General features: G+C 37.7%; 5 protein-coding genes across 5 annotated transcripts; 2 read left to right on the top strand and 3 right to left on the bottom strand.

Annotated features, from left to right (window-relative positions):
- Positions 1-12,345: 12,345 nt before the first annotated feature.
- Positions 12,346-13,616, top strand: LOC107805132 (uncharacterized). The gene is made up of 2 exons (XM_016629123.2): positions 12,346-12,516; positions 12,745-13,616. The coding sequence occupies exons 1-2, from the start codon at positions 12,460-12,462 to the stop codon at positions 13,339-13,341; spliced, it is 654 nt and encodes a 217-aa protein (XP_016484609.1). The 5' UTR covers positions 12,346-12,459; the 3' UTR covers positions 13,342-13,616.
- A 19,228-nt stretch (positions 13,617-32,844) lies between these two features.
- Positions 32,845-34,012, bottom strand: LOC107805131 (uncharacterized). The gene is made up of 4 exons (XM_075239235.1): positions 33,953-34,012; positions 33,719-33,848; positions 33,082-33,339; positions 32,845-33,032 (listed from the first exon to the last, which is right to left on the bottom strand). The coding sequence occupies exons 1-4, from the start codon at positions 34,010-34,012 to the stop codon at positions 32,845-32,847; spliced, it is 636 nt and encodes a 211-aa protein (XP_075095336.1).
- Positions 34,013-51,505: 17,493 nt separating this feature from the next.
- LOC142173612 (uncharacterized) lies at positions 51,506-52,933 on the bottom strand. The gene is made up of 3 exons (XM_075239234.1): positions 52,295-52,933; positions 51,700-52,245; positions 51,506-51,595 (listed from the first exon to the last, which is right to left on the bottom strand). Exons 1-3 carry the CDS (start codon positions 52,931-52,933, stop codon positions 51,506-51,508), a joined length of 1,275 nt encoding a protein of 424 aa, XP_075095335.1.
- A 6,018-nt stretch (positions 52,934-58,951) lies between these two features.
- On the top strand, positions 58,952-61,114 carry LOC107774565 (pentatricopeptide repeat-containing protein At2g45350, chloroplastic-like). The gene has a single exon (XM_016594124.2). The coding sequence runs from the start codon at positions 59,026-59,028 to the stop codon at positions 60,904-60,906; it is 1,881 nt and encodes a 626-aa protein (XP_016449610.2). The 5' UTR covers positions 58,952-59,025; the 3' UTR covers positions 60,907-61,114.
- A 1,722-nt stretch (positions 61,115-62,836) lies between these two features.
- LOC107774566 (G-type lectin S-receptor-like serine/threonine-protein kinase B120) lies at positions 62,837-66,594 on the bottom strand. Its single transcript, XM_016594125.2, has 4 exons — positions 66,011-66,594; positions 65,142-65,402; positions 64,104-64,958; positions 62,837-63,589 (listed from the first exon to the last, which is right to left on the bottom strand). The coding sequence occupies exons 1-4, from the start codon at positions 66,462-66,464 to the stop codon at positions 63,105-63,107; spliced, it is 2,055 nt and encodes a 684-aa protein (XP_016449611.2). The 5' UTR covers positions 66,465-66,594; the 3' UTR covers positions 62,837-63,104.
- Between the last annotated feature and the right edge of the window lie 5,495 nt (positions 66,595-72,089).

Below are 72,089 nucleotides of genomic sequence, written 5' to 3'. Positions count from 1 at the left end.
TGGATGTGCACTAGTTCTACCATAATGCCAAATTGGTTGTCAGAATCTGAATATACGGATTGAAGTTTAAATGAAGATTATATCAGTATAGTCAGTTTGGTACATCTCGTTTATTTCATCGAATATCTGCATCACTTAAACGGTTAAACCACAGTCTTAGACGAACACAGCTACGAACTTATCGACTCATTAACTATTAAATCACCTGACTACAATATGCGTAACGCAAAGCGCTTGAAATGTGAATATTAAAAAACAACTTTTAAAAATGGTCGGTTGGCTAAATATCCCACTCTCGCATGAAATGTGAGTGTTGTATAGCTATCAAGACTTATGGCCGACGTAATTTAATTTGTGGAATTCACTAAGGGTGGCTATAGGGGCGGAGTCACAAACCTGTGTACGAGTTCGGTAGAATCCAATAGTTTTAATTTAGACTTCGTGTTTTTGTTAAATAAATTATTTAATTTATACTGAACCCAGTAAATTGTCTTTTCCGAAATTCAAAACCCATAAACTCGAAATTTTAGCTCCACTTCTAATTGGCTCGCTGGCCGGCCTTTATTTGAACATTAAAAAAAATAATAACAATTATAAAAACAATAACAACAATTATTAGCATTAGTATTATATCTTAATTTCAAATAAGTTGAAATCGGCAAAATAAGTCCTCATTCTTTCGTTTAAAATCATTTTATCGTCAAACCTAATAAATTATAATTTTAAGGAAAAAGTTAAGGTATACGTACAAGAGAAAAGTTCTTATGTGGCATTTTAGGAGAAGACGAGGGAAGAAGTAATTGTGGGATTCAGAGCATTTAGTGCTTCATTACCTACCTGCTGAAAGTTCAGCCGAACCTAATTCTATTAAAAAAATTATCTACACAAGTATTTAACAAGGCGTTATCTATTCCACATATCTTATTAGTTTATTGCCATTCCATAGAAAATCAATGAGAAGAAAGAGACTTTTTCCATTTCCAAAGAAGCAAACTGATTTTGCAGAAGAAAAAAGACCCCAAATTCTAGTGAAAGTAAGCATGTGAAAAGAGAGCAAATTAGACTACAAACTGCTAGCTGAAAAGTGAGGGCGTATATGGACCGGGTTGGTTCGATTTTTATTAAAACCAAACCAAATCAACTATATCGGTTTGGATTGGTTCGGTTTTGTCGGGTTTTTCGGATTTTTTATTACTTAAATATTATTTTAATCTTACTTTGTTAAATTTTTGATAGGTAAATATATGTTTAGTAAAAATATAAATAATTGACAAACATATTGTCTATTAAAAGATTCTTATGGGAGAATTTTCTTAGTAACACATAATAGTTATTTTTTTAGTCGTCTGACAATAATGTTTTGTTGATGTGCACTTTCAAGGTTAACCAAATTTAGTAATTCAAAATAAAAATCAATATGATACCTAAATAATAATAATCACTTCACATTCGAAAAAGATATTAGAATTTAATAGATCTTAACATATGATATGAATATGGAAGAACAAAGAGATTGACGCATTTTGGTAACACTTGATGAGAAAGTGATCATACAACCCATTATTTAAGGTTAATAAATATGGAGCACTTCATATACTATTAAACATTATATCCCGCAAGAGAATCCCCAATATTTCTAGACATTTTTTAAGAAAAATTCTATATAAAATCTTAAAAGTATATATAAAAATTATATATTTATATGTCGGTTTGGTTCGAATTTTTTTACTCAATACCAAACCAAATCAAACCAAACCTAGTCGAGTTTTTTAATCGGTTTGGTTTGACTTTTCGATTTGGTGAGGTTTTCCGATTCGGTTTGTACACTCCTACTGGATAGGAGTTCTGATATTTTTTTTGTCACGACCCCAAATCCACTAGTCGTAATGGCACCTAACCCAACCCGCTAGGTAAGCTAACTAGTAACTATCCAATTCCAATGATATTAACAAGACAAATAAACGAACGTAATTTACTGAATCTTATACATTTCCCAAGGACTAGTACTACAAATCACGAGCTTCTAAGAATAGAATTCACAAATTAATCCAGCTCTCATCGATCACAGCAACATCAACAGCCAACATCTGCACGCAAGGTGCAGAAGTATAGTATGAGTACAACCGACCCCATGTACTTAGTAAGTAACAAACCTAACCTTAGGTTGAAAGTAGTGACGAGCTAACACAAGGTCGGGTACAATATCAATATTCCACAATAGTTCATAACAACATAATACAGGTAATAAAAATGGTATCTTAGTGAAAAACTTAAATCTTTTACCGAATATGCCAAAATACGAGTAAGTTTGACAACTGTGATTTTTTCCAAAATTTCTTTCAACAATAAGTAAGATGTTTCATTTTCAGATAGCATGAGAAAGTACGTCTCTATGCCTACATGTCAAGATACAGGTAAAATCATAAATGTCCCAAAACTGGGTAGCAGAAGGAAATGCATCTCTATGCATGTATCTCAAGTACGCATGACAAATGCAATGCATTTCGATGATGAGCTCATGTACTCACACTTCCAGAGTACTCAATTTCACTGTCTCGCATTCTCTCTCACTATACTCAATGCTCAGCACACTCAATCACTCAGCGTTGTACAATACATGTTGCGGCGTGCGGCCCGATTCACCTATATATAGTCGACTGCGCTCACTGGGGGGGTATGCAGACTCCGGAGGGGCTCTTACAGCCCACGCTCAATAGGTACCTGCATTCACTAGGGGTGTTCAGACTCATGAGAGGCTCCCACAACCCAAGCGCTATAATCTGCACGGACAACTCATGTGCTGCACGGACAACTCACGTGCCATAGTATAAATATCTGGATCCGCACGGACAACTCACGTATTGCACGGACAACTCACGTGCTATAGTATCAATATCCTCACAAACAGGTCTACGGCCTCACTCAGTCATCAATCTCTCCAGTCTCACTCACGGGCTCACAATGTCATGAAACTAGAACAACAACAATGATATGATGTATCAATAAATAACGACTGAGACTGAGATATGATATGAATACATGAATATGACTGAGTACGAAATATCAATGAAATCAGTGAAAAGACAGCAAGAAATGACCACTATGGATCCTAGCAGTATCGTCATAAAGCCTAAATATGATGTCTAGCATGATTGACACCTTAACTACTTTATCACATGGTAGAAACACGGATATCAACAAAGTAGGACCATTATACAGTGTCATAGAAGCAACAGAGTCCCAATTGACATGGTGCACGCCCACACACCCTTCACCTAGCATGTACGTGGCCTCAATACCAATCACATAACACGTATTACGGGGTTTCATACCCTCAGCACTAAGTTTTGAAGAGTTACTTACCTTGAACAAGCCAATACCAATATCGAGCAAGCCAAGCGATGCTCCAAAAATGCCATCACACGCGTAGCGATCTCCGAACGGCTCAAAACTAGCCAAAAGTAACTCAAATACATTAAATAAAGCCCAAGGAAACAATTCCAAAACCCAACAAAACCCAAAATCGGCCAAAACTCACACCCGGGCACGCGCCTCGAAACCCGATAAAACTCACAAAAATCTGACAACCCATTCAGTTACAAGTCCAACCATACTAGTTTCACTCAAATCCGACTTCGAATCGATATTAAAAATTCAAAAATTCACAATATAAAATTTTAGGCCAAAACCCCCAAATTTCCTCTTTAAAATTCACAATCCAATTGCCAGAAACGAAGATAGATTCATGAAATATAACCAAAATCGGATAGAGAATACTTACCCCAATTCATATGGTAAAAATTTCTTCAAGAATCACCTCAATCCGAGCTCCATAGCTCCCAAAATTAAGAAAGAACCAAAACCCTTGATAATATAGCTTCTGCCTAGCGATTCCGCATTTGCGGACAATTCGTCGCATCTGCGACCACCGCTTTTGCGGTAAAACTTCGCTTCTGTGAAAACAACTAACCCAGTAATCCCTCGCACCTGCGGTCTTTAAGTCGCTTCTGCGATTGCGCTTCTGTGCACTTGAACTGCATCTGTGGTTGCGCAGGTGCGTCCAAGCACCCGCACCTGCAATCCTCACGCCCAGCTCCCCTTCACCCTCCTGTGACTCCTCTGTCGCTTCTGTGACCATCGCACATGCACAAACTAGCCGCAGGTGCGATCACACCAGAACCAACAGCTTAGCAAAAATCCAAAAATGTAATGAAATGATCTGAACCTCGTCAGAAACTCACCCGAGCCCCTCGGGACCCCGTCCGAACATGCCAACAAGTTCCATAACACAATATGAACCTACTCGAGGCCTCAAAACACACATAACAACATTAAAATGACGAATCACACCTCAACTCGAAATCAATGAACTTTGAAACTTCAAACTTCCACAATCAATGCCGAAACCTATCAAATCACGTCCGATTGACCTCAAATTTTGCACACAAGTCACATTCGACATTACAGACCTGCTCCAACTTCCGGAATCGGAATCCGACCATGATATCAAAAAGTCCACTCCCGGTCAAACTTTCCAAAATTTTAACTTTCGCCATTTCGAGCCAAATTCAACCACAGACCTCCAAATCATAATCCGGACGCGCTCTTAAGTCCAAAATTACCCAACAGAGCTAACGGAACCATCAAAATTCCCATACGAGATCAAATGCTAAAAAGTCAAATTTGGTCAACTCTTTCAAATTTAAAGCTCCCTAGTTGAGAATAATTCTTCCAAATCAGTCCCGAATAACCTGAAAACCAAAACCGACGATTCACACAAGTCAAAATACATCATACGGAGCTACTCACACCCGTAAACTACCGAGCGAAGTGCAAATTCTCAAAACGACCGGTCGGGTCGTTACATCCTCCCCCACTTAAACATACGTTCGTCCTTGAACATGCCAAAAGTTGTTCCCAAAACCATCAAACCGCCATATAACCTTACCATGCACATACCGGCAGTGATCCCACATTACCCTATCCCATGTAGGTCCGATAACACAACATAACTGAAATTTTTCAATTCAATCTAGCCCACAAGCCTTAGAATCCAATTTCCAACATCCGAAATTTCTTATAAGATCTGAATCTCGCAACCTACACATCGTATAAGTCTGAACAAGTTGTACCATACCGCACCTATAATCCAAGTTACAATCAGAGGATATACCACATAACTCAAATACCCATAGCAAAATTTTCGATCATAGTAGTGCTTAAAACAACCCAATTCCGATAATAAACCTCATATCTAACAAAACCTCATTCTAAAACCTTCGTACACCGCCGATAATGAAAGAACACGCAAAAATTCATAATCATTCATCAAATCAACAAGTTGTGGAGCTCCCTCTCCTTCAACAAGAACTATAGCCAATTCCTAAGCCGACTTTCGATATTAACCTTCCAAACATGCTATAATCAAATCCGATAGTATCCATCCTAGGTCCAATGACCTCATCTCATCCAACACGACCACTCTAGTGACATGACACACCCATACAATCTAAAGCCATAGCCCGTGCAATCTGTGAACCAATAAGCAACATTCCAAATGTACTCAATCATAAAAATAAATGACTAAGACGAGAGAACTGTCCCGCAAGCTCAACAAGTACCACCACAATGCAATGCTAAGAACCTATCATACCTAGTTAAACCAAGACATATGAATCTAACACAAAGGATCATATCTTAACATAACTTCGCTGCAATGCGTGACCCTATCCAAATACTGGTCCATATGAAACACCTCAGCCACCATGCTCAAACTCAATAACCATGCGAAATTCGACATCAAGTATCCAAAGTGCATTACCGTAACCACGGAGAGCAAATAACATATTACCATAATCCGGAAAGAACATAGCCAACGCGCAATCACTCACGCAATACCCAAATACTCATCTCGCTCAAATTCCGCTATAAAGCCCAAATAGAACTGCACCATGTGTGCCTAAAACCAACGAATCACAACTCCTCGTAGCATAGAAGAGTAACTCACAGAAAATTCCAGAACACGAATAATCTCAACAACAACCGGATGACACATCCCTCAATAATAGCATTATGGAGCCAACCAATCCAACTCGGTGTAGAATACACATCCTAATTGGGACTACCAATGGACCCCCAAATCAACTCTTGGCACCCACAAATAGATAAATAAACCTCTGAAAGCCTACAATTGACTGAATCATAACACATACTATCATCTGGCTAGCTTCGTCCATGACTTCATAATCCACACCCATGAAACAATCCGCTCTTGAGAACTCTGAGTCTCCAAATCCATAGAACACATGAATCACCATATTTGATCCCAACTCCACCGTCAGAATGTCTAACACATCTCTCATACATGATCATCTCATGAGGAATACTTCCAAAATTCTTCCGTGCCACATAGCAAAATTTGAATATCAGCAGTCGATCAACCAGAAGAGTGTCGCAGTACCAATGAAGTATCCATACATCAAAACACATTGCCCCTTCTGAAATGTATACTCTCATCAAGCCATACCAAATAGTAATATCATTTACCTAGTCATCTGAAACCATCCAAGCTGCCTACGAATTTTATGACCTTTCCTTCGAAAACAGAACTATGATCTCGCTCACGTAAATCTCAATCCCACGCAACACCGCATATACCATGCCATCATATGAAAAATACGAGAACTTCATAGTCCACTCCGAGTCAAAAGCAACTACATACTCAATTAGCCAAGGACCTTCCATTTGATTTCATCTAGGAGAAATTCACTATACACCACATTCTCCTCACGCCAGTAGGAAATATACTCCTCGAACCGTGGTAAAAACCATTGAGAACTCTTCGAAGCCCATTTGCACATAACCAAGCTATCAGAACCGAATCTCTCTAACCCAACCCAGCCACGCAGGTCGCCAAAACCCAAGAGCATTTCCACGAAACACCTGTAGAGACTAGCCACATCATAGGTACCCAAAGAACCGATTATATCCATTACTGTACTGATCCAACCTACTACCAAGCTGTCCTATTTCTCTAAGTCCTTTCCAAATTGCCTTCAAATTGATACTTCTCCTTGTTAGAAAACCATGATCATTAACCACAATTCACCATACAAGAGACCCTAGTATAAAACCACAATGCCCTAAGGCCCATAAGCCGTTAACTTCCCTCTTAAGCACCCCAAAGTACCACAACCGAGACACCCACTTTAAAGAGACCTTATGTTAACCTAAAACTGTTTCCTACACCTTCATGATACTGAAATGCATAATCCATAATAATATAAAAATACCATAAGTCTCGACACCATCCAATGCAAATATCGGATCCTAGTCATATACCAATCCGAAATTCTCAGTTGCTACATATAATTCTTGAATCCATTAGAACCATTCTTAAGAGTCATCCACTCTACTCAAATCTAAATTAAACCGACCAAACTGACCGAACGACTTGTGCCCCATTAGCACACCAACACCCAAGAGAGTAACCCACACTCCTAAGCAACCGAGCAAATTCCTACTCCATGTACACTACATCCTCCGCGAATAACCACTCAATTATTTTATGATTCTCATATACCCATAGAGTGTAATATAACCTGTATCCAGAAATTCCTTTACTCGAGTCATTCTCGAACTCAACCTCTGCAAGTCGTAACTGATTCACCACTATACCTCAAACTGAAACCAATACAACATATAGCCGTGCAATCAACCCGTGGATAGCAGACTCCCCCACTTGGCTCAAAGCCAAGGAATAAAGCATCTGATAACTTACAATACCCATACTTTGTTGCTGCCAAAATCCTGCACTGAAATTCAACTAAATCCTTCATAAGCTTGAGTAACACAAACCATATCATACCTCAAATCGCACAAATATAACCCACTGGTAGAGAAGAAAGCCTCCACACAACATCATAAAATCACACATCCGTAGATTACCTCGCAGGTTATAACCCACCTGCTTCGCCTCAAACTGACATATCTCTATACCCTTCCACAGTTACAACTACTACGCAATCACTTAGTCTTCCTGATTCTGAACCCATCAACAAGACATGAGAATTTACTTCACTCCACAACTAAACAACATGAGAGATCCCTCAACACACCCATAACTCGAGACCATACGTCAAATCAAGACAGAAATCAGACACCCCAGAGTCCTTGCTACATCTCAAGTAAACTCTTCTCATCATATTCGAACAATCTGACACATCTCGCAGTCTCATCATACTCACTATATAGTTATCCAATCACAAATTCCACTAATAGGGACACCAACGGACCTATAAGTCCCAAAAGCACATGATCACATAATCGAAATCTTTGTGCTAAAGCTACCGTCAAAACCTGGCCTCAAGTCCTCCAGACTGGCCCATCATCAGCACACCAAAATCACATCTCGCACCTCAACCATATAATCATAAGCCACCGGCGCACAGCCGATACCGAGCGCTCACATGCGCATACGAATGCGTGGAATAAATTCAAAGGGTTACGCTTCAAGCTGAATCAATATCGCACGATAAAGAAAGAAAGATAGGAAGTATATCCTAAATGTCTTGTAGCCTCTTGAAGATAGGTATGGACGTCATCATACCGATCCGCAAGACTCTACTAGACACTTGCTCATAACTTGTAGAACCTATGAACCTAGAGCTCTGATACCAACTCGTCACGACCCCAAATCCACTAGTCGTGATGGCACCTAACCTAACCCACTAGGTAAGCCAACTAGTAATTATCCAATTCTAATGATATTAACAAGACAAATAAACGAAACTAATTTACTGAATCTTATACATTTCCCAAGGACTGGTAGTACAAATCATGGGCTTCTAAGAATAGAATTCACAAAGCTGAAATGAAATAAATATATTGTCTGTTTGAAAAGTACATAAATAGATTTTTATAGATCTAAGTCTACCACGAACAAGAGGCAGCTACAATCGGAACGCAGGTATATCTTCAATCCAGCTCACATCGATCATAGTAACATCAAGAGCCAACATCTGCACGCAAGGTGCAGAAGTGTAGTATGAGTATAACCGACCCCATGTACTCAGTAAGTAACAAACCTAACCTTAGGTTGAAAGTAGTGACGAGCTAACACAAGATCGGGTACAATACCAACATTTTACAACAGTTCATAACAGAATAATACAGGTAATAAAAGAGGTATCTCAGTGAAAAATCAAATCTTTTACCGAATATGCCAAAATACGAGTAAGTTTGACAACTGTGATTTTTCCCAAAAATCCTTTCAACAATAAGTAAGATGTTTTATTTTCAGATAGCATGAGGAAAGTACGTCTCTATGCCTACATGTCAAGATACAGGTAAAATCATAAATGCCCCAAAACTGGGTAGCAGAAGGAAATGCATCTCTATGCATGTATCTCAAGTACGCATGACAAATGCAATGCATCTCGATGATGAGCTCATGTACTCACACTCCCAGAGTACTCAATCTCACTGTCTCGCATTCTCTCTCACTATGCTCAGTGCTCAGCACACTCAATCACTCAGCGATGTACAATATCTATTGCGGTGTGCGGCCCGATTCACCTATATATAGTCAAATACGCTCACTGGGGGTGTGCTGACTCCGGAGGGGCTCCTACAGCCCAAGCGCTATAATCCGTACGGACAACTCACGTGCTATAGTATCAACATCTGGATCCACACGGACAACTCACGTGCTATAGTATCAACATCTGGATCCGCACGGACAACTCACGTGCTGCACGGACAACTCACGTGCTGCACGGACAACTCACGTGCTATAGTATCAATATCCTCACAAACAGGCCCCCGGCCTCACTCAGTCATCAATATCTCCAGTCTCACTCGCGGGCTTACAATGTCATGAAACTAGCCCGACAACAATGATATGATGTATCAATAAATAACAACTGAGACTGAGATATGATATGAATGCATGAATATGACTGAGTACGAAATACCAATGAAATTAGTGAAATGACAGCAAGAAATGACCACTTTGGATCCTAGCAGTATTGTCATAAAGCCTAAACATGATGTTTAGCATGATTGACAGCTTAACTACTTTATCACATGGTGAAAACACGGATATCAACAAAGTAGGACCGCTATACAGTGTCATAGAAGCAACAGAGTCCCAATTCATATGGTACACGCCCACACGCCCGTCACCTAGCATGTGCGTCACCTCAATACCGATCACATAACACGTATTATGGGGTTTCATACCCTCAACCCTAAGTTTATCAGAGTTACTTACCTAGAACAAGCCAATACCAATGCCGAGAAAGCCAAGCGATGCTCCAAAGATTCCATCACATGCGTAACGAGCTCCGAACGGCTCAAAACTAGTCAAAAGCAGCTCGAATACATTAAATAAAGCCAAAGGAAATAATTCCAAATGATAAAGATCGAATCTTTAATCAAAACCCAAAATCAGCCAAAAATCACACCAGGGCCCGCGCCACGGAACCTGACAAAACTCATAAAATCCGATAACTCATTCAATTACGAGTCCAACCATACTAGTTTCACTCAAATCCGACTTCGAATCGATATTCAAAACTCAAAAATTTACATTATGAAACTTTAGGCCAAAACCCCCAATTTCCTCTTTAAAATTCACAATCCAATTACCAAAAATGAAGATAGATTCATGAAATATAACCAAAACCGAGTAGAGAACACTTACCCCAATTCATATGGTGAAAATTTCTTCAAGAATCGCCTCAATCCGAGCTCCATAGCTCCCAAAATAAAGAAAGAACCAAAACCCTCGATAATATAGCTTCTGCCCAGCGATTCCGCATTTGCGGACAATTCGTCGCATCTGCGACCATAGCTTTTGCGGTAAAACTTCGCTTCTATGAAAACAACTAACCTAGCCATCCCTTGCACCTGCGGTCTTTAAGTCGATTCTGCAATCGCGCTTCTGCGCACTTGAACCGCATCTGCGGTTGGGCAGGTGCGTCCAAGCACCCGCACCTGCGATCCTCACGCCCAGCTCCCCTTCACACTTCTGCGACTCCTCTGTCACTTCTGCGACCATCGCACCTACGAAACCAGTCGCAGGTGCGATCACACCAGAACCAGTAGCTTAGCAAAAACTCAAAAATGCAATGAAATGATCCGAACGTCGTTCGAAACTCACCCGAGTCCCTCGGGACCCCGTCCGAACATGCCAACAAGTTCCATAACACAATACGGACCTACTCGAGACCTCAAAACACACTAAACAACATCAAAACGATGAATTACACCTCAACTCGAAATCAATGAACTTTGAAACTTCAAACTTCCACAACCGATGCTGAAACCTATCAAATCACATCCGATTGACCTCAAATTTTGCACACACATCACATTCGACATTACAGACCTGCTCCAACTTCCGAAATCGGAATTCAACCCCGATATCAAAAAGTCCACTCCCGGTCAAACTTTCCAAAATTTTAACTTTCGCCATTTCAAGCCAAATTCAACCACGGACCTCCAAATCACAATCCGGACGCGCTCCTAAGTCCAAAACTACCCAACGGAGCTAATGAAACCATTAAAATTTCAATCCGAGGTCAAATGCTAAAAAAGCAAACTTGGTCAATTCTTTCAAATTTAAAGCTCCCTAATTGAGAATCATTCTTCCAAATCAGTCCCGAATAATCTGAAAACCAAAATCGATGATTCACACAAATCAAAATACATCATACGGAGCTACTCACGCCCGTAAACTACCGAGCGAAGTGCAAATGCTCAAAACAACCGGTCGGGTCATTACATTTTTTCTTTATTTTTCTCCCCTTTAGTTTCCGGATCTTAGAAAAGGCTTGAGATGAATCATGTGACTTGACCTAACTAGAAGAATTTAAAAAAATAAACCACTTTTTCAAACCTTTCATCATCCTAATAACAATTACGTATCTAATTAATGATTAACCATATTTTATTAGGTGGAAGATAACATACAAAACAAATAAAATATGGAACAACTCATCGGACCACTGCACCATTTTGAATTTACCAGTATTAAGTGATAAATGGAAGTAATAATACATATTAGTATGTAGGTGTTTGGACACTATTTGAGTTGAAGTTAGAAAAAAAAAGGTTTGTGTGAAAGTTGAAACTAATAACGATATATATACATAGGTACAAATTAGTTTTTTTTTTTTCAATAAATTAGAATACTCTTAATTAACACATTAACAAGAAAGTGATGCTCTCCACTCTAGTCAACAAATTTGAAATCTTGTTAAAAAATACCATTTGGCACGGCAGAATCTTGTCAATAAATACCTTCCTCAGTTGTTTCATTCCATGCAATTATTATTGTAACTTAACCTCATTAATTAAGAATTGAAGGAAGACAATCTTGTCTACTTAAATCAAACCTTTCCTATAAATTGGTTTAAACAATCCAAAAAACACTTAACAGCTGAATCGTGAAGAATGGATTGCTGGTCTGCTGAAAATGCTACCAATGCTTTTCTCAAAACGCTAAAAATGGTAAGTATATACTACGCGCAATATAATCTCTCCTCTCCTTTGTACTTATTTTTCTGAGTTTTAGCTAGTTTCTCTTCTGTAAAATAACAATAATACTTCTAATAACTATACCCCAATGCCAAAGTAAATCCGGATCAGCTATATGAATTCACACTATTTATGTCGTTTCTTTAAGTTCGTCCCACTTTAGTATACTCATAAATTTATTTTTAATTGTAAAAATTTCAGGGTGAAAGAGGAAAAGCGCCTGATGTAACAGAGTTCATATCCGCCATGGCAGCCGGAAATAATGCACAACTCATGGTGATGGCATGTTCCGGCCACCCTGGGTCTGCCCTACTAGGCTTAGTAGCGGCGGCTCATCAAACGGGTGGCCGGGTGATATGCATATTAGGTAGACAACAAGAAATGCATGCAGCTAAAAAAGCATTATTGGGAGACTCTGCAAATTTTGTTGAGTTTGTGATTGGTTCAGATGTCAAAACTTTATTGGCAAGTAATTACGAAGGAGCTGATTTTGTACTTATTGATTGTAAATTGGAGGATTTCCAACAAGTATTTGAAGCAGCACAACAAGGTGTTAGTACTGTTAAAGGTGCATTTATTGTAGGGTACAATGCCTTACATGAAGGTCCTAAGCTAGGTTTTGATCACAAGGGTTATTTTCTACCCATTGGAGAAGGGTTATTAGTTAGTAAAATTACTGTTTCGGAAGGTAAAAAGATTATTGGTGGAAAGAGGAGCCACTGGGTTGTTGAGGTTGATGAATGCACTGGGGAAGAGCATGTTTACAGGGTTTGTACCTCTCCAAATACAAAGTACTAGTACAACGTAACCTTAAGGTTTATGGCAAAATCCAGTAACTTTTTTTTAGTGGTGAAATTATCTAGGCAAAGCGAAACCTGGCTAGAACACAGGTATCGTGAAATTCTGTCGACCTATGAAGTACTAACAAATGTTGTAAATATACATCAGATTGCCATAGCTGTCTACTCTAGCCTTTGTAATTATCAAGAAGAGGTTGGAAAATTACTGTAACAGTACATGTTTATTTACTAGCTTTGAATGCATCTATTAGAATCTTGATTTTTTCCGTTTTACACATTAACAAAAGCACACAATGAGAAAGATAGATAAATAAATAAATAAAGGACAAATGATCACGAAATAAATAAATGTATGATAAGATTGTGACTGTCTCGTCTTCTCACTGTAAGAGAGTTAATTAAGTTCTACCCAGTAACTTAATTAGAAAAAAGTATAGCTTTAATTATGTTTCGTTATAAATTGTTAATCTTGGTCTAGTCCGAGATATCTTATGCGTTGTGTGATAACTGATATGCTAATATTTTTAGATTGTGTGCAAGGTTAAAAACACAGTCAGGTTTTCTTAGAATTTTGAATTAGATGTTCGGATTCTTTCATAGTAACTAATTTTAATATTTCTAGTAATGAGTCATTTATACTCAATTTTCTCCAAGAGAAAAACGAAATGCGGAAAAAAGAGAACAAATTAAATAAGGGAAAACTACATAGATGTACCCCAAAAAGACACTACTAGCTTACCAACAATTAGCTATTTTAGTCATGTTACCAAAAATCTGGGCAAAAAAAGATTTCTTTTTCAATGGGTAATATTAAAATTCCTTGAAAAAACATAGATGAGACAATATAAGAAATTTGAGGAAGATTGAAGGTGAATTGAACTAGTTTGGAGTGAAAATTCGTTACCAATAATATACAATATTAAAAAAAAGGCACAAAAGAATTTATTTTCAATGGATATGGTTAGAATTCGTCGAGAACAAATAGATGAGGCAATATATTAGATTTGAGTAAGATTGGAGGTGATTTGGATCGGTTTAATATCAAAATTCTTAGCTAAATTCAAGTTTAAAAAGTTCCTCTGCAACGCATGTATCAAGCATGTATTCACGCATGTATTTCAGACACAAGTATACATGGACATTCAAGAGATACATAGGGGATACACATATGATAAATAAGTGACACAAGTATACACAGAAGAAACTCAATGTGATACACATCTCATCTTCTTCTATTTTCATCTTTTACTTCGAATTTGACCCAAATTTAAATTGAAACCACTTCAAATCTCCACCAGTTTGTCCCAAAATTGAGTTTCAAATCCCTTGAGATGTACCCAATCTATTCTAATAATACCCGTCCGTAATAGATTTCAATTTTGGAAACCCGAAATTTTCAAATTCAAGCTCAAGCAAGCTTCAATGATTTTCGAAGTTTTAGCTAATCTTCTTCACTTTTTAAATTATTTTACTAAGTTATTGTATCTATACTTACATTTATGATTTTTATTTATCTATTTTCTAACTTTTATATTTGGATTTCTGTCATTAGCTTGCAGATTTAAATGCTTTTCAAATTCAAGCTCAAGCAACCTTCAATGGCTTTTTGGAGTTTTAGCTCATCTTCTTCACTTTTTAAATTATTTTATTAAGTTACTGTATCTATACTTACATTTATGATTTTCATTTATCTCTTTTCTAACTTTTATATTTGGATTTATGTCATTAGCTTGCAGATTGCTATTACCCATATTCGATTTAAGTCTCTCTTCATGCACGAGCAGATTGAAATAACCTACAAGTTATAATCTACCAGTAAAGAACATCCTAGAGTAAAAAAATGAGAGTGAAGAGAATTAATATAAACTGAAATATTTTTGGATTAAAATGACATTTGGGCTTTTTTAGTAGATATTTTATTTTGAGCTAGTTTTGGTTGAAATTGTTTATGGGATGACAATTTGGGTAGTTTTACCATATATACAGGGATCTTTATACAAATAGCCGGTCATATTTATTGTTTATTTTTTCTAGTCATATACATAGATTATACATTGACTATATACAATTATATACATATGATACATAAATTATGGATATATTATATATTTATCGGCTATTTTTAGTTTAGGTGGCTGGATGGACGACTATTTGGGTTAATTCTCCTTAAATATATTAAGATTCTGGATATACGAGAGGCCCCCCACTTCATAAAGCATTGTGAAAAGCCCAGTAAAGAAAAACTAAGAAACTTGCCACGAAAATAAGCCCAATCTTTTGACGATTTCTATCCAATGGATTCTCAAACAAATAGTCTACTCTACACACTGTCCATTAGTCTCGTACTCAGTATTCATCTCTTTGTGCCCTTAGGTCCATTAATTATTAGTGCGATCTTTCTCCTATTAAATAAATTAGAATGGTCTTGGCCTAAAGTTTTAGTAGATATCTGCTAGTTTGTTATCCCACTATACTACTACATTTCACATTTTCACTCACATCACAGGCAGTAGCCCAGTTCTACGATATCATTATGGGCTAATTTGGTTTAAACTAGTACTAACATTCTTATGCCATGAGTGAGAACTTGTACTAACATTACAGTGAAACCGGACGGTTATTTGTGTAAAGATCCCAAAAGCAACTACCTAAACCTACTCTTGGCTATTTGCTTAACCCCAAAATTTAGGAGAACTAAAGTTAAATGTACTACGAACAGAATAGGTTAAATTGACTCATTGCATTGGTTAGATATTGAATGTGCTAAAGTTGAGGTTGAGACAGAGTTCTAATTAATTCTAACATTACTCTTTTGTCTCCATTTAAGCAACTAATTAATAAAAAAATATTAACAGCTAGCGCCTAGCAGACGTGCAAGATATTAAAATTCGTACATTAAATAAATTCAACACTTAGCGTGGTCCGTAAACTGTTGCATTGTAAGTTCCTTAAAAATATTACTTTCTATATTGTCATAAGATTAAAATGCAGACTATAGAATAATATTTAATTAGGGTTCTGAAGGAGTGGTCGTTTTGTGAAAATCGTTGACATTTTGTGTAGAAATTAAATATTCTTAATTAGTAGATAGGTTAAATTGACTCATTGCATTGGTTATATATTGTGAAGATGAGTTTATCTAATTTTAGAGCGACTTTTTTGTACCATTAGTTAGTATTTTTAATAAAGTAAATATTTTAGATGACGATTACAAATCCTTCTCCTAGATATCATGATTTTTTTCTATTTGTCATTCATTATGACATTTTTAGGGTGTCGACACATTGTGAACATTGAAATATGAAAGCGAAGTGTCAAACTTCATAAACTATGTCGGAGTATTGTACTAATTTCTAATTAAGCCTTCACCTATCAGCATATTCTAGGCAAATATATTACCCATAAGATGTGATTCTTTTAGGGAGTAGAATTCATCAAATATTATATCCAACTTATATATGGATATTATGGCATCAATATTATTTTTCTTTTTTCTTTTTAAAAATATTGAGTATCAGAAAAATTATTGAAGGCAAGATCTGTTGGGAATAAACCCCCACAGAAATAATATCCATGGTACTAAAAGCGGAATAATAATGTAGCACCGAGATACGGTAATTAACAAGAATAAAAGAGTAACAACGACATCAAGATTTTTACGTGGAAAACCCTTTTGAATAAGGGAAAAAACCACGGCCCCGAGACGAGCAACTAATATCACTATAGCAAGGAATTTTATACTTTGTAGGTCCGAGTAAAATACTCCAAAGACCACTACAACACTCAAAAGAAATAATCCTCTTTTGATATTCCCACATCACTATAATATCGCTCACTCTATATTTTTCTCTACACAGTCTATTTCTCACAATGCCTGAGAAATACTCTCTGTAACTATTGTGTCGCTTCTCTTTCTGTGTAGTAAACTGAAGATGCCGAAACTCTCCTTTTATAGGAGAAATAGCCTACCTCTTCAACCAATCAGAATGAAGGATTGGTTGAAAAATTGCAATGTAAATTTTTTCTTTCTTCCGCCTAAGAAGTTTGACATTTTCCTTCTGCAGCCTACCTTATTTGACAATAAGAAAGAAAAGATGGGTGCCAATCAATTTCTTCCTTAATTTATGGGATGGACCCCACAAATCTCCCCTTCCAGTCTCATTCACCTGAAGGAGGTAGCATTATCTTCTAGTTTGAGTGCATGCCGATAAGTTCTTTGCATAGCTCGAACTTGTCTCTTGGTATCACCTTGGTCAATATATCAGCAGGATTTTCACTTGTGTGAATCTTTTTGACCTGTAAAGATTTGTTCTCCACCTGCTCACGAATCCAATGATATCTCATATCTATATGCTTTGTTCTTGCATGGTACATGGAGTTCTTGCTCAAGTCTATTGTACTTTGACTGTCATAATAGACGACATACTCCTTTTGATGCAATTCCAACTTTTGAAGAAACCGCTTGAGCCATACCATCTCCTTACCAGCTTCTGTAGCGGCAATGTACTCTGCTTCAGTTGTTGAAAGTGCAATACACTTCTGCAATTTAGACTGTCATGATATAGCTCCCCCTGAAAATGTAAACAAATATCCAGTAGTGAATTTTTTGTTATCAATGTCACCTGTCATATCAGCATCCGTATAGCCCTTCAAGAATGGATGAGATCCTCCAAAGCACAAACAATCTCCCGTGATACCTCTCAGGTACCTGAGCATCCACTTGACTGCTTCCCAATGTTCCTTTCCAGGATTTTCAAGGAATCTGCTAACAACACCAACTGTATTAGCAATATCATGTCTGGTACATACCATTGCATATATCAAGCTTCCGACTGCTGAAGAATAAGAAACTCTAGCCATGTTCCCTTTCTCCTCCACACTTGTAGGACACATCTTCTTGCTCAACTTTAGATGACTAGCAAGATGTGTGCTGACTGGATTAGCATTCTTCATGTTGAAGCATTCCAGTATACGTTCAATGTACTTCTCCTGAGACAGCCACAACTTTCTTCTTGTTCGCTCTCGAACTATCTTCATACCCAGAATTTGTTGTATTGGGCCCAAGTCCTTCATATCAAATGACTTGGACAAATCTCCCTTCAATTTTGCGATCGGCCCATTGTCTTTTCCTACAATTAACATGTCATTCACATACAACAACAATATAATAAAGTTATTTTCAGAAATATTTTTGAAGTATACACATGGATCAGAATATGTCTTGTGTAAGTTTGACTTTTTATGAATGAGTCAAACTTATGTACCACTGCCTTGATGCCTCATTCAACCCATAAAGACTCTTATTCTGTTTGCACACCATGTGTTTTCTTCCAGCTACTTCAAATCCTTCTGGTTGCTCAATATAGATCTCCTCTTCCAAATCTCCGTGAAGAAATATAGTTTTCACGTCCAACTGCTCTACTTCAAGATCTAGGCTAGCTGTTAAGCTCGAGATTGTTCGAATAGAAGTCATTTTGACAACATGTGAGAATATTTCGTCAAAATCAATACCTTTCTTCTGTTCGAAGCCTTTTACCACCAATCGAGCTTTGTATCTGACCAGCTTGCTATTTTCATCTTTCTTGAGTTTAAAGACCCACTTACATTTGAGTGGTCTTTTACCTTTTGGAAGTTCAACCAGCTTGTACGTGCCATTTTTTTTGCAAAGATTCCATCTCCTCTTGCATGGCTTTCATCCACTGGTTCTTTTCTGGATAGGACATCACCTCCTTAAGACTTTCTGGCTCCCCCTCATCACTGATGAGGACATACTCCGTGGAAGGGTACCTGCATGACTCTACCCTTGGCCTTTCTGATCTCCTCAGAGGTTGAGGTTGTTCTTCTCCGTGAGTGGGGTGATACACTTGCTCAACATCATCATCAAGTTGCTCCCCCTGCTCAATAACCTCACCAGGTTGCTCCCCCGGCTCGGCAACCTCGTCGGTCGTACTTTCTGCACTTGTGGGATTGTTAGAAGTAGAAGGAATAGTAACAAGGTTAGGAATTATACCATTCTTAGCATTCTCTGGCATATCATCAACAGTTCCAACTTCACTTTCTCGGAAGACTACATCTCTGCTTTTGATGACCTTCTTCTTTATAGGATCCCACAATCTGTATCTGAATTCTTCATTTCCATATTCGATAAATATGCAAGGAACAGAGTTATCATCCAGCGTTGTTCTCTGCTTCTTTGGTACATGTGCAAAAGCTCTGCAATCGAACACCTTCACATGCGAGTAGGACACCTTCTTGTTGGTCCAAACTCTCTCCGGGATGTCAAACGCCAACGGAACTGATGGACTCCTATTGATCAGGTAACAGGTTATCTGAACTGCTTCACCCTAGAATGACTTAGGCAGTTTAGCCATTCTAAGAATGCTTCTCACCTTCTCCACAATGGTGCGGTTCATCCTTTCGGCTACGCCATTGTATTGTGAGGTTTCAGGAACTGTCTTTTCATGTCTGATCCCATGGCTCGAACAATACTCTTCAAATTCCCTTGAAGTGTACTCACCTCCATTGTCACTTCGGAAACGTTTTAGCTTTTGGCATGTCTCCCTTTCCACCATAGCATGAAACTTGTGTAAAACTTGAAACACCTAATCTTTAGTTTTCAAAATATAAACCCATAATTTTCGTGAAGCATCATTAATAAAAGTAACAAAATATTTGTTACCGCCCATCGATTCAATTTCCATTGGACCACAAACATCAGAATATACCAAATCAAGTATATTCAATTTTCTTTCAGACGATGTCTGAAATGAGACTTTATGCTACTTACCAAATAAACAGTAGTCACAGGGTTTTACCGTTGTATCTTTGGCATAAGAAATGAGTGATTTCTTGGCAAGAATCTGCAATCCCTTCTCGCTCATATGTGTAACGACCCGACTTATCGTTTTAAGAATTTAAGCCTCGGTTGGCGGTATAAGGCCCTGAGCAGCTTTTTATTATGTGTATTGACTTGTGTGCGTGGTTGAATTCAGTTACCGGATAATTTGGAGTGATTTGGGATACTTGGTCCCCAAAACGAAAGCTTAAGTTTTAGGATTTTTACCGTAGTCAGAACTGTGTGAAGACGACTACGGAATGGAATTTTGATGATGTCAATAGCTCCGTATGGTGATTATGGACTTAGGAGCATGTCCGGAAAAATATTTGGAAATCCGTAGAGGAATTTGGCTTGAAATGGCGAAAGATGAATTTTTGGAAAGTTTGGCCGGGGGGTTGACTTTATATCGGGGTCGGAATCCGATTCTGAAAATTGGAATAGCTTCGTTATGTCAATTATGACTTGTGTGCAAAATTTGAAGTCATTCCGGATTGATTTTATACGTTTCGGCGCAAAATATAGAAGTTGGAAGATTTAAAAATTTATAATTTGATTCGATGCGCGATTCGTAATTTCGGCATTATTTGACATGGTTTGAAGCCTCGACTAAGTTCGTATTGTATTTTGGGACGTGTTGGTATATTTGGTTGAGGTTCCGAGGGCCTCGGGTTGATTTCGGAAGGTTAACGAATCAATTCGGACATGAAGATAAGCTGCTGGATTTTTCTGGGCAGCAACATGAACAGTGATTCGCAGAAGCATGAATAGTGATTCGCATATGCGTAAACAGTACCACAGGTGCATGAACAGTACCGCAGGTGCGTGAACAGTAACCGCAGGTGCGAATCTGGGCAGAATGTTAAGGACCAAAAATTGGTCGTTTTGCCATTTTCATTTTTGGATTTTTGGAGCTCGGATTTGGGCGATTCTGGAGGGTGTTTTCACAAGATTGTTTGGGGTAAGTGTTCTATATTCTAAAGTGTTTATATTTCATGAATCCATGATTATATTCATCATTTAATTCGGATTTAAATGGAACAAATCAAGATTTTTGTAAAAACTTCCAAAAACGAAAATTTAAGATTTGGAGGTTGAGTTGTTATCGGAATTTGATAAAATTGGTATGGTTGAACTCGTATCGGAATGGGTGTTCGGATTTCATGAAAAATATGTCGGGTTCCGAGGGGTGGGCCCCGCGTTGACTTTTATTGACTTTTTGAAATAAATTTTTAAGTCGACGCATTATTATCTGGAATTGTTTCCATTGAATTTTAGTGAAGTTATACAATTAATTTGGTTATATTTGAGCGGTCCGGAGGTCAATTCAAGCAAGAAGATAATTTTGGAATATCGGCATAACTTCAAAAAGGTAAGTGTCTTGCTTAACCTCGAGTGGGGGAATTTTCCCTTAGGCATTGAGTTCCCTTAGGCATTGAGTCTTATGTGTAATTTGTGTAATTGAAAACCATGTACGCGAGGTGACGAGTACGTACTTGGTTTATATGTGCAAATTTTATTGAGTTAAAGTCTTAAACATATTGTGTAGTAAATTGGATAATTGTTGGCATATATTTAATCATCTATTTGTCGTACCTAAATCCTTATTGTTGAATCTGTTGTTATATGATAATTTGATGTGATTGTTATTTGATTATTTATGAAATTCTGTGAATTTGCTAGTTTGATAATTATTGGAATTTAATTTCATTTTGGATTCTTTCCTCTGCAATTAATTAATTAAATGAGCTTAAGAAAAGGTGATTATATAATTATTGAAAAATTTAGAGTTAATGAAGGCTTTGCTTTATGTTGAGTAATTTATATCTCTATTAATTATTTTTGGGTGTTATATACATTGTGTGGAGCCTTGGGCTATTTATTGTGAAATTAATTAATTTTGTTATATCTTTGGAATTTGGTTGTGGCCATTGGGCAAATTGTGATATGAATTGATTTTTGTCATGTTGCCATGATCATTTCCCATGTAAATTGTTGTATTGTGTGAGTTATTATTTTGAGAAATTCTTGTGTTGTGTGAGTTATTATTTTGGGGAGATAAGGGTGGCATTTCACTGTTGATATTATGTGGGTATAAGGGTGACATTTCACTGTTATTGTGTTTGTTGGAATATTGTACGGGCGGAGCGATAAGGGTGGCTATAGGAGTGATAAGGGTGGCTATTGATATTGTCTGGGCGGAGCGATAAGGGTGGCTATAGGAGCGATAAGGGCGGCAATAGGAGTGATAAGGGTGGCTATTATCAGGGAGGATATATGATGATGTGGGGTTGTGGTGTTGATAATTTTCATGTGATGTTGTGATTTTCTTGTGTTTATTTTTATACCTTATGCAATTTGTCTTGTTTTTGGTAAATTGATAACAATCTGATTTATGTCGAACTTGAGAGCCTATGGCCATTGCCATGTGGATTATAAAATAAAATGTGGGCACGAGGTGCCGTGAGTAAATAATGAGGATATTTGGCACGTGAATTGTCCGTGCAGTTGTGATATGAAATGTGAGCACGAGATGTTGTGATGAAATGATAATGATAATTGGTACGTGAATTGTCCATGAAGTTATGATATGAAGTTAGGGCACGAGGTGCCGGGAAAATATGATGATTTAATTATGGGCACGAGGTGCCGTGAAAATATGAAAATAGGCTGAGACCCGTGTTTATGAAAAATATGAAAATGGGCTGAGACCCGTATTTTTTATGATTATGAAATGAGGTGTCACATGGTAACTTTTTAATTGAAATAATTATATTCAAAATATTTATTTGGAAGAATTTTTATTCAAAAAGAATTATATGAAAGAATTGTATTTGAAAGATATTTATTTGAGAAAATTATATTTGAAAAGATTTATTGAAAGAATTATATTTGAAAAGTAATTATTTGAGAAAATTATATCTGAAGGAGAGTTATCTGGAGGAATTATATGTGAAAGATATTTATTTGAAGAGCTTGATTTAATTGGGTATAATTGTATTTATTAATTGTTGAGTGATATTAATGATATTCTTGTTATCTGTTGTGCATATCACTGGGTGTTTTATCCAGCCCTTATTGTTATTGCTTCCTAATATTCTGTATATTATATTGCACAGGTTATTAAACTAGTGAGTGTCTTGACTGTACTTCGTCTCTACTCCACTGAGGTTAGTCTTGATACTTACTGGGTACCGACCGTGGTGTACTCATACTACACTTCTGCACATTTTTGTGCAGAGTCAGGTATTGGAGATATCGGACTTGAGCAGAGTTAAAGCGGGATCGTAAGTATTCAAGGTAGAGCTTTTTGCTCATCGCAGTCCCTTGGAGTCTTTTCATTTCATTGTACTGTTAATTTATAATCAAACAGTATTGTATATTCGGTCCCCGTGATCATTTTATTTATTCAGTTAGAGTTCGTGATTCAGTACTACCAGTCTTGGGAGGTTGTATATTCATATTTATTCCGCTGTTAGTTTTAGTTACTTATTCAATTAAAAAAAAAATGGCTTCAAAATGTAATTGAAATCGGCTTACCTAGTATTAGAGACTAGGTGCCATCATGACGCCTGTGGTGGGATTTTGGGTCGTGACAATATGACCCATTCTTTTATGCCATAAATTTGCAGAAATCTCATCTTGTGCCGCGTTCAATTCACCTTGGCATATTTTTGCATTTGTCATGTACAACATGCCATGAGCAACTCCCTTTGCAATCACCAATGATCCCTTGGTGAGTCTCCACTTTTGATTTGCAAAATAGTTCTCGTATCCATCTCGGTCTAAAGCAATTCCCAAGATCAAGTTCATCCGCAAATCAAGTACATGTCGCACGTCCTTCAGAACCAATGTGCACCCGACATTTGTCTTGATACAAATGTCACAAATCCCCGCAATCTTTGAGTAACTTGTGTTACCCATTCTCACAAGGCCGAAATCACCTACTACATATCTGCAAAAAAGATCTCTTACCGGTGTGACATGGTAAGATGCTGTTGCATCAATCACCCATTCCGACTCTGGACCTGATAAGTGTATGCATTACTCTTCCTGGTTTATACAGAGGACAACATTATCATTGTTTTGCACCATGGCAGTTGTGTTGTCGTCATTCTTCTGGCCACTAGTTTCACCTTTGCCCTTCCTTGGATTCGGGCAATCTCTTTTGAAGTGACCTGGTTGATCACAATTATAGTAATTTCTAGCTCTTAACTTGGATCGGTTCTTAGACTTCCCTCGAGCTCCGGATCTACCATAGTTGCTCGAAGTCCTTTGATAACTCCTGCCTTTATCTTCTGTGATGAGAGCATGTCCTTGATTTTCAGGCTTCTTTCTCATCTTCTCATTGAGTAAAAGAGCGGATGTGACATCTTTCAACTCAATGGTAGTCTTACCGTACAGGATGGTTGTTGCCATATTATCGTACGAAGATGGCAACGAGTTCAACAGCAAGATGGCTTTATCTTCTTCCTCGATTTTCAGTCCGAGATTGGCGAGCTGTGTGATTAGTTCGTTAAACACATTTAAATGTGACAAAATATTCGTACCTTCACCCATGTGTAGGGCGTATAGCTGCTTCTTGAGGTACAATTTATTTGTTAACGTTTTGGACATGTATAGGCTTTCCAACCTTGCCCAAATGCCACGTGTGGTATCTTCATCAATGATGTTATTTACCAAATCATCTGATAAGTGCAACCTGATTGCACTAGCAACCCTTTCATCCAAGTCAGCCCAATCCTCAGCTTTTATGGTATCAGGCATTTTGGCATCAGCATCTAGTACCTTGTGTAATCCTTGTTGGATGAGCAGATCTCTCATCCTTCTTTGTCATGTTGAGAAACCGCTATCTCCGTTAAATTTTGCTACCTGGTACTTTACTCCGGATATTTTTGTTTTTCACCGATTATAGTACTACCGACAGTGAATAGTATTTCTGTGAACGAACAGAACATGTGCTCTGATACCAGTTGTTGGGAATAAACCCTCACAGAAATAATATTCACGGTACTAAAAGCGGAATAATAATATAGCACCGAGATACGGTAATTAACAGGAATAAAAGAGTGACAATGACACCAAGATTTTTACGTGGAAAACCCTTTTGAATAAGGAAAAAAACTACGGCCTCGAGACGAGCAACTAATATCACTAAAGTAAGAAATTTTACACTTTGTAGGTCCGAGTAAAATTCTCCAAAGACCACTACAACACTCAAAAGAAATAATCCTCTTTTGATATTCTCACATTACTACAATATCGCTCACTCTCTATTTTTCTTTACACAATCTATTTCTCACAATGCCTGAGAAATAATCTCTGTAACTATTATGTTGCTTCTCTTTCTGTGTAGTAAAATGAAGAAGTCGAAGCTCTCCTTTTATAGGAGAAATAGCCTACCTCTTCAACCAATCAGAATGAAAGATTGGTTGAAAATTTGCAATGTAAATTTTTTCTTTCTTCCGCCTAAGAAGTTTGACATTTTTCTTCTGCAGCCTACCTTATTTGACAATAAGAAAGAAAAGATGGGTGCAAATCAATTTTTTTCTTAATTTATGGGATGGACTCCCACAAGATCTAGACATTTGATGTTAGAATTTCCTCTATTTTGATACTGCATCACTTCGTCATGTTTGAATAAGAAAGTACAGGAGTTGTCCTAGTACGTTTCTTTTTCTCTTTTGACGAGTTGTCCTTATCATTAACTAGTAGGGGGCTAGGGGCATATATGCTGGTTTGTTTGCTAAATTAGAATACGTCTTCATTAATTAATAATTAAAATTACTCCTCTGTTATAAAATAGTTAACAAGTTTCGTTTCTCTAAAGTAAAACTGCATGACCATATTTTAACATGTATTTTTTCTCGAGAAGAATTGCAAATAATTGTTGGACACCTAAATATTTATTTTCAAATATTAAATTGATCTAATTCGATTTAGCTTCAAAGATTAATTACATTGACTCTTGAGAAACGAAATATGACAGGTATTTTGAGACAGAAAGAGTAATTAACTTTATTCATGAATATTATTAGAAATATTTTATTAAATCATGATTAGAAAATTTAGTTTCCATCAATCAATTAAGCCTCATCAAGAGTGGGGTAATCTATATATGCGGAGCTAAATCCAAAATTTGCTAGATTGATTTAATTTATAATTGAGGAAACAAGTTGGTACTTTTTATTCACTACTAGAAAAATATAATTTTTCCAGGAAAATTTTTCACAGATATATTATCAGTGGCAGTTCCCACGGAAATATAAAAAAATTTAGTGGGAAATAAAAAAGTTTTCTTTTACCTTTTTTTTAAAAACGTTCCCACAGACTATAGGTGGGAACTAGTTGGCGCAAAAAAATACGTAATTTGTTTCCCACCGAATCTGTGGGAATGTCATTAAAAATAAAATTATTAAAATCTACCCAGTGAAACGGTGGGAACCTAAGATAAAAATTATTTTAATATTCCCGCCGATGCAGTGGGAAGCTCAAAATTTTGAATTCTTATATTTGGTCTAAAAATCCGCGAGCTTAAAAATTGTTTCACCAAAAAAATTAAATTTATATAAGACAATTCCCACAAATTTACCCAGTGAATCAGTGGGAAAGTATTTCCTATTACATTAGGTATACTCTTTATTTTTCTTCTCTTTTTTACTCTCATTCTCTCTCATTCTCTTCGCAGACCAGACTTTTCCCCCATTTTCGAAAATCGGTGAGCTTTCGGTAAGGCCTCTCTATCTCTCTCTCTCTCTCTCTCTCTCTCTCTCCCCTTTCTTTCTCCTTTTTCTAATTATACCCTAAATGCCTAAAAACCTAGGGTTCCAGTTTAAGTTGGTCCTTCTGTTGGTGCTAGCGGTGCAGGTTCCAAGATTGAGGAAGTTGATTAAAGTAGAGAATACTCGATTTAAGTTGAAAATCTAGTTGTAGTGGTCAATAAGAGATGTAGTTTTAGATGTATTTAATTTTTTGTCTATATTTTGTTGTTGTATCTGTGAAGGTTCAGTCTTTTGTCCTGTCGTTTGGGGTTGTGGTTACATGATAGTATCCTGTACATTTGCCCCTGTTGATAATGCGTTTTGCTTGAGTGATTCTTGAATTTTATTAAATTTAGCGGATTTTTACTGTCTTTATTTTCTGTCCTACTAGTAAGAAGGCAATGGCGAACTATATGATCTCAACTTGTGAAACACAGAATATCACAATGCGAAGAATTTTCCATCGATTTCTAAACTGATACAGGAGAGTTCAACAGAAGTTGGTATGGCTTGAATGCATACTATAACAGATTGAAGATAACATTCCAAATCTCCTAAATCTACCTTTTGTGTGTATGTAGTTGGGGTGTGACAATATTTATGTGCTGATTATGGTGTTAGTTCCGTCCAATTTCATGGCTTTTTGTCTGGCAAATTTAAGCTTTTAGGTTTCAAGACGTTTGCAGATTCTTGAATTTAGTTCTCTTTATTTTTCTGTCATTTAATTAGAACTACGGGGTTTGATTAAATAAGATATTAAGGACCAATGTAGTGAACTTTAATTTGCAGAAGTGTCACGCGGTATTGATATTTTAGCAGATTTCTATTGATTTTAGGTTACAACTCCATAGTTTTTGTTAATCGTGTAATAGTTTTAAACACTAGCTTCATTTCATTATTCTCTTCTGTTTAAGTAAATCAACAAAAATTCCTGGTGTTACCTCTCAATCTTGACTGTGTTTGACCTATTTAGTTTTGATGACATAAAATACTCTGTTATTTAAGCATCATCAATTGAAAAAGCAACAATGGAAGGGAAAACCTAGAATAGCAATACACTCTATTCAAGCTAGATTGCAAGAGAAGAGCACACTCTTTCTTAAAGTTATAAATTTTTTTTCTTCATCTTCTAGTTTTCGATACTCTTCCACTATTTTCTATGATAGTGGAAAAGTTGCTTTTCTATCCTTGTACATTAATAGTCATTTCTCCAAACAGTTTTCATAGAATATATGCTTACAAGTTTTCAACTTTTTTAAGTGACCGGGAAATGAAGATACAAAAGTATGAAAGAAGACAAAATCAGGTTATAAGTCTTGAGGTAACTTCATTTGCTAATCTTTAAGTTGGTTTCAGCTGTTAAATATAAGTTAAGTTGTTAAATTGCTAGAACAACTACATAAATTTATATTACTTTTACCTTGATAAAAAATCCTTTATTGTGAATATTATATCTATCCTCCAAGTTTAAATTTATTTATGGATGATAACCAATGTGTTAGAATCTTGGTTTGACTTTTTAAACTGATTTCAAGAACTTAATAGGAGCATTTCTATGAAAAAGTACTTTTCATTCATAGTAATTTGATCTAGAACCATAGCCTTTTCTTGACTTATAAAAAGACGAATAAAAGTGAGTTCTTTAAGGTATACTATTCATAATTAATTGTAAACTAAGTGAGTTTTTTAAGGTATATTATTCAAGATTAATTGTAAACTAACTTGAAATAAATAAATTGTTCTAAGTCTATTCATTTGTTTGTGTGTATTTGTGTACTAGATGGAACGTGAACATCATAGATGGATGTACGATAGGAATCATCCTAATCATTGCGGATTAAAAGAAGAATTTATTGAAGGTGTTAAAGGATTTATTGCTCATGCAAAAACACTTCCTGAATTTCGTAACGAAGGAACAATTAGGTATCCTCGTGTGAAATGCAAGTGTACAAAGTTGTTACAACCGGAAAATATTAAAGTTCATCTTTATGTGTGAACTGTTCATGGAGAGAACTATTGTAGTATTGGTGATGTTCATTTTCAAAATCTAGTTAGTGATGAGAGAAGTACACAAATGAAGAATAATGTTGAAAATTCTCGATTACATGAAATGGTGTCAGATGCTTTTGGTTTTTACCCAGGGGTTCAATCCCAACAAAATGTTGTTGAACCTCCCAATGATGAGGCAAAGCGCTTCTATGAATCATTAGAGTCGGCTAGTCGTCCACTCTATGAAGGCTCAAAGCACTCTGAGTTGTTTGTTGCAGTTAGATTACTAACTATTAAATCAGATTGGAATATTTTTCCAGCGGGCATGAATGCTATAATTGGGCTCATGAGTAAAGTTAGTCCAAACATTAACTTACCCAATGATTACTATAATGCAAAGAAATTGATTTCCAAGTTAGGACTGTTCTCAACAAAAATTGATTGTTGTGAAAATGGTTGTATGTTATATTATAAAGATGATGCGGCTCTAGAAGCGTGCAAATTTTGTGGACTGTCTCATTTTAAGGAAGTCACAAATGCCAAAGGTAAGAAAGTTGCAGTTAAGAAGATGCATTGCTTACCAATTATACCTAGATTAAAGAGGATGTATGTATTAATGAGTTCTGCTCCTCATATGAGATGGCACCATGAAAATAGAAGGCCGACTGGTGTTTTGTGTCATCCTTCGGATGGAGAAGCGTGGAAGCATTTTGATAGGATATTTTCAGACTTCGCTAATGAACCAAGAAACGTTAGTTTGGGTTTGTGTGCAGATGGATTCACTCCATTTTCTGTCTCTGCTGCACCATATTCATGTTGGCCAGTCTTTGTTATGCCATATAATCTTCTACCTGAAATGTGTATGACAAGTTCATATTTGTTCCTAACTTGCATAGTTCCGAGTCCAAGTAATCCAAAAGGTTCAATTGATATATATTTGCAGCCGTTGATTAATGATCTAAAATTATTGTGGCATGAAGGTGTTGAAACATACGACATATCAACTAAGCAAAACTTTAGATTGCGTGCTGCTTTGATGTGAACTATTAATGATTTTCTTGCGTATGGAATGTTGTCTGGGTGGTTGACTGCTGGAAAGTTAGCCTGCCCCTACTGTATAGAAGATACAAAAGCATTCACTTTGAGACATGGAGGTAAAAACACATGGTTTGACTGTTACCGGCGGTTATTGCCAACGGATCATGAGTTCAGGAGAAATACTAGTGCGTTTATGAAGAATCAAATAGATTATGATGAACCACCACCAACCTTGTCAGGTGAGGAAATTTAAGAGAGGGTTAAAGATTTACCTAAGGTAACGGAGTCTCCACCAGCTAGAATACCTGGTTATGGCCTTGATCATAATTGGACTAAACAAAGCATATTTTGGGAGTTACCTTATTGGAAGCATAATCTTCTTCGAGACATAGCACTTTAATTTTGAACACTCAAGGAGGTCAAACATGACTTTCAGTATAATTTTGAAGTTTCGTAGACATAGCACTTTAATTTGAGAATAGTTAACTGATTTTTTTGAAGTTTCATGGACATAATACTTTAATTTTGCTTTTTTCATGTGTTGTTTATCTCTTATGCATCAACCAAGAAAAGAAATTCTCTAGCAATAGCTATTGTACTTGTAAATATTTAATGATTTAGTGAAACAAATAAATTTTGTCCCTAGTGAAAAAATATAAAAATTTAACAAAATGAACTTACTGCATTAAATGGTATTTAACAGGAAAAGTCTTTTAAAAGACCAGTTACTCAAGATGAGGTATTTGAGTATACACATATGAAGAGCTAAAGGATGGAACAAAGACAACTTGGATCGAGCCACGAACCGAGACAGCCTATGTAATATTTCAAGTTACTTTTTAATATTTTTCATTGATTAAATTTGTTCATATAATAGTTGTAACTTTTTTGCAGAATACTTTCAAACAATCCTTGGAGGAGTTCATTCAAAGCCAACTAACTGATGATCAAGGAAATCTAATCCAACCATCCCAGGAGAATTATATGGACTTGTGGATTAAGGCAACTGGTGGCGTACATAAGGGAAGAGTTTACGGCCTTGTATCAAAGTTTAGTTCTAGTCGTCGGTCTTTTGGATCTGGTGGCTCTTCTTCCTCAAGGTCCTCGATTAATCAGGATGAGTTTGAGCTATTGAATAGAAGAATAGAAGAGAACACTGAGTTGTATGCACATGAAAAGTCTGCGCGGGAGGATGAGGCAAAGCGAAGGGAGGAAGAAGATAGGCGGGGGGAGGAAGAGGAGAGGCGGAGGGAGGAAGAAATGAGGCGAAATGATGCTGCATTTACACGTGTCACTGGTGACGTTGAAATCCTCAAGGCCCAGCTAAACTCCCTCTTAGCATCTGGTGCATTTCCTCTACCACGTTCTCCATCGCGCTCTAACAAGACTAAGGAGTGGTTTCTTTTATTAATCTGATTTTGGGTGGGACTATGGTGTTGGATATTATGTATCAATTGGATAAGATTGAATGTTGAATTTCTTATTTGAATGCTTAGTTGCATTATTGGTTTCTAGTATTTTCAATTTTGGTTGGTTGTTAATTAATGAAATGGATCGGAAGATGCTGAATTTTGTGTGAATGTTTAATTGTATTTAGGTTGTTGGTGGTTGTATGTTTTGTTTGGCAGGTGGTGCAGTATAAAAAGCAGCATTGTGCACAAAAATAATTTTCAGATTTCCCACGGCATTCCCACTGAATCAGTGGGAAGGTTCGTCACTTTAGTTATAGAACTTGCATATTTCCCCACTGATATCGGTGGGAAAGTTCATTTGTTTTTCAGAATTTGCATTTATCCCACTGATATCGATGAAAAAGTTCATACTTTTATTTTCAGAATTTACATGTTTCACACGGATATCGATGGGAAAGTTCATACTTTATTTTTCAGAATTTGCATATTTCCCACGGTTGTCAGTGGGCAAGTTCATACTTTATTTTCAGATCCCCATGCATTTTTTCCATCACTTCCCTGGCTAATGTATTAAAATTAATAAAAATTACTAATAATATTTCTCACTGATTGTTGGCGGGAAACTTCATTATTTTTTCCTATTAAATATTCGCTGGGAAAACCGTGGGAAATTTTTCACCTCTTCTCTGGGAAGATATTTCCGACTAAGCGTTTTCCTGGTGATCCGTTTCAGTGGGAGTGCGGTGTGAAAACTCGATTTTCCCCCAGTTTCCCACTGATTTCGCCGTGGGAAAACCCATGTGTTTCTAATAGTGATTATTCCCTTGTGCGATAACTTTCCACTTGATCGAAATGCTTACTTTAATATTTATTCAGTCGGTTCCTTCTACTATCTCCGTTCACGAAAATTATTTGTCATATATACGCATTCTTTTCTAATTTAATTTGGCATTTTGCCTGTTTTTTCCTTCAACATATGAGAAGTATTGTTAAGTATATAATTTTAGCAATACTAAGAAAGTACTATGTTTATCTTTCTTTTTTTCTTCCTCCAACAAATTAATACTTAGTATTGATTTTGTATTCCGCCCCTTACAAGCGTGAGAATATAATTACACACTTTGTCTAACTCAATGAAGTATCATTTGGTAGAAAAATGAAGGAGTTTCAAAGCTTTACCATGTAAGAGCCGATAGTTGCTATTTTCTCGTTAAATTGCTCTTTTCTTCCCTTTTTAAGGTTTCGTACGTTCACATGTAAGTACATAATACACGAATCTTTCACTAGATTACATATGCATCACCAGAAAAGTTAAGTACGATGACTTTTATGCAGAAATTATTTAAACCAAATACTGCTCCTACTATTTTATATATCCTTCTGTATATACAAAAAAAAGAGGAAATTAACTGTTTCGTATTTGAGCTCCTCATCATGTTAATCACACCCAATTAAATAGGACTTATTCATCGTCGAAACACATGCTCTTCACTTGAGCCTCGATCAACATGACTAATCCAACGCTTGGGAATTTTTGTGGAGTACTTCAGATTTCCATCATTGCTTGCTATATAAGCAATCTCTAATCCATTTCCAACTGGAACTGTTACTGCTCTTATAGCACGTACTTTTGGCGTCAAGGACCCCTTTCCAGCTGAATTTAGTGCTACTTATTATATTATTCCCTTTGCTTTCACTTTTACATACTAAAATTGCTCCATGTTGGTTCAGTTTAACACTATTGAAAGCTCTAGTAAAGTCTTTTGTCCAATCATCAACAACAAGAAAATCAACCCTACTCAGCTTTGATCTAATTATCTCCTCCACATGTTCTCCCACCACGACTTCCGGCAAGGACACGTCGCGCGATAATTTTTGCATGGCACTGACGTATTCTACTCTGGACGCTTCGTCCCTTACGACGCATACGTGCCTTCCATGCGTGTGATTCGCGGCGATGGCTAGACCGGGTGGAAATATCATAATTAAGTAAATAAAAGTGTATTTTCTCTAATATTTTAAAGTTTTAAATAAGTGGTCACACAATTTAACATGATATCAGGCAAAGGTCATGGAATCAAATCTTCCCACTACCCATAATAACGAGGGACGAAGCTATGTAACTGACCAACCTTCGCTGAAATATTATTTTTAAAATATGTAGTACTTGTTATTGATTAAAAATAGACTTTGAACACCCTTACATAGCCCACTGGCAAAGGGTGTTCAAAATTTGAACACTCTTGTTGAATTTCCTGACTTCGACTCATAATAACATATTATAAGTAAATAAATAAAAGCGTATTTTCTAACCGTCTAAGCTTTCACACGATTTATTACCTATGCTCGTTGTGATATTTGCTTCGCCATTTTCATCTTTCTTCCATGTTTCAACTATTAGTTTTGCATTGTACCCTCCAGCCATGGCTGCCAAAAATTCTGCAGCGCTGGTTTTACTTGATATCTCACACTGCATATGATTGTAATCCCCAGAACAAATTTGAAGGAAAAAGGTTAAAAGGTACGCACGTAAGTAGAGACAAATTAATAGAAGTATAAACTGTTATTGCTCACCGTTTGTATAGGGTCAAGATATGCTTTAGAAGCTGTTTCTGGAGACCAAACTAATGTCATCTCTGCTTCTACTTCTTCTTCTTCTCTGATGATGCTTTCCTTTCAGTAATGGTGGATTAAATGTACAAGAAGTGTTTGGTTGCTTTTAAATAAAAACTAGAGATAATATTTAAGGGGTTCTGAGAAACAGTTTTTTCTCTACTTTCTTGAAAACCGTTGGGGTTTTATATCCACAACACCAACCTGCCTTAGTAGCTAGTCAATGAGTTAATCTAATTTCTTGAACTGTCTTTTTCTACCAATAGTTACGTATACGATAGAAATTGATTTCGGCCTTAGTACGATAGATCGAGGTCAAAACATAATGGATCGAAGAAAGATTTTGTAATATCGAGATGGGTTTCGAAGATGGTATGAACGAGCTTCAGATTTCAGGTATAAGTCAAACACTTAGTTCGAAGTCATTATCGAGCTCGGGTCCGAATCGAACTATGATGAGATGATTTCGAACTTAAGGGGCAGAGGCCAACCGATACCGAGCCTGAATCATCACCTGATTCCGAGTCCACATCGAGCTCTAGAAGCAATACCGACCAGCACCGAGGCCGATCGAGCTCGAGCTCACAGACAAGAGCCGTTGCAAATACACTAAGCGAGAAAATCTCGGCGGAAATTAGGAAAAAGCTGATTTATCATGGGTTCTCGACTATGTATCTTTGATTATATCTAAAGTAGGATCCTCCACGATAAATAGGATGACTACATTTCTGTAGAGGGCAGTTCTTTGGCTTACATTGTAAATTCAAGCACCATACACTCCTATATTGAAGAGTTATTCTCATAAATTGATTCATCTTGCTTAGTCCTAAAAATAATCTTCTCTCCAACCTTGTTTATTTGGAATCTGTATTTGAGATTTCTATTTATCATTACAATTTGTATTAAGCTATACCACATATCCTTAGAACTACGTACAAATTAAACTCTATCCGTTTTTCGGGTAAACAATTTGGCGCCCATTGTGGGGCTAAGGATAACAATGGTTATTTGATACGAATCTGCAAAAATACACCATGTTGCGCTTGTTTCTGAAAGTATCTTGGATTTTGGATTAGCAACGACTAACTACCAATCGAATAGACTTACCTATCGATAACGAAACTGGTCTTCAAGATGAGAATAACAACTTGACGCCCAGTACCGAAAGATCACTTGTCAACGCCGTTGGAGCTCGGATCGGAGTGCCGATAGATATCAATTTGCATATGGCCATTGAGGCGAACCTACATTCTAAACCTGAAAATAGCATTCATGGTGGCACTCGGTCTGCAGCTTGAGACACCCATAATATTGAGGAAATAGGCGTTAGCTTGCGTATGATTTTTGAAATGTTGCAAGCCCAACAGGTAGCGATAGCTCAGTTGCAGAGCCAAACCCAGCTACCAAGCAGGCCGGAGCCCAGTCCACCTCGAGAAATTTTCCACAGAACGGAGCCAGCCATAGTGAGGTCAAATGAGCAAGAATCGGGGACTACTCCCGAAATTGCTAAAATACTCTAGGAGCTCACAAAGCGGGTCGAAGCCAACGATAAAAAAGTAGAAACATATAATTCCAGGGTCGAGATACCGGGGGCTCCACCAATGATAAAAGGGTTGGATTCCAAAAAATTCGTGCAAAAGCCTTTTCCCTCAGGCGCAGCCCCAAAACCAATCCCCAAAAATTTCGTATGCCCGAAATTCTCAAATATAACGGAACGACCGATCCCAACGAACACATCACCTCTTACACGTGTGCCATCAAGGAAAATGATTTGGAGGACGATGCAATCGAATCTGTGTTGTTAAAAAAATTTGGAGAGACCCTCTCGAAGGGAGCAATGATTTGGTATCACAACTTACCACCGAATTCGATCGACTCATTTGCCATGTTAGCAGATTCTTTCGTAAAGGCACATGCCGTGGCCATAAAGATCGCAGCGAGGAAATCAGACCTTTTTAAGGTAAGACAAAAGGATAACGAGATGCTAAGGGAGTTCGTATCTCATTTTCAAATAGAACGAATGGATCTGCAACCAGTCACAGACGATTGGGTTGTTCAGGCTTTCACTCAAGGTTTGAACGAAGGAAGTTTGACGGCATCACGGCGGCTGAAGCACAACCTGATCGAGTACCCAGCTATCACTTGGGCCGATGTGCACAATCGGTACCAATCAAAAATTAGAGTCGAAGATAATCAGTTGAGGGCTAAACCCGCTGCTCGAAGGGATATCAATCAAGAACAAGGTCCGATTAGGGACCGATACCGATCGTATAGTGGAAACCACGGAATCAATAAATCGAGACATAACCCTGGACAAAGCAACAAAAGAAGTGATGGAGGTCAAGGGTCTCGGGGGCTGACGGATAGAAGTGGGTTTGACAGGCCTACCGGATCTAAGGAAGCACCTCGGCTATCGGAGTATAACATTGATGCATCCGCCATCGTGTCAGCTATCGGACGCATCAAAGATACTAAATGGCCTCGACCCATGAAGACCGATCCTGCCCAAAGTAATCCCAATCAAATATGTGAATATCATGGCATACATGACCATAGAACGGAAGATTGTAGGCAACTAAGAGAGGAGGTAGCCCAGTTATTCAATAAAGGGCACCTTCGAGAATTTTTAAGTGACAGGGCGAAGAACCATTTCAAAACAGGGATTTTTGCAAACAAAACGAACAAGAAGAACCACAGAACGTCATCCACATGATCATCGGCGACGTTGATACCCCTCAAGGGCCGGTGCTTAAACGTACTAAGACATTGATTGTGAGGGAAAAACGATCTCGAACTCTGGATTACGCACCCATAGGAACTTTGTCCTTGAATGATGAAGATGCAGAAGGAGTCATACAACCTCATAACGATGCACTGGTAATATCCGTACTTATGAATAAAACTAAAGTTAAGCGTGTGTTAATTGATCCAGGTAGCTCGGCCAACATCATTAGATTGAAGGTTGTAGAACAGCTCGGTCTACAGAACCAGGTCGTACCTGTAACCCTGTTCTAAACGGATTCAATATGGCATATGAAACCACCAAAGGAGAGATAATTCTGCCAATTAATGTGGCCGAGACCATCGAGGAAATGAAGTTATACATAATCAAAGGCGACATGAGGTACAACGCTCTTTTTGGAAGGCCATGGATCCACAACATGAGAGCTATACCTTCGACCCTACACCACGTTCTTAAATTCCCAACATCGAGGAAAGTCAAAGCAGTGTACGGAGAACAACCAGCCGCAAGAGAAATGTTTGCCGTCGAGAAAGCAAATCAGATATCCTCGCCGTCACCAAAAAAAAGGATCGGACTCAAAAGGGGAACGAGATTCCAAATAGCAATCACAGACATCAATTTTAACCCAACCAGAAGATCGATGAAGATGATGATCAAAGGATCCCTCGATTCTTCGTAGTTCCCGATGATTCCGATGCTACCCAATCAACGATTGAGGAATTGGAGCAAGTCATACTAATCGAGCACTGGCCCGAACGAAAAGTATACCTGGGAACGGGGTTAACCCCCGAACTCAGGAAAAACTTATTTAATTTCTTATCGATAACGTAGATTGTTTTGCTTGGTCCCATTTAGATATAACAGGGATCCCACCGGATATAACGAAGCATCGGCTAAGCTTGGACCCTAGGTTCAGACCGGTGAAGCAAAAGAAAAGACCCCAGTCCGAGGTAAAGCACGCATTCATAAAGGACGAGGTAACTAAACTTCTCAAAATAGAGTCCATTCGGGAGGTGAAATATCCTAAATGGTTAGCCAATGTAGTTGTAGTTCCTAAAAAAGGGAACAAACTTAGAATGTGTGTAGATTATAAGGATTTGAACAAAGCATGCCCCAAATATTCCTTTCCGCTGCCCAACATCGATCGCATGATCGATGCCACGGCCGGCCACGAGGTCCTTAATTACTTTTCTCAATGCCTATTACGGGTATAATCAAATCCAAATAAACCCGAAAGACCAGGAAAAGACTTTATATGTCACCAAGTATGGAACATATTGTTATAATGTGATGCCCTTCGGGCTAAAAAATGCAGGAGCTACTTACCAACGCCTAGTAAACAAAATGTTCGAAGAACAAATAGGTAAATCAATGAAAGCTTATATTGATGACATGCTAGTTAATTCCCTGCGCGCAGAGGACCATTTGACCCATTTGCAGGAAACATTCAAGATTTTAAGGAAATACAACATGAAACTCAACCCCGAGAAATGTGCTTTCGGGGCCGGATCGGGCAAGTTCATCGGCTTCATGGTGTCAAATCGGGGGATCAAGATTAACTACGATAAAATCAAGGGCATCAAAGACATCGCCATCGTGGACAGCGTAAAAGTCGTGCAAAAGCTAACGGGATGGAGGGCAGCCTTGGGCCGATTCATTTCAACGTCAGATCAAAGTCACAATTTTTTCTCTCTACTCAAAAAGAAGAACGATTTCGCTTGGACCTCGGAATGCCAACAGGCATTAGAAGAATTAAAACGATATCTATCGAGCCCACCACTGCTTCATACTCCAAAAACAGACGAAAAACTTTGCTTGTACTTGGCAGTATCGGAAATCGCGGTAAGCGGTGTCCTAGTTTGAGAAGAGCAAGGTCTCGAGCTAGCTAAAAGCTTGGGAGCAGAAGTCATTGAAGCCAAGTGTGACTCTTTGCTGGTGGTAAATCAAGTAAACAAAACCTTCAAAATTCGAGAAGATAGAATGCAAAGGTATTTGGACAAACTACAGGTCACTTTGCACCATTACAAAGAATGGACCTTACAGCATATTCCACGAGAGCAAAACAGCGAGGCCGATGCACTTGCAAATTTGGGATCATCAGTCGAGGAAGGCGAGATAAGCTCGGGGACTGTCGTTCAGCTCTCGAGATTCGTGATCGAAGAAGGTCATGCCGAGATAAATTCTACAAGCTTAACCTGGGATTGGAGGAATAAGTATATTGAATCGATATGGACAAGATGCAAAAGGGTTTGTTCGAAAATGTGAAAAATGTCAAAGGTTTGCACCAATGATACATCAGCCCGGAGAGCAACTTCACTCGATCTTATCGCCGTGGCCATTCATGAAATAGGGAATGGATATCATCGGCCCTCTGCCATCGGCCCCAGGTAAAGCTAAGTTCATTTTATTTATGACTGACTATTTCTCTAAATGGGTTGAAGCACATGCGTTCGTGAAAGTAAGAGAGAAAGAGGTTATAGACTTTATCTGGGATCATATCGTATGTCGATTCGGGATACCCGCCGAAATAGTGTGTGACAATGGGAAACAGTTTGTCGGCAGCAAAGTGATGAAATTCCTCGAAGACCACAAAATAAAAAGGATATTATCAACACCGTATCACCCCAGTGGGAACGGACAGGCCGAATCAACGAACAGAACTATCATTCCAAACCTAAAGAAGAGGATGAATGACACTAAGGAAAAATGGAGAGAAATCCTGCCCAAAGTTCTTTGGGCATATCGATCAAAATCTAGTACGGGGGCGACCCCATTCTCCTTAATATATTGCTCTGAAGCCTTGATTCCAGTCGAAGTCGGGGAACCTAGTGCCAGGTTTCGATATACAACAGAAAAGTCAAATAACGAGGCTATGAACACTAGCCTCGAATTATCGGATGAAAAATGAGAAGTTGCTTTCGTCCAATTGGCCTCCCAAAAGCAGCGAATCGAAGGACCAAGCTTCGCCACTTTAAACTTGGGGACTAAGTGCTAAGGAAAGTCACCCTCAGTACCTAAAATCCAAACGAAGGAAAACTAGGACCGAATTGGGAAGGACCATATCAGGTTCTCGAAAACGTCGGAAAAGGATCATACAAGCTCGGTATTATAAACGGCAAACAACTGTCAAGCAATTGGAATGTGTCGCACCTAAAACGATACTACTGCTAAGGTACGACCCTTCCATGTTCGTTTATATTTCAAAAACTAACCCTTGTAGTAGTTCGATCAGGAACAAGGATAGATCATTCAACACAAAGCCCTAGGTCTGAAAGCACGCATCGCACTCTTTTTCCCTTCGATCGGTTTTATCCCAAATGGGTTTTTTGGTAAGGTTTTTAATGAGGCAACCATTGATCGTGCTAACTTAGAAACAAATCGACAGTATCCGAGGCCTCTTTACAATCTACCTCGAATACTGGGGGCATTAGCCATATATCAAGTTCGATGTAACAAAATTACTTCATAACAACAGGGTTCCTATAGGAAAAATTGTAAGAGCTAAATGGTCAAAACGAACCATGCTCATATAGTTGGCTCGAGCCCTGACACAAAACATGAACACATGTACAATGACTTGGAAAGAAAAATTTCTTCTTTACCAATATCTTATATCCAAGATTTATTACGCAAACAAGCTTAAGGTAAATCAACGAGTTCGAGCAACACCACTTAACTATCAAGCCTACGGGCTACATTACTTCGAGTTCGAAATCACTCACTCGACAAATAAGCCCACGGGCTACATTACTTTGAGTTCGAAATTGCTCACTCGACTAATAATCCCACGGGCTACATTACTTCGAGTTCGAAACATTCACTCGACTACTAAGCCTACTGGCTACTTTTATTTCGAGTTCGAGCAAATACTCACTCGACCTTTACGCCTACGTGCTACATTACTTTGAGTTTGAAACATTCACTCGACTACTAAGCCTACGGGCTACTTTTATTTCAAGTTCAAGCAAGCACTCACTCGACTACTACGCCTACGGATATATTACTTCGAGTTCGAATCATTCACTCAACTACTAAGCCTATGGGCTACTTTTATTTCGAGTTTGAGCAAGCACTCACTCGACCACTACACCTACGGGCTACATTACTTCGAGTTCGAAACATTCACTAGACTACTAAGCCTACATGCTACTTTTATTTCGAGTTCGAGCAAGTACTCACTCGACTGCTATGCCTACGGGCTATATTACTTCGAGTTCGAATCATTCACTCGACTACTAAGCCTACGGGCTATTTTTATTTCGAATTCGAGCAAGCACTCAGTCAACTATTACGCTTATGGGCTATATTACTTCGAGTTCGAATCATTCACTCGACTACTAAGCCCATGGGCTATTTTTATTTCGAGTTCAAGCAAGCACTCACTCGACTATTACGCCTACGGGCTATATTACTTCGAGTTTGAATTACTCACTCAACTAATAAGCCTAAGGGCTACATCACTTCAAGTTCAAACAGTCACTCAACTCGACTACTAAGCCTATGGGCTACCTTATTTCAAGTTTGAGTAAGCATTCACTCGGTTATAAAATCTGCGAAGTCCAAATTCGATCAAATTGCCTTAATCCTTATGAAAACATTCATAAGGCATGAATAAAATCTTCACAAGGCAGGAAACAAAACAGAAGCAAGTCGGTAAAAGAAAAAGATATTTATATATATATTTTTATATATACAAGATTGTTTACATGATTGATTACAACATAGAAACTAAGGGCTAAGTTTCTTGGTTATCTCTGGGAGCGGTCTCTTCTCCACCAGGCCCCCCCAGTTCTCGGACCCGCTCTTACTCCCATCTTCTATCATTGTCATCATTATCATCATCGTCATCATCGGAAGCCAAGGCTTCAGCATCGGCTTCGAGTTCTTTAGCCATTTTTATCTCTTCAGCGAGATCGAAACCTCGAGCATGGATCTCCTCAAGGGTCTCCCTTCGAGATCGGCACTTAGCAAGTTCAGTGACCCAATGTGCTCGAGTATTGGCAGTCTCGGCTGCTTCTCTTTCTTGCATCGGCCCTATAGACGGCCACGAGTGCATCCGCATCGGCCTTTGCCTTTTCGGCGTTATATTCGGCCTTCGCATGTTCAGAGGCCAACCGAGCCTCAAGCTCCTCTATTCTTCTTGCTTGAACTGAGCTTTTCTCCTTCATACTATGAAGTTGGTTTTCGGCCGATGATAATTGGGCTCGAGCAGCTTATTTCTCTACAGCAAAGCGATCCATACCTTCTTTCCACTTCAAAGACTCTGCTTTTATCACATCGACCTCCTCACAAAGTTTTCCGATCATCTCAATTTTCTACTGCTGCTGTGAGACCAAAAAATTAGCCATCATTCCGGTATCGAGCCCATAGGCTTTTAAAAGTAACATTACCTGCTCGGACAGATCAGTCTGATCTTGGTAAGCCTTGGCCAACTCAGCTCGGATGTCTTTTATTTCATCTCCCCTTTGCCCTAAGAGGAGTTTAAGGGGAGTTCCTCTCCTCCATAACCCGTTGAAGGTCGGCCTTATATCTACGTAGCTCGGTTCGGGACCGAGAACATGCTTCTCGATGAATTGTTGCGGCCTGCAAAGAAAGAAGAAATGAAATTAGAAAAGAAAATCAAACATAAAGGTAATGCCAACAAAATAATTTAAGGCTTACCTGATTCAAAGCCTGCTGCACTCCGTGAAAAAGATCTGATGCGTCACTTGTACCGGTAGCGTCCTCGACACCGATAAACAGGTCACGAAAAGGATCCTCTCCATCATGAGGCCTGTCTAGTTCTAGGGCCCCCAAAGCTTGGGCTTCCCGAATCGCCCCTACAGAAAAAGCAGGGAAGGTGGGCGAGTCTTCGATTGCTACTTCCCCAAGTGAATTACTTGGAGCATTCTCTTCGGTTCGAAGAGATTCGAGGAGAGCCCCTTCAAACATATCCCTCATCTGTTGGCTTCGATGGGAAGCATCTTCGATCTCCAACAACTCGGGGACTCTGCCCGAATCTTTCTCCGATATATCCTCAGTTCGAGGTGGAGCCATATGAACCACCATCGATCCAGCTGCATGTGGAACGTCGGTGGTCTTCTTCGTTCGGGTTGCCAGCGCGGACCCATCATTTTCTTCTTCATCATCCCATAGACGCAGAACTGATTCTACGGTCAAAGGAATGGTATTCTTGTTCGGCTTACGAACCGTCCTCTTCTTCGGTTTTAGATCTTCGGGAACGGAGGATCTTTTCCTCTTATTATCTTTCATCGGCTTTGGGACAGAGGCCGAAGCCTCTTCCTCGACGGACGAGGGCCTCAAAACTGCATCTTTTCCCATACCTACATACGGAAAATTTTATTAAAGTGTATGAAAAGCATATTGTTCGAACTACCAAAAAATACGAGAAAGGGGCTTACCATGATTTTTGGCCTCCCATCGGCCGTTTGACAAGTCACTCCATGAGCGCTTGGCGTATGAGGAGGTCAAAACCAAATCATGTACCCAGTTATTGAGATCGGGCACTGCGTCGGGCATCCAGGGAATCGCTGCATCACAAAAAGGGGGATATCGGTGAGAAAAGAAATGAAAGGACAAAATAGTAGGAGATAACAACAGAATTATACTTACGCTTCATGTTCCACTCCTCGGGAAAAGGCATATTTTCAGTCGGAATCAGGTCCAAAGTCCTTACTCGAACGAACCTGCACATCCAGCCTCAATCTTTGTCCTCGTCTATGCTCGAGAATAGAGCCTCGGTAGCTCGACGTTGAAGTTTTATTAACCCTCCTCGAAAAAGTCAAGGACGGTACAATCGGATGAGATGATCGAGGGTGAAAGGCATCCCCTCGATTTTGTTCACAAAGTACCGGATCAAAATAAAGATCTGCCAAAAAGAAGGATGGATCTGGCCTAGGGTTATTAGGTATTTACGATAAAAATCTATGATAACAGGGTCGAGGGGACCTAACGTGAAAGGGTATGTGTACACACTTAAAAACCTTCTCACGTGAGTAGTAATATCCTCTTCGAGAGACGGCACTACCACTTCTTTGTTCCCCCAGTTACAATCTTTTTTTATCTGCTCGACATACCCCCCAGTTATCGAATAAATATATCTCGATGCGGGCTCACATCGGCCAGGAACCAGCGAACCTTTATCGAGTTTGAAATCGGAGGTAAGAACACATGCCGTCGGAACGTACTCCTCGGGTCGTGGATCCACCGGTGTTTTATCGGCGGCAGATTGGGAAGAAGAAACTTTTTCTTTTGGGGGGGGACGATTTTTTATGTCTTCACCATTTTTGGATTTAAAGAAGGTGACAAAGATTTGGTGGTTTAGAAGAAGAATTTTGCAGAAAAGAGTCACAGATCAGTGAATGAACTCAGAAGAGACGAAAAAAAACTTAAATATTTTTTGAAGATTGAAGACGTAAAAGTGATAAATAGTGGAGGGAAGGGCTATTTATAGATTAAAGCAATGACGGTTCAATATCAGCGGTAGCCAACCACCGTCTGACACGCATTAAATGCCTTGATAAGCTAAAGTGACAGACAGCTATCACGGACGTCATGGTCGGGATCGATACAAACGTCAGCGCATATTCAATCGAGCCATTGAGAAATCATATTGTTTCTCACCACATCCTACTCGAGAAACGAGGGGACTATCTGTATATGGTCGAAATTGATTTCGGTTTTCGTACGATCGATCGAGGTCAAAACATAATGGATCGAAGAAAAATTTCGTAATAACGAGATGGGTTCCGAAGATGGTATGAACGAGCTTCAGATTTCAGGTATAAGTCAAACATCGAGTTCGAAGTCATTATCGAGCTCGAGTCCGAATCGAACTATGATGAGATAATTTCGAACTTAAGGGGCAGAGGCCAACCGATATCGAGCCCGAATCATCACCTGATTTCGAGCCCACATCGAGCTCTAGAAGCAATACCGACCAGCATCGAAGCCGATCGAGCTCGAGCTCACAGACAAGAGCCACACTAAGGGAGAGAATCCCAGCGAAAATTAGGAAAAAGCTGATTTATCATGGGTTCCTCACTATGTATTTTTAATTATATCTAAATTGGATCCTCCACTATAAAGAGGATGGCTATATTTCTGTAGAGGGCAGTTCTTTGGCTTACATTGTAAATTCAAGCACCATACACTCATATATTGAAGAGTTATTCTTTTAAGATTCATAAATTGATTCATCTTGTTTAGTCCTAAAAATCATCTTCTCTCCAACCTTGTTTATTTGGTATCCGTATTTGAGATTTCTATTTATCCTTACAATTTGTATTAAGCTATACCACATATCCTTAGAACTACGTACAAATTAAACTCTATCCGTTTTTCGGGTAAACAAATTACTTTATACTAAATATTTTAGTGATAAACAACAGATCCGTGTCCTAGATATCAATCATTCTTTGTTTTTTAACTCTATTTTATAATTTGTGATGACATAATTTGGGTGTTGACATTGAGATATAACACTCAAGTTACAACCTTCATAAACTATGGTGTACTTTTCTGAAGCATTTAGCTAATCAGTTTGTTCTATGCATGAACCTAATATAAAATGTTTATGCTGATTGACAAAATAACCACTTTTGCATAGATGAGGTTGAATAAAATATTATTTTTTAAATAAGACAAGATGACAAGATGCGGGAAGCGAAGTTTAGATAGTTCGGACATGTTCAGAAGAGAAGCCCAGATGCTCCGGTACGGAGGTGTGAGCGGCTGGTTGTGGAGGGCACGAGAAGAGGTAGAGGGCGACCTAAGATGTATTGGGAAGAGGTGATCAGGCAGGATATGGTGAGGCTCCAGATTTCCGAGGACATGACACTTGATAGGAAGATTTGGAGGTCGAGTATTAGGGTTGTAGGTTAGGAGGTAGTTGAGTCGTGCCTTACTTCGTACCATTTTGGGACTAGTCATGTAGGATTTTTGTCTAAGATAATTAGGGGCAATGTTGTGTCTTACTATTTCACTTTTCAGTGCATGTCCTATTTACTAGCTATCGCTTTTGCTTTGCATCTTTCTTCTGGATTTCATGGTGTTCCTATTTTTCTTATGATTGTTGTGGTGATATTAATATTGTCTCCCTTTGCTTTGCATCTTTCTTCTAGATTTTATGGTGTTCCTATTTTTCCTATTATTGTTGTGGTGTTACTAACATTGTCTCCTTTTGTCCTTCTGTCTTTTTGTTTTCTTGAGCCGAGGGTTTTTCGAAAATAATATCTCTACTCCTTCGGGGTAGGGGGTAAGGTCTGCGTACACGCTACCCTCCCCAGACCCCATTAGTGAAATTTTACTGGGTTGTTGTTGTTTTTATTTTTTAAATAAGAATTTCAATTGCTTTATGTGTGTCTAAAATTTAATCTCTACCCCTATAACAAATCAAATCAGAACAAGGTTGGCATCAAACTTGTAAATAAGCACAAAAGTAAACACAAAAGCTTCAAGTTGATGGTTTACACTATATGTAACACTCTAGTCAAATCTCAAATTGAGACACACGCAAGAGATCGATATATAAGAAAGTAAGAGTTAAACTCTGGTGTTCGCGTTGTAGTGCAAGTTTAATCTCAAAGATACATATTATTATTAGTAGATTGGAATATTACACGACATTATATTTATTTCCGTAAGCAATTGAGAGAACATCTTTTCTTAAAACAATATATGACTACAATGTATGCCCATTGAAAAGTCAAACGAGGTAATAGGAATATGTAAGCTACAACTTTATAATTAATGGCCGTACTTCGCAATGGTCAAAATTGTACAACACAGAAAGGAAGGGAAAGAAATATTTTTTAAAAAAACAATAGAAAAATGTTGTTATATATATAGTCCAAATGTGTGTGTATATATATATTCATGGAAGTGATGTATTGAGGAGTCAACTTCTCCATCTGTTGTAGTTAATTGGTGAATGGCCGGTTTGTGTCAACATACTAGCGATTCCTTAATTGATTAGCCTATGGCAGGCTGTTAATTAACTTATCAAATCTAGAGTGATGAGAATACTTTTTTTCATGTAAGATACGAGCGCTACATCACCTTTAGGAGTATTACATCACCTTTTCTTTTTCTTTTTTAGTCTGAATATCTTCCTTGGTTTGTAAAACATCATCTACCGTCATAGAATTAATATTCCAAACCAAATTGACACTTTTATATCCAAAAATGGTTTTGGGCTTGGCCCTTATGCTGTCAGCATTTAAAATAGGATCGAAAAGCAATAAATTATTTTTTCAACATTAAATGAAGGGACTGTTGAATTTTTCCCTTTTGATGATATCTTCCTAAACGAGAATTGTTAGTTATTGATAAATTCTTACAGATAATCAAGGATTAATTGACATGAGAACGAGTAGATCAGCTGAGAGAAAGAAGAAGTGAAGGGAAGAATTTTGTATTGTTCAATTGATTTCAATTAAAGGAGAAGGGGTCTGTTATATAACTGTGGTGGTTAGTAGTTGACAGCTCATAACTAACTAACCGCCCAAGTTATAGTAATTACATAATGAACCCACACACATTTAAACCTCCACACATGCACACATACGCATACTCCTCTACATATATATATCAATACTCCTCCTCAAGCTGGAGGGTAAAAGACGTCGAGCACTCCAAGCTTGGATAAGAGAAAATGATGTTGTACTAAGCCAAGGCCCTTGGTCATTAAATCTGCCTATTGGAGGTTAGTGGAGATGCATTGAGGGTTAATCAAGCCTGCTTTGATCTTCTCCCGTACAAAATGACAATCAATCTCTATATGTTTGGTCCGCTCGTGAAAGATGGGATTGGTAGCTATTTGCAAAACTGCTCTGCTATCACAATATAAAGTAATTAGAACATGAACTGTCACTTGTAACTCCTTGAGCAATCCTAACACCCAAGTGATCTCTGCAGCAGCTACTGCAAGGCTTCGATATTCAGTTTCAGCTGAACTCCTGTTAACTGTAGGTTGTTTCTTTGATTTTCAGGAAAGTAAGGAATCACCAAGTTTGACAATGTAGCCAGTCACTGACCTCTTAGTGTTTAGACACCCTGCCCAGTTTGAATCACAATACACAGAAAGCTGATTGATTTGGGCTTTATGCATCAGTATCCCAAGTCCTAGGAACTCTTAACATAGCGGACAACTCACAGGGCATCATCCCAATGAGACTGTTTGGGATGCTGCATAAACTGACTCAACATTGTACTGCAAAATATAGATCAGGTCTAGTAATTGTTAGGTAAATGAGCTTCCCAATAAGCCTTTGATAGCTCACCATATCTTGTAACTCTACATCTCCAGTGTGACCAACATGCTTGTCATAGTCAATGGTAGTTAACTTTTGGTTAAGTTCCATAGGTGTACTAATAGGTTTAGCTGCAGCAAGCCCGGTGTCTGAGATTAGTTGAAGTGCATACTTCCTTTGATTGAGTAGTACTCCCTTGTCTGATCTCAAGACTTCAATTCCCAGGAAAAATCTAAGTTTTCCTAGATCTTTCACCTTGGATGAATTATGCAATGTCTATTTGGCTGACTCTACAAGGGCATGACTACTACCAGTTATGAGTGAGTCATCCACATAGACCAAGACGATGATAATATATGATCTTGCCCTTTTTGTAAACAATGAATGATCATGAGAGCTTTGTGCATAACCTCCTGTTAAAAGTGCCTCAGCCAACTTAATATTACATTATCTTGATGCCTGTTTCAGGCCATATGATGATTTCAGCAACCTGCATACTTTATTCTCCCTTTGCTTGTGGAAACCTTGAGGCAAGAGTGCGGCCGCGTAGCTGATTTCTGCGGTCGCATAATTATTGCGCGGTCCGCATTTTTTTTTTAGCTTGAAATGAGACTCTCTAAACTTTAGCTCTTGCATAGCTTCTGCGGCCGCACAATTATTGTGTGGTCCGCACTTTGCACTTAGACTCAGTTAAATTTTCTTCACATTCTGCGGCCGCAGATGAAAATATGTGGTCTGCACTTGAGCTTCTGTGCTTGATTTTTGTCCTTGACTTCATATCACTCTTTCTTGAGCTGGCTTTCATCTTAGTGGCTTATTTTCCAATACTCCTGCAATTAAGCATATTTTATTAGTTTTCGGGAATATAATTAAGCATTTTTGGACTACAACAAAAGTTAAAAGGCGCTAATAAGTAGTCAAAATCCCTACTTATCAGCAAGCACATGTAAACCTCCTCATAAAGATCACCATGCAGGAAAGCATTATCTACATCCATTTGAAAGAGATTCTCACCTTTAGAGGCTGCAATACTGATGATGGTCCTAACAATAACCATTTTTTGCAACAGGCGAGAAGGTTTTATGGTAATCCAACCCTTCTTGTTGTGTGTAAACCTTGGCCACCGGCATAGCTTTATACCTCTCCACCTCACCATTGGCCTTGTATTTAATTTTGAACACCCATTTTGAGCCTATAGCTCTTTTGCCCGTAGGAAGGCCCACTACCTCCCAGGTTGAGTTGTCCTCAAATGCCTTGATTTCTGCTTCCATGGCCTCCACCCATGCCTTGTCAAGACCAGTATTTTAAAAGGTATTTCTGGGACTCGTCCGGGGCTCGCCCCTGGGTGGGGCACTTGCAAAACGCCATGGGGCTCATGTATGGGGCTTAGTTCTGTGAGGCTTACGCCTCAAGTGCCCGACCGTGCACCCTAAACACGCCTAACGCCCAACGTTCAGGGCTCGCCTAACATTTTAACGCAAATCACGTGTCGAATTTCCTAATTAATATTGATGACCTTCAAAATTCTTTAACAAATTAATGATAAAAGTTCTATTCATCGATAGAAATATGAAGATTGAGCATAACTCTAATAATGAGACATAGTATTGCGAATTTATATCTTCACTTGTTATTGGTCGTGTCTTAGTTCATTTGTCCCTCCTTGTTATACACTTTTATTAATTTGATATCTTAAACTAATTTATATTTATTCATGAAGGAGTAATATTTTAATTATCGTACTAATAAGATTTTATTAATTATTTACTTTTAGGAAGGTAAAATATGGAGTTTGATCATTTTTAAAGATAAGTTTTTAATTATTTGAAAGTTAAGGACGTTATACGTGATTTGTATGCATTATTTATACTTAAGAATCATGCTAGATATTTTTATTCTACGAGTTTCTTTAATTTTCTTTTAATTTTTAACTTTTAATTTATATTTTATATTTTTTGTGTTATTATGTTATTTTATTAATTTATAATACCTATGGGGATTATGCCCCGTGCCTCGGGGCTTACGCCTCGCCGAGGCATATGTAAAACGTCTCGCCTTACGCCCACGCCTTTTAAAACACTGGTCAAGACAAGCCTCCTTGAAGGACTTTGGTTCAGTAGCTACTGAGAATAATCCTAAAAAGAATTTATAGTTCTTAGATAAATAATCATAGGTAATGAAATTAGAAATACTGTAGGGATGTTCAGTACTGGACTTGGTTGTAGTCACATAATCTTTGAGCCAAATAGAAGGTTTGGAGGTTCTGCTAGACTTTCTAGCGCGCATTGCAGGTATCACAGGCTCCTCATATGCTGGCACTTCATTTGGTTCAATTCCTCCTCTGATTGAACTACTATCTATTGTTGATGTTAGTGATAAAGATGGTCTGAGTATGATTCTTATGTACCATGTGGTTGTGAGACTTGTGTAGTTGGGTCTACCTGTGGGTGGCAGCTAATGGTGGAGAGATTGAAGGTAGAGAGGAGTCTGCAAGTCTAGGTGTAGTGTCATCCCCAGAATTATCAGTAGGATTCCGATCTTGTGAGTGATGATTATGATTGTTGTCCACTGATTCTTCAGGTACAATACCCACTGGTTCACATGGAAATGAATCTTCACTGCTATCTGATCCCTCTTGAAAAGAAAAAGATACTCCTTGAATGTGACATCTCTACTTACTATGCCTCTTCTAGATTCCAAGTCATCTACCATGTAGTCCTGTGTTTCAGAGTAACATATGAAGACATATTTCTTTGCTCTAGTTATCAACTAATCTCCTACTGGTAAATTGCTTGCAAAGCACAAACATCCAAATACTCTCAGATGGTCTAACTTAGCAGACTTATTGTACAACATCTCATAAGGGCATTTGTCTTCTAACACATATTTAGGCAACTTATTAATCAAATACACAGATGTTCTAATGCAGTCTCCCCAAAATATCATTGGTACTAAACTCTGAAACTTCAGGGCTCTTGCTACCTGTAGAATATGTCTATGTTTTCTCTCCATATAGCCATTTTTCTGTGGAGTGTACGGGCAACTGATTTGATGTATGATGCCAAGAGATTCCAGTAATTCATTACATTGAGAATTAAAGAATTTTGTACCATTGTCTAACCTCAACACCTTGACAGTTATATCAAATTGATTTCAAATCATTGCAATAAAGTTTCTTATTACAATACCTACTTCACATTTGGATTGAATGAGGCATACCCAAGTGTATCTACCGTAGTCATATACAATGGTGACAAAGTAATGCTCTCTATCATAAGTAGGGGATTTGTGAGGTCCTCATACATCTAGATGAACTAACTGAAAACAACCAGTAGGCTTAGTACTACTAACAGGAAACTTTAACTTACATTGCTTAGCCAAAGGACAAACTTGACAATTCTGTTGAACCTGAGAATCAATTTTATTCTTCAGTTCTGGAATGTGTTCCATGGACCTTGTTAATGCATGCCATAGCCTCAGATGCCAAAGCTCAATGTCAACTCATTCCCTTGTAAAAGATCATGTTGCTGCTAGTGTTATGTTCTCTTTCAGTACGTATAACCCATTATTCTCCTTATCAATCTCCATCACCCTGCCACTATAAAGATCCTGAAATATGCATAAATCAGGGAAAATATGACAGAACAGTAGAGATCCATAGTAAGTTTAGACACTGATAGTATGTTGAACTTAAAACTTGGAACATATAACACATTCTTGACTGTTTTATTTTGAAGTATGGTTGCATTTCCTATACGTGTGATTTTGGACTTATTCCCTGTAGGTAGTTGCACTCCATGCAATCCTTGATTATCAGCATTCTTAATGTTCCTTAAGACATCCTTACAGTAGGTAACATGATGTGTTGCCCCTGAATCTATCACCCAATCACACATAGTTGCAGTGGACAACAGAGCGATTATACCTGACATATTTGCATAACAGTCATCTGCATTAGGCTTTGACAACAAACTAACCAGCTGTTTGTATTGCTCTTCTATGAAAAATTGGCCAGGTGCTTGGATAGCTGACATTACTCTCTCTTCCTTTGCATTAGTTGCATTTGCATTTGCACTATTAGCATATGCATTTCCTCCACTTGTCTGATTCTTCTTCTTGCTTTTAAAATCAGGTGGATATCCAATTATTTTAAAGCAATTCTCCTTTAGATGTCCTTTATACCCACAGTACTCACAAATTAAGCCAAGTTTTCTAGGTCTGAAGTCCTGACCTTTCCTGCTAGCATTGTAAGCGGATCTCTGTATGTGTATATGTACCTGAAGTCCTTTAACTCTCCTCTTGACTAACAATTGCATAAGCCTCATTAACAGTTACAACTAGTCTCTTTGCTAATACATTGTTGTGTATATTGCTATAACTTTCATTTAATCCAATAAGGAATTGCAACAATCTTATGTTTTTCAAGTGATCTACAGACGGCCTAGATTCCTCATAATCACGAGAGGACAAAGGAGCCAATACATCTAGTTCATCCCGCAGATCCTTCATTTTTGAATAATAACTTGTAATTAAATCAGTACCTTGCCTTAGAGTCACAATTGCAGTCCACAAATGATAAATTCTGGTGATATTAGATCTGTCAAATCTCTCTTGGAAATCATTCCAAACTTTCTTCGCATTTGAAACATATACAATACTCGACATTAACTCACTCGATATTGTGCTTCCAATCCACGATAGGACAATAGCATTGCATTTCTCCCATTGCTCTGCTAATTCTCCTCTGTAATTGCTTTTCACACAAGTACCGTCTACAAAACCAAGCTTGCTCTTTCCTCGCAATGCTAATTTCATCGCTCTACTCCATAGGGCATAATTTTCTGGCTCAGTGAGCTTGAGCGGTATCAACACGAGTACTGGAGCGTCTCCAACTTGTAAAAATAACAGATGATTGTGATCAAGCGAAGAAATTTCATTTCCATCCATGGCTGCTCAAATCGGAGCTTCGTCGGTGCTCTGTAATTCCAATTTCTGGTGGAACTTCGATCAGAGCTATGAATCCTAAGACCGTTGCTCTGATACCATGATAAATTCTTACAGATCTTCAAGGATTAATTGACATGCAAACGAGTAGATTAGCTGAAAGAGAGAGAGAGAGAGAGAGAGAGAGAGAGAGAGAGAGAGAGAGAGAGAGAGAGAGAGAGAGAGAGAGAGAGAGGAATTGAAGAGAAATAAAGGAATGTACGGACGCGTGTGTGTTTTACTTTTACATGCAAGAATTAATTGCATCTGGATAAGTAGGTTTCCCTTTGAACTTTTCGTAGTGAACTTATATCGGATATACTCGGTCAATCGGTAGATTTGATATCTTTGAACCGTCGAGCTTTGTTGTATACCTAGACAACATAAGTTACACAATCAATCCTTAACCATCTATGGTTCTCACAATTGTGTTCGTTTCAGCCATGAACACCGCCTGGTTTCATGAGTGCTTAGAGAATGGGCCTTTACTTTCATTCCCCTTGAAGCGGCTTACACTTCACACTCACATAGGTGATTTCTAAACGTGTAATCCTAATTACACACTATCTGGTCATATCCTGCCAGACTTAGCAAATCATTAAAAAACCTTGAAGCTTTGTTGACTCATCAAAAAGCCTTAATGTTTTACCTCGATTTCTTAACATTGTCTTCATCACTACAATGGGTTGAGTTATTTGACAATGTTGAACCGTCATTCATAACTTTATTTGATCTCTTTGAACCTAGCTCGTGGGATCTCCAGTCTACTAGGTAGAGTTACCGCCATGATGACTTGTCCTAGACCTTAACCCTATTCCCTTTGATGACCTTTCAACTGCCTCTCTAGATAGGCCTTTTGTAAGTGGATCTGACACGTTATCTCTTGACTTTACGTAGTCAATTGTGATAACAACACTAGAGAGTAGTTGTCTAACGGTATTGTATCTCCGTCATATATGACGAGATTTTTCGTTATACATAACGCTCCCTGCCCTGCCTATTGCCGCTTGACTATCACAATGTATACAAATAGGTGTCAAAGGTTTGGGCCAAAATGGAATATCTTCCAAGAAATTCTAGAGCCATTCAGCTTCTTCACCGGCCTTATCTAAAGCTATGAATTTAGATTTCATTGTAGAACGGGCGATGCATATTTGTTTGGATGATTTCCAAGACACTGCTCCACCCCCAATTGTGAAAACATATCCACTCGTGGATTTAACTTCAAATGATCTAGTGATCCAATTTGCATCACTATATCCCTCGATCACGGAGGGATATTTGTTATAATGCAAAGCGTAATTTTGGGTATGTTTGAGATACCCCAATACTCGTTTCATTGCCATCCAATGTATGTGATTGGGATTACTTGTAAACCGACTCAGTTTACTAATAGCACATGCTATATCTGATCGCGTACAATTCATGATATACATCAAACTTTCCAATACTCTTGCATAGTCCAGTTGTGAGTCACTTTCACCTTCATTCTTTTGAAGTGCATAACTCACGTCAATTGGAGTCTTGGCAATTTTGAAATCCAAATACTTGAACTTGTCGAGTACCTTTTCAATGTAGTGAGACTGTGATAATGCTAGACCTTGTGGAGTCTTGTGAATTCTGATTCCTAAGATCATATCAGCAACTCCTAAGTCTTTCATATCGAATTTGCTAGCCAACATGCGCTTAGTAGCATTTATATCTGCTATGTTTTTGCTCATTATCAACATGTCATCAACATATAAACAAACAATGACTTCATGACCTGGAGTGTTTTTAATGTAAACACATTTGTCGCACTCGTTGATTTTAAACCCACTTGCCAACATTGTTTGGTCAAATTTGGCATGTCATTGTTTGGGTGCTTGTTTAAGTCCATAAAGCGACTTAACAAGTTTGCACACTTTCTTTTCTTTACTAGGAACCACAAAACACTCAGGTTGTTCTATGTAAATCTCTTCCTCGAATTCTCCATTTAAGAAAGCTATTTTAACATCCATTTGATGGATTTCAAGACTATACACGGCCGCTAGTGCCACTAACACCCTAATAGATGTTATCCTCGTTACTGGCGAGTAAGTGTCAAAGTAATCAAGGCCTTCCTTTTGTCTATAACCTTTGACAACAAGTCTTGCCTTATATTTGTCAATAGTGCCATCAGCTTTCACTTTCCGTTTAAAGATCCATTTCGAACCTAAAGGCTTATTTCCCGGAGGAAGATCTACCAATTCCCATGTATGGTTATCCAAAATTGATTGAATCTCACTATTGACTGCCTCTTTCCAAAATGTTGAATCAGAAGATGACATAGCTGCTTTAAAAGTTTGAGGCTCATTTTCAAGCAAGAATGTCACAAAATCTGGTCCAAAGGAAGTAGATGTTCTTTGACGTTTGCTACGCCTTGGATCTTCTATACTTGGAGTATTTTCCTTTGGTTCTTTCCGAGGTCGTTTAGGTCTTTCACTTAACGACTCACATTCAGTTTTATACGGATAGATGCTTTCAAAGAATTCAGCATTATCTGATTCCATTACCGTATTAACTTGAATTTCGGAATTATCGGATTTATGAACCAAAAACCGACATGCTTTATTGTTTGTAGCATATCCAATGAAAACGCAATCAACAGTTTTTGGTCCGATTTTAACCCTTTTAGGTAAAGGAACTTGTACCTTTGCTAGACACCCCCACACTTTGAAATATTTCAAGTTGGATTTTCTTCCTTTCCATTTTTCATATGGAATAGATTGCGTTTTATTGTGGGGTACTCTGTTAAGTATTCGGTTAGCTGTAAGGATAGCTTCGCCCCACAAACTCTGCGGTAATCCGGAACTTATTAATAAAGAATTCATCATTTCCTTTAATGTCTGATTTTTCCTTTCCGCAATTCCATTGGATTGAGGTGTGTAAGGTGCATTAGTTTGATGGATAATTCCATATTCTAAACATATTTCTGCAAATGGAAATTCATATTCTCTACCCCTATCACTTCTAATCATTTTGATCTTTTTATTCAATTGATTCTCCACTTCATTCTTGTATTGCTTAAATGCTTCAATTGCTTTATCCTTACTATTAAGCAAATAAACATAACAATATCGAGTGCAATCATCAATAAAAGTAATAAAATACTTTTTCCCACCTCGTGATGGTGTCGACTTCATATCACAAATGTCAGTATGAATTAAGTCTAAAGGATTTGAATTCCTTTCAATAGACTTATAAGGATGTTTTACAAACTTAGACTCAACACATATTTGACATTTTAATTTATTACACTCGAATTTAGGCAATACTTCTAAGTTAATTAACTTCTGCAAGGTTTTGTAATTGACATGTCCTAAACGAATATGCCATAAATTATTTGACTCCAATAAATAAGAAGAAGCTGAAATTTTATTCATACTGTCAACAACTATTACATTTAGTTTGAAGAGGCCCTCTGTGAGGTAGCTCTTTCCAACATACATTTCATTCTTGCTTACAACAACTTTATCAGAAATAAATACACATTTGAATCCGTTCTTAACAAGCAAAGAAGTAGAAACTAAATTCTTCCTAATAGTAGGAACATGAAGAACGTTGTTGAGCGTTAATACCTTGCCGGAAGTCATCTTCAGGAATATCTTCCCATAACCTTCAATCTTGGTTGTTGCAATATTTCCCATGGAAAGCTCTTCTTCGGGACCAGCAGTAGAGTAGGTCGCAAATACTTCCTTGACAGCATAAACATGTCAAGTGGCTCCAGAGTCAATCCACCACTCCTTCGAATTTCCAACTAAGTTGCATTCCGAAAGCATTGCACACAGATCATCAATGTCATCATTCTTTTCCACTATATTGGCATGTCCCTTCTTCTTATACTTTTTCGGGAGACGACAATCAGGGGCTTTGTGATCGATTTTTCCACAATTGTAGCAGCTGCCCTTGAATTTCTTTTTGTTCTTCTCCTTAGTCTGTCCAGAAGATCTCTTTCTCTTCTTAATTTTGGATCAGTCTCCTCAACGATATTAGCTCCCATGATCTTTGAATTTCCACGAGACTTCCTCTCGGCTGTTTTGTTGTCTTCCTCAATCTTGAGACGAATCAGAAGATCTTCCAACTTCATTTCTTTGCACTTGTGCTTAAGATAGTTCTTGAAATCTAGCAATTTTTCAATCATTGCAGCCACTTAAAATGCTTCATTCACGACCATACCTTCAGCAATAAGGTCATGAAAAATAAGTTGAAGCTCCTGAACTTGGGTTCCAACAGTTTTGCTGTCTATTATTTTATAGTCTAGAAACTTGGCAACCACGAACTTCTTCAAGCATGCATCTTCAGTCTTGTACTTTTTCTCAAGTGCGTCCCATAATTCTTTCGAAGTATTCATCACATTGTACACATTGTACAAGTCATCCTCTAAAGCGCTTAAGATATAGCCTTTGCAAAGAAAATCTGCATGCTTTCACGCCTCAACAATCATGAATTTTTCGTTGTCTGGCATGTCCACAGCAGGCACTGAAGGTTCTTCACTAGTGAATTTCTGCATACCAAGTGTGGTAAGCCAGAAGAACACCCTTTGCTGCCATCCTTTAAAGTTGGCTCCGAAAAATTTCCCCGATTTCTCTGCCGGTGGAACAGCAGTCCGGCTTGACGAGGCTATCGTCGTTGCCGCAACAGTCGCAGAAGAATTCCCGTTATCAATTGCCATTTTCTCGTTGTAAACAACAGAAGAATTCAATTAATGGAAAAACCAGAACAGTAAACAATACTGTTATTAACAAAAAAACAGTATGTATAAGAAATAAAACCGAAGTTTTTTATATACTGTTTCACAGAAAACGATGAAGTTTTTATGTTTTTCAAATCGTTTTCTGAATTACAATACTCTGATGAAGTTTTTATATCTTCAAATCAGAATAGTAAAATTCATAAGGAGTAGAAAACCACACAGGTTTTAATCTCCACAAACAAAAATACAGAATAAAATAATTTTCTTAAGATTGTTATTGTTCTGTATTGCTGTAATAAATAATTAAACTTTCCGATTGAATTTTTTGTTAATTATTTAATTAAATAATTGAAAGAAATTTTGTCCAAAAAAATTAATCAATCAATCTTTGATCAAAGCCGAAGCAGAGCGAGCAACGACGACAACGCGAGGCTTGCCTTCTTCTTAACTCTTTAAGAGTTAGAAGAAGAGCAATTATATATATACCCATCAAAAGCCTTTTCTTCCTCCAATATGGGACAATGTCCCTTTGCCAAGGAGGGAAACTCAAATATTTCATTTTTCCTCCATTTCTCATTCACCCTCTTTAAGCTACACAAGCTTAAAACCCAACACACACTTCTAAACTTCTACACATACACATACTCCTCTACATATATCACATATATCAATATAAAAGTATAGGTTTCTAGTTTAATTTTTCATGTCGTCTATTTTTCCACGCATCAAGCGCGAAGCAATCTGTATCAAGAACGAGAGGTACCAATTAGTTCTTGTGGTGAAAACATGGGATATTAGCTATCTCACGATGGATGTTCTAGAGATTGAATTGCATGTATTCATGGATTGAACGAGATTCAATTGTTGCAGAATTAGTTGAATTTGCTAGCTGTATAAAAAGAATACCCTTGAAATCAAAAGAGAGTGTTGTTTAAGAAGAGATACAATAATAATTTACCAGTTCCCGCGAGCTTAGGGATCAATTACGGCCCCGTAACCAGTCGATTAGCTCATTTTGAGGTTAACTTGAGATAAACTCTAGTGATTCTAGTCTAGTGAAAGAAATTCCTACCTTATAGATGTTTAAAAAGGAAAATGGTGCTGATTGTATGTATTAAGCCGCAAAACTATCAAGTAAATACCAACATTTATGTCATTTCAACCAAAAAGCCATAGGCCAGATATTTTTATGGGCCAGCATTCGTTATAGCCCAATTACCAAGAAAATATCCACAAACAATCCTCTTTAAGTCTTAACCGTTATATTGGCCGTTAAAGGAAATTAACTAACACTTCACTCTGTACATAGCTCAAGAACAAACAATTTAAAGCACCAAAACTGATGCTTCTTCTTGTAGCAAATTCAAACCAAGCATGGAACTTAACACATCCAACACTTACTTTCTCCCAGAAATGTAAAACGCAGATGGACATTGATCAAGTTCATGCCCGATTGATAACCACAGGACTTGTAAAAAATCCATTTTTGACCACAAAACTTATCTTGAAATTCTCTTCTTCACCTCACACGCCCATCGTTGAATTTGCTCGTTTTCTCTTCTTTTCTGATAATTTCTTTTGTTCAACGCGAAACCAAGTAGACCCATTTCTTTGGAATGTGATAATGAAGTCTTTTTCACATGGAAAGGACCCATATAAGGCTTTTGAAGTGTTTTGTTTGATGCTTGAAAATGGGGTTTTTGTGGATGAGTACTCGTTATCTATAGTGTTGAAAGCTTGTTCTAGAATGGGTTTTGTTAAGTGTGGAATGCAGGTTCATGGACTATTGAGGAAATTAGGATTTGGGTCTGATGTGTTTTTGCAGAATTGTTTGATTTCTATGTATGTAAGGTGTGGGTGTGTTGAGTATGGTCACCTGGTTTTTGATAGAATGTTTATCAGAGACTCTGTTTCGTATAATACAATGATTGATGGGTATGTGAAATGTGGAATGCTTGATGTTGCTTGTTGTTTGTTTGATTTTATGCCAGTGGAGATGAGGAATTTTGTCTCTTGGAATGCTATGCTCACTGGGTATGTCAAATTGGACAAAGGGTTTGACGTTGCTTGGGAGCTGTTTGATAAAATGCCCCAAAGGGATTTGGTTTCTTGGAATTTGATGCTTTGTTGTTGTGTGAAAAGTGGAAATGTTGAAAAGGCTACTTCTTTGTTTAAGGTGATGCCGAAGAAGGATGTTGTCAGCTGGGCTATAATGGTAGATGGGTATGCAAAAACTGGTAATATTGATGTTGCGAGACGTTTTTTTGATGACATGCCTGAAAGGGATGTGATTTCTTGCAATGCTATTATGGCTGGGTATGTCAAGAACGGCTACTGCCTTGAAGCGTTGAAAGTTTTTCATGATATGTTAAGAGAGAGTAGTTTGGCTCCTGATAGTACCACTGTGTTGATTGCACTTTCTGCAGTTGCAGAGTTAGGGTACATCGATGAAGGGATTGCCCTACACTGTTACGTAGAGGAGCATGGGTTTCTTGTGGCTGGAAGGCTTGGTGTTGCTTTGATAGACATGTATGCAAAATGTGGCAGTGTAGATAGTGCAATAGGCGTGTTCGATGACATCCAAGAAAGAACTGTTGATCACTGGAATGCTATGATTGGTGGATTGGCCATTCATGGCTTCGGGGACCTAGCTTTCCAATTGTTCATGGAGATGGAGAGACTTTCATTAGAGATAGATGATATCACATTTATTGCAGTTTTGAATGCTTGTGGCCATTCTGGACTGGTAAAGGAAGGCATGATCTGTTTTGAAATCATGAGAAGGGCACATCATATGGAACCTAAGCTCCAGCATTATGGATGCATGGTTGACATCCTTAGCCGAGCAGGGCAGGTGGAGGAGGCCATAAAGTTTGTCAATGAAATGCCAATCTATCCTAATGATGTAGTTTGGCGAACGCTGCTAAGTTCATGTAGGACTCAAGAAGACATCCACATTGGAGGCGCAATGGATAAGCATTTAGTTGGACTAAATTCTCATAATTCAAGTTCCTACGTGCTTTTGTCTAACATATATGCTCAATTTGGTAAATGGGACTATGTTAGAAGGGTTCGGACAATAATGAAAGAAAGGGACCTGAAGAAAATTGTTGGCAGCAGTAGGATTGAGCTCCAGGGAATTATCCATGAGTTCTCTGTTGGAGACAAATCCCATGATCAGGTTGAAGAGATCTACTCCACATTACAGATGGTCTGCATGTAGCTCCGAGGTCTCTCCTTTCTGTTCGATGAATTAACTACCTCCATTTAGGAAGCCAAATTTAACTAGTCATTTGCATCTTCTTGGTCCAGACAGGGAAATTATTTTAAGCTTTTTCTCTGTGATTACCAAAGTACCGGGAAAAACAATCCTGCAACTTGTAAATTTAAGTCAATGTATTTAATATGAGAAGTTCTAAACTGCAGTTAAACACTCTTTTGCCTCCTTTACAATTCCTTGAATCCCATATCTTGAGTCCCCTAGCTACTTCAAAGTCCAAGGATGTGTGGATGCTAAAATCCACCAGTTAATGGAATAGGCATTGACAGCATTAAAGATAAGATTGAAACATAATAAACAAAATGTAAATGCAAGGATTGACAAGTAAAAAGTAAAGGAAAGTAATTAAAGTTCTTATTTGTTTGGTGCATCACAGAGCTAGATTGTTATAGTTTGTGTTCAGCCAATGCAAGGTAAGAGCTTAAAAATGGGTTAGGCTTGTGTGTCATCTTGCAATGGAGCGTTGCACGGGCTAGGCTTCGGCTTTTTTGGGCTGGACCTGGTGTTGGGTCGGTTAGGCTTGGTCCAGGTTATGCTTCGGCCGCCACAGTATGACAGAGTGAAAATGAAGGATCTAAAATGATCTGATATTATTTGTGAATCGCCGAGTTGGAAACTTACCAAGGTTTAGTATTTCATGTCCTCTTCAAAAATTAGGCCATCAACAGCACAAGTTGGGACTTGTTTGACAAGGATCAGTACTGTTTTTCAGTTAAGTTGGTTTGTCAAAATGACCCCGGGGTAGAACATGTGTAACCAATTGCCTCCCCACTCCATGCTTTCAGTTAGAGTAGGAAACTAAAGTTAGCCTACTACAGAAAGTCATACTATTTCTATAACTCTGAATTGCCTTGGACCCTTAGCCACCTTAGGTTCCTCCTCCCAAGAATTATTTTAGCACATTGTGATAAAATCATACTACTACAATTTCAGCAATAAAAAATGCATGAATTAATTAAAGGAGCTAGATGTTGTAGATGAATAGGGACCCCCTACAGTGTGACTAGAGTGGAGGCAGGAGAAGGATGACAACTTTGCCCAAGGACAAAAAATATTCACAGGCAACACAGAGTAGAAAGTGGCCGAAGCCATAAAGTAGCTTCTCTGGTCACGAGAACCTAGTTGTCTTCAAAAACTGAACCACACAAAATAATTTTTACACCAGATCATCTAATTAATTCACATAGTGGTGTAAACAAAATTTTACATTGTCAGCTTATATATAAGTTAAATCCAAACTGAACATGTATTATTTCCACATTCTTTTTTTTAAAGAATGAAAACCACATGATCAGCATGTATTCTTGGAACATGAAGTAAAATAATAAGTCTGGACGTAAATAATAGTCAAGTTTTTCTGCAATGCTTTTCAAGGGATGGGAGGGGGCATTATGTCCTGGTTGGTTCCAGCCAAAATTTTATATTTATTTACTTGTTTGGAATTTCTGGTGGTGGAATCAAACGTCAGAAGATCACATGTTGGGATTGGAAGAATTTGGATCTTAGCTGTGGGATACATCATATTCTGGAGAGTAAGTTGGACCATTCAGTTTTATCAATTTGTAGTGCTCATTGACAAACGTCCAAAATATATATAGCCTAGGATACTCCATTTCATTATATTCTCTCTGTTTTCTTTTATTCCCTTTTTCCTCTTTTTTCCTTTTTAAGATTACTGCAGAAGTAGAGTTACTGTTTTCTTGAAGTACATTTCATATATTCATGATCTCTTATTATATTTCTTAAAGGCAAGACAGGATAAACAACCTGTCTGCGCCCTCAATAAGAACTCTAATTCTATCATTAGTAAATAGAGAAATGATCTATGGTTAAAAGACTATTCTACAAAATATGATACTATGGAAAAGTGCTACTATAACATAGAGGTCATTTCTGATTGCCAGAAGTTAATGATAAATAGAGATTGCAGTTCAGATACACTAAGTTTGCAAGTAGAGAAAACTTGCTTGGAATCATGGTTATGTTACAAAATACAAGAGAACTGATCTCCTGCGGCTATCCCTATCCAGTTGCATTAGTACTAACCTATGCGGAACAGGCAATCAACACTCATGTGCATCAATAACAGTTAGTATCAGGCTCCTTAGGGTCATTTGACAATTTGGGCATTGCTCTAGCATTCACGACTTGCTGGAGATTAGATCATTCAGTTCTTGCATGACGACTTCAATGTTTGGCCTCTGATTTGGTGACTCGTGAGTGCAAAGTAAAGCAACCTTTGCCATCTGGACTGCCTCAGCTTCTTCAAAGTTGCCCCCAAGTTTCGGATCAATGAAGTCTTCGTATCTGCACAACTCTGCCCCTTGATGGTTCGAGTGAGTGATTCTGCGCTTTCCAGAGAGAATCTGAAAAATAATCACACCAAATGCGTAGAGATCACTCTTTTCAGTGAATCTGCCAGTGGTTGTATACTCGGGAGCTAGGTAGCCCATTGCAGCACTTTCCTTGAGTGTTGAGAACACAATGTCATCTGCTAGTAGTTTGGGCAGACCAGAATCTGAGAGCAATGGGTTGTAGCGCTGGTCAATGAGTACTTTTTCAGCTGATATATTTCTATGGACTAGAGCAGGTTTGCTTCCCTTGTTTCCATGCAAATACTGGATACCTGTTAAACAACAGAAATCAGGTTTTGGTATACAAATACCAGGGGCAAGAAATAGTATTAACCACGAGATGTATAGCCGAAAAGAGTACGCTACCAAAACCTATAGAAAGACTTTAGGAGGGAACACAGAGCTTACGCAACATGCTTGGTAGGGTATTATCTGCAAACAAATCACCAATAGGATTTCCTTTGCTGTCCAGGATAATAATGTACCCACTAATATTGTAACAGTCCAGTCAATGACTGAAGGAAAATTTCTTTCAGGATTAAAGCTCACAATATATTACAGGAGTAATTAGCAGTTCTATTGACGCTTGATCATTTCTAACTTCAGTGGATCTTGAATGTTGGCACATACAAAGAAAAAAGTTTCTATTCTTTCTATCACTTCAGATGTAAACCATCTATTATCAGCGCATGAAGTTTCTCGTGTAGCTAAGATCTGATGGAGCATATATTTGGTTGTCAAAGATCTACAACAAAAACATGAGACAATAATCAAACAGTAGCTCACCTCTAGCAACGCCTTTGATTATGTGAAGTTTGGTAGACCAATCGAGGACCTTTCCTTTTCCATCCTTCACGTCAAGGTACTGCAACAAATTTCCATTGGGGACAAAGTCGTAGATCAGAAAGCACTCTCCCCTACCTTTTGAACAGCAAAAGCCTCTCAACCTCAGAAGATTTTCATGTTTCAGTGAAGTTAAGAGCTTTAGTCCCTTGAGGAATTCAGTTTCATCAGACTTGCAGCTGGTCTTCGAAATGCACTTAATAGCAACAGAAGACCCATCCCTCAGTGTCCCTTTATAAACGGCTGTGAAATTACTCTTCCCTAACAAATTTGCCTCTGAAAAATACTGTGTAGCAGACTCAACTTCATCCAAATTGAACATAAAGCTCTCAAATACTTCCTGAGAGAAAGCAGTTCCATCTCGACCTTTGCCCAAAGGATCCCATCCATTGGAATACTCCAGGCTGATGAGGGGCGATGCACTTCTTCTAGAGACCTCCTTCACCTCATCAGTACTCAGTCGCCTATCAGCGGAATCAAGAGTACCTCCAATTTTCTGTTTCCTACGGCGGTACCATGAAAATGTGAATAGCCCAGTTACTGCTACTGCAACAAAAAGTGCAATAACACCAACAACCACAGCAGTTTGTGATTTTCTGGATTGACTCATTTGTTTTGCTTGCACGTTTGCAGACTCTGGGATGTCTTTTGTTGGGAGACGATTTGAACCAGGTTGAAATGGTTGTGGTCTGTTTTGGTTTAGACCAGAAACAGTGCAAAGTTTCAATGAAGAAAATTCAATTCCACATAAATCCGGGTTGTTTGCGTACTGAAATCCTTTATTCAGTCTTTTTAAGGCTTCATTTCATTCATTACCCAAAACAAAAAGAACAAAAGAGAGTTAGCTGCACTATTCTGTCTAATAATAAACATAGGGATGCATATTTGGGGGAAATAAAAAACTAAAATTGCTACATTTCTTAAGCATCTGAAGAAGTGAAATAGGATTACGGTGCAATCAAGCAAATCAAGTTGAATTACCTAGAGGGACATTGCCAGAGAGGGTATTATTTCTGATATCAAGAACTTCTAGCTTTGGAGCATTAGCCAGTTTTACTGGAATCGACCCGAAGAAATTATTGAAGCTCAAGTCAAGTCTGGTTAACATCTCCAAGTCTCCCAAGCTTGCAGGAATTGCTCCAGTTAACTGATTGACTTGCAAAGCAAGAACACTGAGCTTCTTCAGAGCCCCAATTTGATTGGGTATGCTTCCAGTCAACTGGTTATAGCATAATTGCAACACTGTACAATTAAAAAAATGAAGTGGAGCCTCAATTATTTTGTTCTAGATTTCATTCCACAAATATAGCAGAAAAAAGACTTAGACACCTAAAAGTGACTAGAAATTAGCAAGTTTGGCAGCATGCTTTGAACTTTATTGAAACATTAGTCCATATTGAAGCTCAAAGCAATAGGAAAAGGGATTAATAACAGAGAAAATCTAAACAAATCAAAGATAGAGGCTTTTTCAAGTGTTTCATACTCTAATCACCCTAACTGAAAGCTACATAGGAACAAAAATCACCTCATCAAAGATACAAACCTCTTTCATACAACCTTATAATGACTAAGGAGTACTAAAAATTGAAGCTTTTTCAAGAAAAAACACAAGCATTGTGAAATAGCTGAATAACTAACAGCAAATCATTAGCCTCCAAGCAGCATTATCACTTCTTGAGCAAGCTACCCGTTTCTTTAAGAGAGTTATAGATCTATTTTGCAAGGATCAAATATTCATTCAAAATAAGTCAATATTAGGCATCAAGACTAAGGCTTTCTACCATAACTGGTCCAAAAAAACAGCAAAGACATCAACTTTTTTCAGCAACAAAAGAAAAAATTAACCTAACCTTGAAGATTGGACATATTTCCAACCTCAGTAGGAATAACACTAGAGAGATTATTCACATTGAGATACAAATCTGAAAGCTGAGTTAAGTTAGCAATTTCTTTAGGTACAACCCCATGTAGCTTGTTGAAGTGCAAGTACAACCCAGACAAGCTCTGAAGCTGACCAATCTCAGGTGGTATTTTCCCACTAAGATCTTTGCCTTGCAAAGAAATGTTAACAACTTGACCGAGCTCATTACAAGCTATACCTTCAAAAGAACCATTGCATGGGTCAGTAGCATTAGCTGACCATGATGAAAGAATAAGGTTTTTTGGGTCCAAAGAAGATTTAATACTCATTAGCAAAGACAAAGGAGTTTTAGTAACAATGGGTTCAGAAAAAACTCTTTGTTGTGGGTATGCTAGGATTAAGATGAAGAAGAAAATGGGGGAGAGAAAAGAGAGAGAACCCATGTTTAGTTTTGCAAGAAAATGATGGAGAGAGTTTTGTGGGGATGTTGTTTTGGTGACAAAAATCAAGAAAGTAGTGTTGGCTTTTGTGAAGAAGAAATAGCAGTGTGTGACTGATGACTACTGGTGTATGGATGATATAATAATAATAAGCAGAAAGAAGAAAAACTCCAAGAATCCAATTTGAATCTTGGTAACTGGAGTAACCAGTAACCGGTAACTAGCCAGCATGGGAATTGGGAAGACCATAATTTTGAATAATCTATGAATTAGAAATTACAAAAGAAGTATCCTATAAGTTATTTAAAAGAATTATAACTAAAATATAAATATATGGAGTATAGTATATGGTTAAAAATTAATCTTTTGATGTTTCAAATAATAAACGTAGTCACATACAAGATAAAAAAACAGGAGTATACTATTTTTTCCTTTTGAGGGTTGAACAAAAGGTTTTGATTTTCTATTTGAGGGATGAACAAAAGGTTTTGAGGGACTAAGGATTTGGGAGGTATTCATTTTTGTGAATTCTTTTTAAGTAAAATGACAGTCAAAATAATAGAGGACTACTGTAATCTGTCTAGCAGTAGTACGTTTTGTCATAAATGTAGAAAACATGCTGGTTGGTTTTGAATTTTGAATTTTTGTTTTTATCAGTTGCTCAAGGCATTAATTCCTGTGTCATTTTATAACATTGGTGCAGTAATTTTTCCAAATCAAGAAATGCTGATGTCAGTAATTTATGTTTTTAAAATAATCATTTTGTATTCCATTTTCGCACTATCATTATTTAGCTACCATTTCCTAACTATCTTTTAATGTTGTTACTAATAAAAAGGTGTGCTTTTATTAATCTTATAAAAGCTATAATAGTTAGTAATTGAGTTTAATGTAGCGTTTTTTCTTTAAAGGATGTGAATAGGGAATGGAAAAGGCACTTTTTGGATTGCATCTCTACACATCACCCTTCCTTTGTCTATAAATTTAGAGGTTTGGCCTCATTTTTTAGATATGAAAAATCTTAAAATTTCTCCCCTCTTTTCTATATTGTTGCATTATTTTCAAATAAACATAAGTGTCAAGTGATTTGTTCCGTTTGTTGAGTGCGCTGAAATTCTGTAATTTTGATTGCCAGTATTACAAAATAGTTATTCCTTTTTATTCTGGGAGAAAAACTCAACAAAATGATATTTCGCAATTTAACACTTCGCCTCAATATGCTTTACGGCCTTTATAACTCAATATCAATTTCAACGACATGAACTGAAAAGTAATTCATCAAGGAACAATGCCTTCTTTAATCTAAATTTTTGGCAAATAGATTAATGCCTCCTTTTAGAATTATTTAATAAATTATTTGCATATGAAAAATCCATAATGAAATTATTTTCACGAAATGGCAACTCAACAAACACAAAATTCACATAAAAGACAAGTGGCAATCACACTAAATTATCATATAAAAACAACCTCAGCAAACAAGGAAAGAAGCATGACAAATAAGGGATTTAATAAGTTCCAACAATTTTTCAATTTAATACATAATGGTGTCTACGAATTTTAACCGATACAATTTGCACATATAAACCAAGTACGTACTCGTCACTTCGCGTACGTGGTTTTCAATCACACAATTTCCACATAAGACTCAATACATAAGGGAAAATTCTCCCACACACGGTTATACAAGATACTTACCTTTACTGAGTTAGGCCGATATTCCAAAATAGATTTTTTGTTTGAATTGACCTCCGGACAGTTCAAATCTATCCAAATTAATTGTATAACTTCATTAAAAATTATCGAAAATAATTCCGGATAATATAACGTCGGCTTAAAATTTCACATTCAAAAAGTCAACCAAAAGTCAATATGGGACCCGCCTCTCGGAACCTAACATAATTTTCATGAAATCTGAACACTCATTCTGATACGAGTTCGACCATACTAATTTTATCAAATTCTGATAACAACTCGACCTCCAAATCTTAAATTTTTATTTTTGAAAGATTTTGCAAAAATCTCATTTTCCTCCAATTGATTCACTAATAAAAGATTAAAATAATCATAGAATCATGAAATATAATGAAAACCGAGTAGGAAACACTTACCCCAATCCATTTGGTGACAATCGTCTCAAAAATCGTCCAAATCCGAGTTCCCTAGCTCCAAAAAAGTTGAAATGAGCTAAAAAAACGAAACTGCTCAATAAAAACCCATTTTCCGTCGCTAAAAGTCAATTTTTCGTCATTAAAAGTTTATTTTCCGTCACTAAAAGTCCACACCAAAACTTGCTTGCACCAGCAGTATATTTTTTCACTAAAAAGGCTCTAACTCCATTGTACGAACTCGAAATTCGACGATTCTTGTTCCTATGAGTCACAAATAATAATACGAACCTAGTCAATCAACGAAACTCGATTCGGGGCTCATTTGCTCAATGTGATTCCAATTTCGCTCGCTAAACATATAACTCATGTTTCACGCTAAAAACCAAATCTCGACTTGATGAAATTAGACCAAACATTCCAAATCAATCCTATAATTCATTATCAAACTCCCGGAAGTCTCGAAATCGAATTTCGATCTCTATAACTAAAAATAGACATTTAGATCATTACATATTTATGCTCAAAACACCAAACTCTTTCAAAACTCATCCGAGCCCCATGGGACCCAACCAAGTATACTAACAAGCCTTATAACATGACACGAACTTAGTCGATACCTCAAATTACATTAAACAACACTAAAACACGAATCGCACCCCAATTCAAGCTTAATGAAAACTAACGAATTCCAAATTCTACATTCGATGACGAAACCTATCAAATCAATTCGGAATCACCCCAAAATTTGCATACGAATACTAAATGACATAATGGAGCTGTTCCAAATTTCGAAATCGAATTTTGACCCCGATATCAATAAAGTCAACTCCCATGCAAACTTTCTAAAAATCTTTCATTTTTCAACTTTCGCCAAAATGCGTCAAATATTCCTACGGACTTCTAAATCCAAATCTGCACATATGCCTAAGTCCGAAATCATTATATGAAGCTATTGGCATCATCAGAATCTCATTCCCGAGTCGTTTGCTCAAAAGTCAAAGTCCAGTCAACTCTTTTCATTTAAGTTTTAAAAATAAGGATTGTTCTTCCAAATTAATTTCGAACCTTCCAAAACCAAACTCGACCGCACACGCAAGTCATAATGCATATTACGAAATTGCTCTGGACCTTATGTCGCTGAACAAAATATTAATTCGTAAAGCGACAAGTCGGGCCGTTACATTCTCCCCTCTTAAACAAACGTTCATCCTCGAACGTGCCAAGAATCATTCCGAGGACATTAAATTGCTGAGTGTATTATTACACATACACTCGCGGGTGATTCTACGTCACCATAAATTTAACATGGATTCGACAACGCCATCTCAATTGAAGATTATTTCTTTCATCTATACTTATAAACTTTAAAACTAAATTTCTTACACTCCAAACATTTAAAAAGGTCTTATTTTCATATCAACACATGGTATTAGTCTCAACCGGATGTAGCAACCTGTGCCTACGCACTCATCATAGTTATGCCCATAACCACATCTCCGGTCATAATAGATGTTCATAATTAATTTCAGCATCGTCAATTAACCTCATATTAACCAAAACCTCGTTTCAAATTTCACAACACTGACTGCAAAACGTGAGGCATGAAGACCTCATAATTATTTACCCAACTTAACGAGTCACATTTAACGCCACCTAGGCACTCACCTCGTAGGCTAAAACTCAATATTCACAACACGAATATGGCTAAATATGCATAATAACACATAAAATAATTATCAAATAAGCCTAACAGGCATGACTCCCTATTAATACTATAGTACAAATTTAAATTTCACAAAGGGAGAATTTAAACACATAAAATTTTTACCACAAAGACCTCGTCCTTAGGTAACTTTCACCACGGCTTGTAGCCCAGTTTAAATATTTCATATCATATAAAATTATGAGGATCTCGTCCTCAACTCTACATCACATGTATTGTGCCAATTTAAATTTTCCATTCCCTTTCTTCTTCTTTTTTTCAATAAATTCTGTGAAATAATTTTACAATACAAAATGACCCCACATACTGGTAGGGCATATAATTCACAAATTTTAATCAAACTATCCCAAATTTATATCAAAATCCACTGTAATGAGTAACAGAAAGTCACTTTTGGACTCTCAACCCTCAATAGTGTACAAAACAAAATGCTAGACACGGGCTAACACCATCAAATCTCTCAACGGGGATAAACACGTGAATGGTGTACAAAATCACTAACTCACCATACATGGAGTATGATAGGAAGTCTCACTTCGATAATTAGAATTGAATCGAACTACGAATAATGCTCCTCTATTATGACTTAAATCATACCTGTAACAACACCATTTGGTGTAGCGGCCTCAGCCATACCATATCAATTATATCAACGGGTCGGGCCTCCCCCTCTAGGGCGCCCTCTACCCGCCTGTCCTCCACCCTTAACTGACTGTGCATGTGGGGTAGTAACTAGAATATGAGTATGTAGCATGAGTATTCTGATAAAATTTGCATCTCTCAAGTCTGGGACAATCTCTCATGATGTGCCTAGAATCACCACGCTAATAATAACCCCTCTGCAAGTTCGCCTGCTCATACTGGAATAACCATTATAGGAACCTCGTGTCGGTGGTGCATTAAAAGAACTTACTGGAGCACTCGGAGTATTCTAAAATTGTTTCCATGCCCCCGCTGATGCTAAAATATAGAATTATTAAGGACGCGGGAATACCGCAAGTCCCAGCATCATCCCATACAAATCTCAGCTCTTAATCATATACAAGTTTCGGAGAACCTTTCAATACCACATAAATATATCTCAGGCCAAAAATGATATAGCACATGAACCCGCAATCTAATCGTTGATAGTGGACTCCCCTCACTTGGCGCAAAGCCATAGGGAACATTCCGATGATCCACAATACTAACCTTCATCGCTCGTACGACACCGGTCATAAGACACCTCAAGCCATTTATTTTTCATTTATTTGGCGCATGTCATCGTCTGACTAGGGGTGTACAAACCAAACCAAAAATCGCACCAAACCGAAAAGTCAAACCAAACCGATTATAAAACCCGATTAGGTTTGGTTTGATTTGGTTTGGTGTTGAGTCAAAAAATTTGAACCAAACCTGCATATAAATATATAATTTTTATATATACTTTTAGGATTTTACATAGAAGTTTCTTTAAAAATGTCTAGAAATATTTGAGATTCTCTTACGGGATATAATATTTAATAAAATATGAAGTGATCCATATTTATTAACCTTAAATAATAGGTTGTATGATCGCTTTCTTATCAAGTGTTACTGAAATAAGTCAATATCTTTGTTCTTCCATATTCATATGTCAAGATCTATTAAATTTTTATATCTTTCTTGAATTTGAAGTGGTTATTATTATTTAGGTATCATATTGATTTTTATGTTTAATTACTAAAGCCGGTTAAACTTGAAAGTGTATATCAACAAAAATTATTATCAAACGACTAAAAAACTAACTATCATGTGTTACTAAGTAAATTCACT

The sequence above is a fragment of the Nicotiana tabacum genome, chromosome 19, assembly GCF_000715075.1.
Source record: "Nicotiana tabacum cultivar K326 chromosome 19, ASM71507v2, whole genome shotgun sequence".
Classification (NCBI taxonomy): Eukaryota; Viridiplantae; Streptophyta; class Magnoliopsida; order Solanales; family Solanaceae; genus Nicotiana; species Nicotiana tabacum.
This window is presented reverse-complemented; position numbering and strand designations above follow the sequence as displayed.

Bases quoted from the DNA above. Each gene is read 5' to 3' on its own strand.
- LOC107774566 (XM_016594125.2), bottom strand. From the start codon at position 66,464: ATGGGTTCTCTCTCTTTTCTCTCCCCCATTTTCTTCTTCATCTTAATC. The intron at 65,403-66,010 runs GTTAGGTTAATT...TTAATTGTACAG, and splicing joins AAATATGTCCAATCTTCAAG to TGTTGCAATTATGCTATAAC. The intron at 64,959-65,141 runs GTAATTCAACTT...AATGAAATGAAG, and splicing joins CTCTGGCAATGTCCCTCTAG to CCTTAAAAAGACTGAATAAA.
- LOC107774565 (XM_016594124.2), top strand. From the start codon at position 59,026: ATGCTTCTTCTTGTAGCAAATTCAAACCAAGCATGGAACTTAACACAT.
- LOC142173612 (XM_075239234.1), bottom strand. From the start codon at position 52,933: ATGGATGGAAATGAAATTTCTTCGCTTGATCACAATCATCTGTTATTT. The intron at 52,246-52,294 runs GTTAGTCAAGAG...ATACACATACAG, and splicing joins TTAATGAGGCTTATGCAATT to AGATCCGCTTACAATGCTAG. The intron at 51,596-51,699 runs GTGTTATATGTT...TGCATATTTCAG, and splicing joins AAAATAAAACAGTCAAGAAT to GATCTTTATAGTGGCAGGGT.
- LOC107805131 (XM_075239235.1), bottom strand. From the start codon at position 34,012: ATGACATTAGTTTGGTCTCCAGAAACAGCTTCTAAAGCATATCTTGAC. The intron at 33,849-33,952 runs GTGAGCAATAAC...AATCATATGCAG, and splicing joins ATCTTGACCCTATACAAACG to TGTGAGATATCAAGTAAAAC. The intron at 33,340-33,718 runs GTAATAAATCGT...CACCCGGTCTAG, and splicing joins AAATATCACAACGAGCATAG to CCATCGCCGCGAATCACACG.
- LOC107805132 (XM_016629123.2), top strand. From the start codon at position 12,460: ATGGATTGCTGGTCTGCTGAAAATGCTACCAATGCTTTTCTCAAAACG. The intron at 12,517-12,744 runs GTAAGTATATAC...TAAAAATTTCAG, and splicing joins TTCTCAAAACGCTAAAAATG to GGTGAAAGAGGAAAAGCGCC.